Source organism: Simochromis diagramma, unplaced genomic scaffold (assembly GCF_900408965.1).
Source record: "Simochromis diagramma unplaced genomic scaffold, fSimDia1.1 OVJJ01000229.1, whole genome shotgun sequence".
NCBI classification, from domain to species: Eukaryota; Metazoa; Chordata; class Actinopteri; order Cichliformes; family Cichlidae; genus Simochromis; species Simochromis diagramma.
The window spans coordinates 93,812-165,900 of NW_024386869.1; the positions used below are offsets into that span (position 1 = coordinate 93,812).

Here is a 72,089-nt window from a genome sequence, read left to right on the forward strand (position 1 = left end):
CTTTGTTGTGTTTCATCAAACAGTTTTGCAATGTGATATGGGGGAAATCTCTTGCATGGTTGGCTGTGGTCCTTTTGGCAATGCCTTGTGCATAGTCTGCCGTGTTCACATAATTGGTAGATGTCACATGAATGCCATAATCTAAGGTTTCCCACAAGAATGTTATGATGTTATTCCAGGGATCTAAGTAACTCACTGAACTTTTCTGTGATTTCAGTGTTGTATTCATCTACTATTCATCTTCATAGAAAAGCCATCCTAGCTACTGAACATTGCTGTTATGGGTTGCATCCTTCTCCCATATGCTCTTCCAGGCCGTCTCCAGCCTTGGTGATGCTGTCCTCATGTTGCCACCCTGCCACTGAGAGTACACCTTGGATGGTTCTGTGGAGACCAGCTGGTTTATTCTCCTGCCCTTTGTCTCTCTGGTGTGTCTCTTCAAGCGAGTCTTTACTTGTGCAACTTTCTGCAGCTCCAATAGCTCTGATGCTACCTTTATCTTGGCCTCCATGCACCATATATATATATATATACAGTGGGATGCAAAAGTTTGGGCAACCTTGTTAATAATCATGATTTTCCTATATAAATCGTTGGTTGTTACAATAAAAAATGTCAGTTTTGATATGATAAAGGAGACACACACACAGTGATATTTGAGAAGTGAAATGAAGTTTATTGGATTTACAGAAAGTGTCCAATAATTGTTTCAACAAAATCAGGCAGGTGCAGAAATTTGGGCACCACAAAAAAAGAAATGAAATCAATATTTATATCAATATATATATATATATATGTGTGTGTGTGTGTGTGTGTGTGTGTGTGTGTGTGTGTGTGTGTGTGTGAGTGAGAGAGAGAGAGAGAGAAAGGGCTAAAACAAATAGTAGGCTGCAGAGAGACGCTACCACTTGTGACTGAAGTGGAACCCTGTTGGGCCTCAGTCACCACAGAAACAGAGGAAGAGGAAGTTCTGACAAAAAATATATATCTTCAGTTCAGTCTGACACTCACACAGTCAGCAGCAAGGCAACATGGAGGTCAGATTTCCCGCCATCAGACTCTGTGAGTACTGACCTTGTCTGTTTATAAAAAAAAAAAGATATTGAGTCAGCAACAGAGAAAATGAACACAAGGGAAATTAATATATCCAAAATGCACCCATATATTTCAATGTATTCATTTTGCACATTTGTAACTGCTCACTAATAAATGCATAGGACTTATTACTACTGATGGAAAAAAAAAATGAAAACATGTTAAACATTAAAACTGTCATTCTCAATCTTTTCAGTGAGGAATGTTCTGACTCTGTTGGTTATAGTAGTCGAATGCAGTGATTCTCAAACATACTGTAAGTTTTTTTAAAATAGATTTTGTGTGGATTTTTAGGTGTGTGGTTGCATGTTTGTATAATAGTGTGTGTAATAGATTTAATATATCTGTTAACAATCTGAAATTATTGTAAATTACTGAAGTTATTATTTTCTAGATAAAAATAGAGATACTACATAAACCTCTGAAACAGTTGCATATCTATATTTACCATAACAGTATATATATATATATATATATATATATATATATATATATATATATATATATATATATATACATAAATGTTTATCATTTGAAAGCTTACATGCTTAATGTGTATACTTTTGTCTTTGTCTGAAAAAGTAAAAAAACAAAAAACAACAACAATAAGAAGGCGCACATGTGCAATAACCTTAAGTTTAAGACTATTTTGTCTTTATTGGATTTTGTGTCTCAGATTCAGGTTTTCCTAAAGTTGTTCCGAACAGACAGCAGTTCTTTCAAACAGAGCCTATCACTATCAGCTGTGAAGGGCTAAATGGGCTGATTGGATGGAGAGTGATGAAAAAGACAAAAGGAGATGTTAGAAGATGTGCTTCATTCTGGAAAACACCCACTGGACCTTGCAATATTATTAATGCATATCCATCAACAGACAGTGGAGAATACTGGTGTGAATATGGAGGAAAACAAAAAAGCAACTCTGTCAACATCACTGTAACTGGTATGCACATAAAAAAAAACATATTTAGTCCATTTGTATTCTAGGTTTTCATCGGCAGTAAGCGATAATTTTTCTTCAGAAAATGCATCGTAACCTTAATAAAATAACACACACACACACACACATATATACATATATATATGTATATATGTATAATTTAAACAGAAAACACTTTTACAGACAAAATAACTGTCGTATCTTCTGCCATTTAAATTTAGAGAGTCATGTAATTCTGGAAAGTCCTGTCTATCCTGTGATCGAGGGAGAAAATATGGCCTTGCATTGTAGAAAAAAGGATTCAACCTCCAACTACACTGCAAAATTCTATAAAAATAGCATCTCTATTGGGAGCAGCTCATCAGGAAACATAATGATTCCAACTGTATCCAAATCTGATGGAGGACTTTACAAATGTAGTATTGTCGATACTGGAGACTCACCAGAGAGCTGGCTTAACATCAAAGGTGCGCTATACCTGTGATACTTTTGTTTTAATTTTGTTTTAGCCAAAACTAATTATCAGACACCTGATAATACCTACAACTGTAGCATTTTGAGACTCAAGGCTTTCTAAAGTCAGATTTTGTAAAGAAAAACATATTTTTTTAATGTGATATTGACTGTTGTTTTTTCCTAGCTGGTTTTAATTGTTAATGTGGTTTACGTAACATTTAGAATATTGTAAATGAAAATATATTTGATTGAACTGGTGAATAAGAATCACATTTCATTTCAAGGACATGGGCTTTCTCAACCCACCGGACTTATTGTGCTGCGCTCCCTTGGTCTCATGTGTTTGTTGGTGACTTGTCTTCTGTCGGTGGGACTGCCACGATATTGGAAACATAAACTGTCATTAGAGGTACTCAAACAGAAAAATAAAGTTTTATAAATTTTACATTTACATTTTAACTGTTCAGTTATAACAGAAATCCATCGTTAATAACCTTGACACAGTGCTAGTACATCCACAATTAACTTTTTTTGACAAAATTTCTGTTTTACTGCTTAATTAGTTACTTTAGGGAAAACTTTATTGATATCTACCTCATATTTTTCAATGTTCATAACCAACCAACAACAATGATTAACACATTTTTCATTGTCTCCACAGACAACATATGCAATTCAACTTTTTACAATTATTATAGATGTTGTAAGGCTGTACACTTTTCTTACAAAGGCATGAACATTTTCACACTTTTCCCTCTTGTTTAAACTCTCTCAAAGTTCAAACCTTTGTAGAAAAATAAGTCCAGTATTATAGAATGAAACCAAAAATCAAACCCTGTTTTCAGGTCCAGAACATGGGAATAGAGCAGCTGCCAGAGAATTCAACATCAATGAATCAATGGTACAGAAGTAGAGGAAGCAAGAAGAATGAGTTGAGTACAGTTTTACTTATCTGACTGTTTTGTTTCGTTTAATGCACCTTATAATTCGGTGTGCCTTGTGGTCCGAAAAATACTGTGGCTTTGACCTTCCTTTGGTCTTTCCAGAAGTCCAAATTTTTGTGCAATGGTCAGCATCTTCCTCTGACATTTGGGTGCAAAAGGTTTCATCGACATAGTTTTTGTTGGAAATTGCTCAGCTCTCTTTTCACTACAAAGCTGCAGTCACAGCACCAATTTGTCTCAGTCTACCAATCTCCCGCTCTCCTCTTCCCTCACTCATGAACCAAAAATACTTAAACTCATTGGATGTCTGATTATAATTCCCGCTGCTTCACACTTGGCTGCTAACCACTCCAGCACAAACTGGAGGCGACCACATGATGAAGCCAACAGAACCTCATTACAGTGGTCCCTCATTTATCGCGGGAGTTTTAAAAATAACCCGCGATAGGTGAAATCCGAGTGGCCAAGTAGCAAGCTTTATTTTTTAATTATTATTATTTTAATTATTATTGTATTTTAAGGCTATAAGCTGTAAAAACCCCTCACTACACACTTCATACACTTTTCTCAGACAGACAATTGAAATTTTTCTCCCTGAAACTCACATTTCAGACCTTTGTAGAAAAATAAGTCCAGTATTACAGAATGAAACCAAAGACAAAACCCTGTTTTCAGGTCCAGAACATGGGAATAGAGCAGCTGCGAGAGAATTCAACCCTCACTACATACAGTTGCGCACTTCAGAGTCACACTTCTAGCGATTGAAGGTTTATGTAAATTTCACGCATTCTGTTCTGTACAGGAGACACGGCACAGAGGAGATTGATTGACCATGGTCTACAGCCAATCAGGACGCAGAACACAATGCGCTGTAAAAAATTAAATTAAAAAAAATAGGGCATGCAAAATTGCACTAAAAAAAAAATCCACAAAACAGCCAAGATAGGTGAGCCATGTTTTAGAGAGGGACCACTGTATCTGCAAAAATCAAATACGAGATCCTGAGACCAACCAAGTCGAAGTCTTCTGCCATTTGTCTAGGCCTCAAAATTCTTTCCTTAAAAATTATACACAGACTCACTGACAAAGTCTAGTACTGGGAGAGTCCAGCACCCACTGGGAATGAGTTCAAGTTATTGCTGACAATGTGGTCCAAGCTTTTGCAATGGTTTTATAAGGACCAAATGTCTCGTACTGAAACAGGCCAGAAAACCCAGACTGAAGCACCCCCTATAGAAAACTACAAGTGACACAGTCGAATGCCTTCTCCAAGTTCACAAAGAATATGTAGACTAGTTGGGCTAACCTTCATGCACACTCACATATCCTCTGGAGGGTAAAGAGCTGGTCCAATGTTCTGTGATTGGGATGAAAACTGCATTGTTCCTCTTGTATCTGAGATTCAACTAATGGACTAATTCTCTTTTCCAGCAGCCTGGCCTGCTCTGACAATCCAGAGGTACCGCCCAATTTCCATGGAACATTGGATGTTGTAGAGCGGTCTTGGTTGACACGCCTCTACAGAGCATTCAGGAACACTGTGCGAGTCTAATCCAGACCAAAGGCTCTGCCATCAAGGATTTGTGTACTGCCTATGTGACCTCACCCCAGAGTGGATGAGTCATCTACCTTATCTCCAGACTGTGCTCTATAGAAGACGGATCATTGAACTTTAGGAGGGCCTCAAAGTATTCCTCCCACCCCCTGACAATATCCTTAGTTGGGCATCAGCAGCACTCCACCTGCACTATACACATGTGGGTTTAGCACCACTTTCCCTTCCTGATGGCTTACCAGAATCAGTTCGGGGCAGTCTGAAAGATATCATAGACCCTGGGATCCCTGGGACACACAAATCCCTCCATTTCATTTCATTCTATTAATTTCTTTTTCAGGGATCATGTACAAGCAGAAGAAAACACTGACTGAATGACAGATAGCCAAATAAAACTTTGTATTCATTATGATTAACTGTCAGTGACTTTGTAACGCAGTATAAGCAGAACAGTTAAGAGAACAGTTAAAAGTCATGTAACCGTAAACAGTAAAACAAGAACATGTCCCAAGGCATGATGGGAAATAACTAGCTGCTCCCCGAACACGCCACAATATGATTGTTTGCTTGCAGGGCACCAGGAGAGATGAGTCCTCCATCACAGATGGTGTGGTAAGTGAAAATTGTCACCTGCAGGTTACAGCTCATTGGATCTCCAACTCACATTCAGTGTCACTGTACTTAAGGGAAGTTAAAGACTTTCTTCTGCGCTTACATTTGGATCGCCTAAACCCATGACAGTCGTTCCGGCATTAATACCAGGACTGGAAACAATCCATCCTTAAAATATTACAACATCCCAGCTTCTGTGTTTGAATGCAAAACAAATGTCTTGTTTAAACTAGAGACTGCACTTGTGACAGAACAATAACTATATTTTATTTTGATTATGTAAGTAATGTAACTTGCAAAACAAAGTTGTGGAAAGCCTAAGCTTAGTTTCGGAATAATTAAATATGAGACTTTGTTTCACTGTAAGATTGTAACAATATAATTGTTTGTTGTTCAGCAGAACAGTGTCCAGTATGTTGGCTGATATACTTTTTTGCATTTGAAAATAAAAGTTGGACTGATTTTAACACAATTACAAGAAGTGTTGTTAATTATTCTTTTTGAATCACAAATTGTTTTTAATTTAGTAGAACTTTGAGTGTTTGTCAGTGGGTAAACAATTACTATTGACCAGTCTGAAACATCAAGTTATTCTTAGTACTGCATACTTGCAAAGAAAAAGTTGGCTAACTGTCATCTCAAATAAGCGTTACTCAATTTTGTTTGAGGCAATGAGTTTGCATAGTTTTTTTTTTTTTTGTTTGTTTTTTGTAGTTCTGGGAACTAATTAAATTTTACAGTGAATAAATGGAAATATTGTTAGGTAAGTGGATTAGTAAAGCAATTATCATTTATATATGTATCTGTTTTTCATAACTCAACGGATCAAAAGGATAAAAGTTAACACAGGCTACATAATCATGTTTAAATTTTGTTTTAATTATTGTATACATGATTATTATATCATCTCACACTCTAAAAAAATGTTTTGTTGGCTCAATTTCAAAAAATTGTTGCAACAATTTACGATCAGCTTTTAAGTAATAAACGTTGTATATTATTAAGTAAATCCAGCAATTATTTTTTAGCTTTGGCTAACTCAGCTGGTTTAACCAACCAGTATTATTTACTTTGACATCTAAAAGCATAGTTACGTTTAAGCAACCTAATGTTAATTTAGATTTTCTGGTAATATTGAGTAACTTTTCTGCAAAAATAAGAAAAAAAAACAATGCAAGACATTTTCCAAGTAATGCACTTCTGTGTCATAGAACATAAATCAAACATTACAGCAGCCGTTGAATTATGAATGAGTGGGCAAAACAATAATGTATTTCATTACAATCCCTCCACAAACAACGTCAGTAACAAAAGAAAATGTAGCATGTTCATTACCTGGACAAGGCACATTTAGTGAATCAGAAGCTAAAACATACCAATTCACTGTTTTCCTTACTCCAGAATGGAGTCTTCTAATTCTGCAAGACTGAACACACCAGGCAATCAACAGAGTGTAGTGTATTAGTAGCTGGGAAACAAGCAGAGCAGTGGGGCCTGATTACCGACTTTGAGAACCATTATAAAGATTTGTAAAGGCATATTAAATAAAGTGGTCAATAAATATATAAAGTCTTCCAAATTACAATAATTTTAAGCCATGCCCTTCTAAAATGCAATTGTTTTTTGCAAATCAGCTTATTAGGTTAAACTTTAACTTATCAACTTGGTAAATATTACAGAATCAAGGAAATGACAAAATATTTTAATGTTCAACAACACAACAGTCCAAAGGTAAGGTTATATGTATTATGAACTCTCAAAACTACACTCATGTAGGAATGCATAATAAAACATAAGAAGAGGCACAACTGAAACTACAGTCTAATTCACATTTGTTTCACGGCACAGGCTTGTAATTAAGAGACATTACCCTTGGGCTGGCTTTTTCAATTCAATTCAATTTTCTTTATTTATGAAAGCGGTCTATTTCCCTTGGGTGGGGGGATCCCAGAGGAGAGTCATCACACGGTGGGTAGACAGCGGATCCAGTCAGGCCACTGCATGATGGTATTTCGTGTCGTCGGCTGAAACGGCATGAAGCGCAAACTGAGCTTCGACGTGCACGAACCAGGTGTGAAGCCAAAAATCCACAGCTGAACATCCACAGCAAAAATTAAAACGTACAGCTCTGCTTTCACTAACAACATAAATGAAGACAGACAACTGAACAACAGTGATGTTTGTAGGGTTACTGAAGTTGGGCTAGCTTGTATATAATGATGTGCTATGTGGTGGCTAGCTACACAGCTATGTTAGCATATGTCATATGTTAACATAAACACAGTGAATCTGGAGGATGAATGCTAACTTTTTTCCACTCGATAAAAGATAATGTGAGGGTTCCTGATGGTTAGAGACAAATGCAATCGCATGGCAGGATTCTGCAAACAGACCAAACTTCAGTCAGGAGAACAACCGAGATAATCCATCCACAATATGAGGTTAGTCATTAATATGCTGCTGCATGAGCTGGGCTGTAGTTACATCATAAGGTTTTAAAAACTAAACTTTAAAATGAACAGTGGTAATAAAAACTGAGAGAGGCTGACAGTGATCACTGACTGTTTTACTGGCTTGTTCAGATTACATAGAACAAGATATAAAGCATTTAAACAATTTAAAAACACAACAGCCTTAATAAATGCAGAGTAGTTTGGACCCGGAACTTGTGATTCACCTATTTAGAACTCAGTGCTTAGTTAACTCACCGAACACAGTCTAGGGGAAACACACCTCTACTTCGATAAGAATTCAGTCAAATGTTGCGCCCGTGCTACGGACATATGCTATGGCGTTGGCCTCGGCTGTATGCATGGTCTCACACACACCTATGGCTAACCAAAGTAACCACCAGAGTGGCAGATTTAAATGATAACAGAAAAAAAATACATTTTGCCTTTTACCTTTTGTAGAGTAACAACTAGCTTAGCAGACTAAGTGTCGATTCACATCATGTAGCTACCACTGTCAAAACTTACACAGTAAACTTATACAACTAGTATTATTAATAGTATATTAGTAAAACACTATAAAAAAGAAACTTACTAGGCAGTGTTGCCAACTTCTGATTTTTTTCTGTTTCTTCTTCAGTTTTTTATGGCAGTTGTAATTATTTTTTTTGTTATGGTCCAGCGTATGGGTAATTCAAACTAACTTTTACATGTTACACAAACTTAATATTTTCTGTTGTTGATTGATGACAGAAGTATTTTGTTCCATATACTCAAACATTTATTTATTTATTTTTTAATTTTTGTGTTGATTTATAATGGTGTAAGACAAAGGACAGTAAATAATACAACCACATTTAGGCTGCATTTGGGCATTTTTGATTTGATTACATGTGAAGGAGTTAAAAAGATTCTGTGATATTTTGACATCCTGGTTTATTCTGTTATGCACACTGCTTATGTTTGATGAATTTCAATTCACTTGACACTTTACTTTGGCATTCTCCTTTGCCAGATTATATACTTTACAAAATAGATGTTCTTTTAAACACAGACCACCCTTCTCTCTCTCAGGAAGACCAAAACCTGTTGGTGAGTTAGTCAGAAACACAGGAAGTGTCACAGGCTGGGTCTCTGCCCCAGCACTCTGAGTTCATTTTGTATTTGTCTCATTTTAGATATGTGATTAGTTTGTGTCATTCCTATTTAGCTTTAGTTAAGGAAAGGCAGTTATTATTTATTGTTTCCTTGGTTTCTATGTTTGAGTTCTTGTATCGTTCATCACGTGTTAGGTCTGTTAAGCTTGTGTTGTCATGTCTAGTTTCAGTGTTTCCTGTTTTATTTTGAAGGAGTCGTGTGTTCTTTGTTCATTGTATTTAGTTTCACTTCCCCTGTCCTGTCATTAGGCTCATGTCAGTCAGCTGTTCCTCCATGTGTTCCAACTTCCCCTAATCACCTCCTGTGTATTTAAGTCCTGTGTTTTCAGTGTGTCATTGTCAGATCGTCTGCTTTGTTTGCAAGCCAAGAAGTTGCGTCAAGTTTCCTCATGTCAAGTCCATGTTCCTGTTGTAGGTTTTTAAGTTAATTTAGCTGACCGAGTTTAGTTTATTGTTAGCCTTGCATTTTGCCTTTTATTTACAGTTATTTTGCCAGCCTCAATAAATGGCTCGTTTTCTGTTATTCAAGTCATGTTTCACATTTTTTTTCCGTCTGCATTTGGGTCCACCCTTCACTCTACACACAGTCAGCCCTGCTGATTGTGAGAGGAAGTTCTTACAAGCAACACAGCTTTATTTCATTCTTGAATTCATTGTGGAATTTGTAAATGCTCAGTGATAAATACAGGACTCAACACTTATGATGAGGAAAATATAATTTAAAAAACTGTCATCCTTAATCCTTACAGTGATTAATGTGCTGTAGATGATGGTTACAGTAGCTGAATTCAGTGACTCAAACACATAGCAAGTAGTTAAAAATGTATATTTATGTATTTCTAACAAAAATATAATAGGTGAAATATTATATCAAGATAACTTGAAAGGTTCGGCCACTATTGCACTTATTTTTGGACTAAAATAGAGCTACAAAAGGAAGCTAGAGCCCCATAGTTTCCAAGTCTGATGAAGGGCTTGAAAAATGTAACATCTCTAAGACAAAAAAAAAATCACTAGAGAGCTGTCTAGCTGTTGGAGATACGTTTTATCAACAATTTAAGACTACGTGGTTTGTCATTACGGAACTTTTTTTTAGCTTTTAAAACAAATAATAATAGTAAGCACTAGTTGCCCTGTCCTTTCCAATGTCAATCCAGAGGGGAAATGCAGACTTACACATCTGTTTAGCATATTCTGAAAACTAATTAATACATGCCCATGCTACAATGTTTTTGGTCCGTAATTTTAGTCTGTTCTTAGGTGGTTACTACTTAAAATGATAATGTCATAATATAATTTTTATAGTTGGGGTTGTGAATAAATATTACATGTTGCTGTCATGAACGTACCGAAGAAGTTCTAGGAGCAGAAACATTACAAATTGGATCATATTGATTGGTATGCAACATGGTAACCCTGTAATACTTACAAAATACTTACATAATACATAATGTTACAAATGCTTTTTGGGTTTTTTTTTGTTTTTTACACTCTCTGCACTTTGAGATTGTTTTTCATGTGTGCTAGTGAAGCTGAGAAAACAATTTTCATCAGGTGATGATTACCCTGCCCGGGTAATATGTCTGTGAAGGATGACTGAGAACCTTCACAGACATATTACCCCGATCACAAAACCAACAATGATGAAATGTATTTTGCCTAAAATGTGAACATATTGAAAATATAACATCCCTAGCTGCTTTAAAGTCTAGTGGAATAAAAATAATAATAATAATCATAGAAAAAGAAAATGTGTTGAGGAGTCCATCACTTAAGTGCTACAGACAGAAATTAGTGAGTAAGACTTAAATATATCTGAAGTTTTGGAGCATTTTCGAAAGTCTTGTCATTATTTAGTCATTGTTACACTGTGTTTCAGCAGCTGAAGATGTTCTCACAGACAGAAAGACACACTTAACCAGCTTCCTTTTTAACATCTCTTACAATAACCACACTTGCATAATGAAAATGCTATGTGGCATTGTGCACCTCAGATTTATTTTTAACTGGTGGCCACATGGTCAGCTACTTGACAGCTCAAGCAGTGTGTTTGCACGTGAGTGGGATATTTAAAATATATAAACCAACAGTAGCAAACAGGACACATAACTGTTTTAAATTTGATACATTATGTTTTTCATAATTGCATTTCATAAATGAACAAAACTTATTACAGCAAATTATTTAGAAGGGCAACAATTTATAGTCGTTGTGTCCTTGGGCAAGACACTTCACCCGTTGCCTACTGGTGGTGGTCAGAGGGCCCGGTGGCGCCAGTGTCCGGCAGCCTCGCCTCTGTCAGTGCGCCCCAGGGTGGCTGTGGCTACAATGTAGCTTGCCATCACCAGTGTGTGAATTCGTGTGAATGGGTGGGTGACTGTATGTGCAAAGCGCTTTGGGGTCCTTAGGGACTAGTGAAGCCATTTACCATTTATAAATTATTTGTTGTTGCAAGTGTAATTCCCAGAATGATTCAGCTTTCATTTAAAATAACAAATGTGTATTTTGAAATGTAATTTGTATTTAAAACTGAATCGGCAGCAGCCAGCTGACTGGAAACAGTTTGTGCAGGTACCAGAGGAAGAAGAGGATTTGGATCACTTCTACTGTACAATCCAAGTACAATCCAAAGTCACAAATGAAGGATATATTAGTCTCCAGTTTTAATGTTACTGAAGCTATGAGAGCTATGGAAAAGAACTGTGAAAAGAGTTACATTTAGACAGAAGGCAATGAATATTTATCAGGTTATTAACATAATTTTAATGTTTTAGGTTGTACAGGCTACTTCCTTTAATATAAAGAGTGATTGTGTTAATTTATAATTGATGAAACGTTGTCAGTTTGCATGAAATAAAAATGACCTCAACCAACCTCACATCATCACTTCTAATTTAAAATGTAGCAGTGTGTTAAAATTGAACCATAAACCGCATTGCAGGTATGAGAGTGCTGTTGCAATTTTTAAAAATATATTCACTGTGGCCTCTGTGGCAACACAATGTGACAAATCTAGCTTAAACATGAAGCTATAATGTCATAAGCCATCAACACAATGTTCATTCATGGTAAAAATGGTGTTTCTGAATAATGTTGTCAACACAAGACTTGTCTTATATGAAATATTGAAGTTGGGGGAATATAATTCTAAAATAAATGTATGTAACATGACTTTTGCTTTCAGTATATGTACAGTATGAGAAAAAGGTGCATAAATATATTGCCACAAAATACCCCACATATATTTTATTAATAAAGTTCTTGTTCTTGCAAAGCTAATGCATTAACCCCTTTGTGTCATTTTTGATACAGTTTCTTTGTTTTGAGTTTTTAAGACATGTCATCTGTTGTATTTTTTTTCCTTGAAAAATCTAAATAAATTGCAAAATACATTTTTAATCAATTTGAAAAAAAAAGCCAGATGTAGAAAATATGATAGAAAATATGATAGAAAGTCATATATGGAAAATAAAATGTAATTATTTATTTTAACAAATTTGTAAGTATGCCAAATGTCTTTATGCATGCTCAATCATCCAGGTAAGTAAATCTCCAAAGGTTGATTCTGTTCATCTGGACGTAGCGTTTTGTGGGAGAAACGTTTTGTCACTCATCCAAGTGACTTCTTCAGTCTCAGAGACACGGTGTTTAATAATAATAATAATGGATTGGATTTATATAGCGCTTTTCTAGGCACCCAAAGCGCTTTACAATACCACTATTCATTCACTCTCACATTCATACACTGGTGGAGGCAGCTACAGTTGTAGCCACAGCTGCCCTGGGGCAGACTGACAGAAGCGAGGCTGCCATATCGCGCCATCGGCCCCTCTGGCCAACACCAGTAGGCAAGTAGGGTAAAGTGTCTTGCCCAAGGACACAACGACCAGGACAGAGAGCCCAGGGATCGAACCAGCGACCTTCCGGTTACAGATGCGATTGCCAACCCCCTGAGCCACGGTCACCCAAATTAGAAAAATGTGTCTCAGTTCCGATACTCCTGACACGTACGGGATCACTACAGGTTTTCACTTAGTCAGCAGTTGTCCTTCTCTCCTGGATCGGCTGGAGCTTTCTCCCACTGAAAATGCTACGAACAGCAAGTATGTCAAATGTTTGTCGATGCATAAATTCTACATTTTCAAAAAGAATAAATGTTTTCTAGCAATTAAATCATATTTCAAACTTTAAGATGTTAACCACTAACCCACAAAGTATTTTAGTTAGAAGTAAACAACCAGACAATAAGGAATCATCATTTCCTCCACAAGATGGCCGTTATGTCACTTTGCAAAGCCGGCTGCCTGCTATAATTTAAAAGAGAAAATATTTTAATTTCTTCATTTAAAATGAATCTCAGGGCTGAGGTTAAAACTGTATTGTGTCATGTTATCTCTATTAACACTTGATCATTCATTTTAATCCATTCACAATAACAAAATCAGTCACGTGACTTCACCAGACATGTATGTTTCACGAAGATCACAGTGAAGCTGCTTTTGGGTAGTGTAGTGTGGTGACTGATTAACTCTGCTGTGTGTAAAAGAGGATTACATTCCTCCCATGTGATGTCTGATGTTCTGCATGATGACACTGAGTGATACAGAAAAACTATACACAATACTGGTCCCTAATTTTTCATTTTTAAATTGAAAAAGATCCAGTTTACTGTCTCGTTGCACTCTTAAATGGAAAATATAGTACAAATAAACAATTGGAGTTAAAAACAAAGTTATAGACAGAAATGTATCATCGAAGTAGCCACATTTGGTAGCTATAACACCTGAAAACACCTGTATCATTCTTTCTACAAAAAAATCAAAATATTCCTTTTCCCATGCCTGTTGGAGAACTTCCCATAACTGCCCTGTGACGTTAGTATTTGTATGTATTATGAACAATAGCAGTTTTTCTTTTCTATCCTTTAAAAAACTAGTGTTTTAGTTCAAATTTCAAGATTTTTATTTGCCATTTGTGCAAAGGACCAACAGTCCATCCACATGGGAATTCTTGTGCAGAGCTCTCAGGGTCAGTTACATTTTTTACAGGATAACGACAAATCAACAAAATAAAAAGGAAAATAGAAATAAAACAAAGAACGGAGCAATCATAGTATTTACTATATACAAAAACAGTGCACAGAGAGGGTGGTAATACACTTTCTAGTATTGGCACACATGATATTGCACATTAGTCAGTGATTTAATCCTGTTGTACATTCGAAGTGGGTGAGGTAGTGCTGTGTTACTTTAGGTTTTCAGTGGTTTTTTGTTTTGTTTTGCCATCAGTCTGACAGTTGCGGCGAAGAGCTGTTGAAAAACCTTGTTCTGTGTGTGATGATGCTGTCCACTCTGTTGTGTCTTAGACTGTACGTACAGCTTTTGTGTCTGAGCAGATGGTGAGCTGGATGGATGGTGAGCCTGATAAATAGCATGACAATATTTATCAAATGTGAAGCGTCACCACTCACTACTGGCAGCTAACCTGACAAAGCTGTCAGAAGGATTAATTGTTTTCTCTTTGCAATATGTTTGATATTTGTAGTTTTGTGCACTTTTGGCCATAAAACAAAGTGCAAATTGACAGCTGATTGGGGAAAAGTATTGAAAACATATTGCATATTAATATGTAATTAATATTACATATTACAATGGAAAAATACTCACCAGCAGAAGCAGGGGTCACTGACACTAACAAAGATGGGTCAGATGCACCCGGATGGATTTTGTTATTTGTCTGTTTGTGTTGGTTTTGATCTGCATGTCTCACGGAGAACACCATAGGGGAGCTTTTTTGCTTTTCCTATGTTTTGCTGAACTTGTTACGGTAACAGGAAGGACTCAAACGCAGGACTTGTTTGTTCAAAGGAAGAACAGAGGGGTTATTCACAAACACCAGGTGAAATGTGCGACAGTGACAAAGTGCTATATACTAGGGTGCAGGGATCAGGGCTCCAGGGAATCCACGGGGGAAAGCAGGGGAACACCCTTACTCCTCTTCTCTCTGTTCTGGTGTCTCATCAGTCTTTCACTCCTCTCTCGCACCACAATCTCTGTAAGGAACAAGGGCAGATCTAGGGTGTCTGTACACAAGGAAACGACGTGTTAACACAAGAAGAAAAACCAAGGGAACTAGATTAGCAGTGTCCTAGCCAGGATTTCACTGACACAGGTCAAGCAACGATCCAGCGAAGAGCTGTCTCGCTTCTTCCCTTACGTAGAAGCTACTTGATAAGACGCAGGTGTTACTCATCTCCCAGGTATGTAGGCCATAGGCGGGCTATTGAACATTGAACTCCGCCCAGGCGACAGAGGGAGAGTGAGAGGGGGAGAGGGGAAAGAGAGAAAAAACAATAGCAGAGTTTTTCTCTGGCAGATCTGCTGGACCGTGACAGGACTTGACCGTTCAATAAACCAACTGGCACAGAACTCTGCTCTTCTCCTGTGATCTTTGAGTTTTAGATTTTAATTGGCATCTGGACACAGAAATCAACTCCTTCTAACCTGAGCAAAGTTTGAACAAATTTTAAGATTTGCGGCTCAACAAGAGTCCATGGAAGGAAGTTTTGTTCCTATGATCCTCTCTGCTGACTTTATGACTCTTTGCAGTCATAAAGCAATGAGCAGGTGTCTAACTGAATTAGTACTCATGGTCTACTCCCGTGAGTACTAGCATAAGTGTAAGCGTGTACCATGCTGTAAATAAAGTACAAATGAATGGAGTTGACTATCCACATTTGTTTGTTTGTACCGTGCTGCACCTTGCTGTAAATGGTACATGCTGTAACATTTCACCAGCTGAGTCCTGGTGATGCCTCCATGCCATGATTTGCATGCGACAGAAAAAACAAAAATCTAAAGGGTGGAGTGGGGTAATATTGAATGGAACCTTTGCAGTCGATGTGAAAGATGAACAGGAAACAAGCCTAAATACCACCAAACTACTTCCTAAAAATAAGGTTTAAAGGTGATTTTTAAAGGTGATAAAAAGCGTCTGTCCTCCTGTGTCTTATCTAAATCTAAAAATAATATGTTTCTATCATGTTTAGTGATATGAATCTCAATATGCAAAGAGGGAAGTAATTAAGTAAATTCAATTACATTTATAATGTGTGCATTTAAAGAAGTAGTAGATAATTGAAATGTGTGTGTAAAATACAGGATGTCCAAAAGTGCATTTTATGTCAGAGAAACGTTTTTTTAAACTTCATTTTGTCAGCCAAATATCACATAACAATATGAAACTGAAAGACATACAGACCATATGTAACTTAGTTGTTGGAAGTAAGTAAAGAAAATGCATCACTGTTTCAAAAAACAAAATTCTATCTAAAAATGTGTATATTATAATTATTATCGAGACATAAGTTCTGTTTTCCAAGGTTAATGTCATGAATGTGTGCAGGCAGGAAGAGAGGACCCAAAATGCAGGACTCACGGAGGCAGAAGTAACTCAAAATGCTCAGCTGTTTTTTTTTGTTCAGTTTCTTTTCTTCAATAAAGCTAACTAAACTGGGAACACAGAACAAAGTAAACAGGCTGGCAAACAGAACACACAGTGAAAGTGAGGGTACGACGTGACAACCAGCAGGGGAAGATGCAGACACTAAATAATAGAAGAGGTGAACAGAGCAAAGAGGAAACAGCTGGGAGACACGGCTGACGCTGATTACACTGACGAGACAGGGGCTGTATCCCAATTCAGGGTCTGCAGCCTTAAAGTACGCAGCCTCAACGGTCCTCAAGGGCCGCGTACTCAAAGACCGCTAAGGCCGGAAGTGCGAGGCTTGTGAAATCGGACGGTCTAGCCTCCGTCGAGCAGCCCAGGTTGCCTAGCAACCATGATAGCGGGAAACGTGTGGTTGACAGAAATGAAGGAGAAGGTATTTTGTTCGTTTGTTTCTACATGAGCTTTGTGTGATTTAATAAGGAGGCTGAGGCTGAGACCACGGGACTGTAAAACATGATTGTTGGGCTTCATATCTGTACTGAACAGTCATATAAGAGTAGCTAGTAAATAACAAATAGTTAATGTTGTTCATGAGACTAAAGTCAGTGTAAATATGAGATGGCCAATATTATAGTTATTATATTAGTCATTATTAGTTATTACAGCAGTGAGTTTGAACTCTCAAATCAAATCACTTCTATTGTCCCATCACATGTGCAAGTACACTGGTACAGCACATGTGAGTGAACTCTGTGTCAAATACTGAGTGTCAGTAAAGATTCAAGTTGCAGCTATTTAGATGTTTTATCACCTTAAATCTTCACTCAAAGACACTCAAGTATCTTTGACAGTGCATGTATAGATGTATTATATATAAGAGACAAATTTTGTTCCTTCAGTATGTTTCCATTACTAAATTTGGCTCATTGCTTACATATATTTATAAAAAGAAAATGTACGAGCTGTGATAACTGTTTCTGATAGAATGAAGAGTAGACTGATATATGAAATATTCCTTTATTGGGTGAGAAAATCAGACCATGTCAAAACTGCTGTAAGTCACACAGAATAGATATCAGAGCCTTAAACAGGATGACTTCTGCTAAATGGGTCAAACTGGGCAGAAAGTAAACAAACACATAACATCCTTATAGAATATGATGTAACACTATAGATCAACTTACCTCAGAATATATAAAGCATATAAACAATTACAGCAATATGATGCAACAAACACAGCAGTGCTACTAATCCAAAATACTCAAAGCTTCATAGAACTGAAACAAACATTTATTTTAGCTCCATTCTGCTGCTGATACATACTTTAGGTTGCTGAATATTAAACTTGTTGCTGCCTTTCATAGTGTGTAACTTGAAGGCCCTGAGTACTTTCTCCCACACTGAAAACACTGGAATGATCAAATTATTTGAACATTACCTAATAAGACTGATTCAGGACAGACAATTAGTTATTTTAAACTTTTCTAGCAGTCCTTCACAAACAGGGAACAGCCTGTCTATTCTCTCCATCTGTCAGCTGCTGCTGGCTCTTCCTCCTCCTCTTCCTCACACACTGCTGAGTTTGTCCTGGTGGATCATCAGGGGTGCAAAGCCTCACAGATGATGTGCAGCAGTGGGTCCCTCAGTCTGTCCTCACTCTGGACACTTGCAGTCGTCACACATGGAAATCAAATGTGTGATAAGCTGCAGGATTCAAACACAAGTGTAACTTATAAATACATGTTCATACTTTTATTCCACAATCAGAGAGAAAGAAACAGAGAGAGAGTGCAGGACAGACAGACAGGTGACAGCCTCAGGTGTACACACTGCTACAAAACAGCACAAGAGAAGGAGGATTTAGTGTTTGTGTTATTACGAAACAAGAGGAGTTCCCAGATGGTACAGTGGACACAGTCAGTGCCTCTGATGGTCTCTTCATCCCATCCGTCCTGGATCATTTGTAAGTCCACAGGGATCCTAGCTGGCCTCATAGCAGCCATGCTACTTTAAATATTAAAAAAAAAAAACATCAGAAAGGACAATGTTTGAAATGCACAGGAAACTATAAACAGGGCTGCACATAAATGGTCCGCTGGTGCGCATTTGCAGAACCAGATAAGAAGCTGGAATGCGCGTTTGCGAACATAAGATGTTCTGGAGGAGGACAGACATTTGTTCAGAACTCTTAAAGATGTCGAATAAGCAAGCTCCATAGGCAATTGCTTTGGTGTTCCTCCACAACAAAAGAAGCGCCTATTCTCTGAATTTCCGGGAATGCTTTTATTTTGACAACGAATGCGCACCTGCGGACCACTTATGTGCAGCCCTGACTATAAATCATGTACGTTACTGTGTAAAAATTAATTCTTGATCCATCAGAAGTGTAAGTGGGTCAGTCAGAGTTGCTAAGAATGAAAGTTTCATAGAAGATTTCACAGGAACTGCTTGGGGTCGTTTTTCACCCCGCTTGTGGAAGAGTGGGGTAGTGATACAAAAACTGCATTTTTTTTTAAAATTAATGAAAAAATAAATAAAAATGCAAATGGCCTCATGTTACAAACATGTTTTATGAGGAATACCTGGAATATGAATATATTACAACTTTGCATTTTAAAGATTTTGAAGAAAAACAACCCCTGGGGTCATTTTTGACCCCACGTGTGCATCTAAGGGTTAAGGCTGCAGACCCTGAATTGGGATACAGCCAGGGAGAGCACATAGCTGAATGCACTAACATAAGGCACAGACCTACAAAGTAAAACAGGAAGTACACGACAGACACAGAGATCCAGACGTGACACAGAACTAAACAGACACAGACTCGTGAGCAGACATAATGACATCATAGACAGACAGAGGGAACACAGAGAAGAGAGACCAGGACAGGTACAGAACAGAAACCTAACAAATGTCAAATCTTAATGGAGAACACAATCAGAATAAACAAGATCATAATAAAGAAACACAAAACCCTGAGTCACCAGACTCAGGACCACGACAGTTAAAAAGTATATAGAGAGAGATATCAAGAGCCTCACCATGTTCAGTTGATGACCACAGATCATCACATAGTGAAGAAGCTTCTCCTATGCTGCCATCTAGTGTTTACCACTGACATTGCTGCAGATGCTGAGGAGAATTAACAAAATTGTTCAGCACAACAGGAAAATGCCACATCATCTGCAGACTTCTCTTTAAGCACTCATGACACAATCGCCACCACCTGTAGCTCACCTGCCTCCCGGTACCACCCCCATGAGCTCACCGTTCCACCCCTCCCTTGCAGCTACGCCAGGGACCATACCCTTTTAGCAATGTTTTATGCATAGTCTGCAGTGTTAACATAATTGGTAGGTGTCAAAGTACCATTCAAATGAATACCATAATCTAAGGTTTCCTAGAAGGATGTTATGATGTTATTCCAGGTATCTAAGTAACTCACTGAACTTGTTTGTGCTTTCAGTGTTGTAGATCAACGGGGTGTAGTGGAAACAAAAGATAGTGTGAACAAGATTTAGTTCAGGTTTAGCAGCTGGGAAAGAGAAAATAAAACTTCAACAAACTGATTGGCATTTTAAAGAAACACCGAGCATAATTTGGTCTGCACAGAAATAGTAAAAAAAAATCCTACTTGCACCAACTGCTTAGATTATGATTTTTTTTTTTCAGATGTGCCCTTACAGCTGAAGGTGTCAAGTCAGAATGTGATTAAATCAATACATAAAGCTCTGTAAATTATCTGGTGGATCTAAAAATTGTACTAAATGATATTTCATGGAGCAGTGGGTCGTGTGAGGTGTTGGTATTAAGCCTGTTTTGGGCCAAACACAATGGCTGTTTCACTGGATCAACCTTAACAAGAGAAAAAACAGAAAAAATGATGTCGAAAATGGATTTGAAAAAAAAAATAGTTTTATGGAAGATCCTGTGATCCTTATCCATCCAGTGGATGGTTTTTCGTTTTCACATGTGTAAGATATCGAAACCCTCAAAATCTCAACAGAAGGAGTTTTTAGTTTCTCAGCTTTAAGTTTAAGTTCAAGTTTAATTACTTTAAATTACTAGTCTTATTTGGAGTATTTTAATTCTCATGGTGTGTAGCACTTGGGTCCTGGGTTCAAATCCTGGCTGGGTCTTTTTGTATGGCTTTTACATGTTTTTCCCATGTCTGCATGACCCCCCTCTGCAGTCTTGCTCCATGCATAAAGCTGCGTTACTTAACAATTCTTCATTGAGTGTTTGCTCTACAGCAAGATGACAGCCTGTATGGACTACCCCCTGCTTTTTTGCCCTATGACAACTGGATAATTTGACCATAAATTGGATAAGCAGAACAACATTGCACCCTGGTATAGGAAATTGCATCTCAGTGGCACGTCACCATCCAGAGTTACCAGAGTAACTAAGTAGTAAGTAGAGTATGTTATTATAAGTCATTGGAGACTTTTGCCTAGTCGTTTTTCCATTAAATCTCTGTCCTACTGATCATAACAGTTCATCTGCATTGTGTACTCACTTGATGATTTCATTTAAATTAGTTGCACTAACTTCAAACTTATCATTTGATTATAAATGTTTTATGAGCAGACTGCAATGCTGCTTTGGTCTGGATATGCACCTGTAATAAAATAAATCCAGTTTTTGCTAGAATACTTTTATTATCCCTTCATAAACAAAGTTTATGTTTAGGTCACAAAGATCTGCATATGAATGACCAATATCATTCATAAACAAAGTGCCTTTAAGTCAGAATATGTGTTTGAGGAAACACAAATTGCGCTGTTCAGTTGATGACCACGGATCATCACATAGTGATGAGGCTTCTTTTATGCTGCCATCTAGTGTTTACTACTGACATTGCTGCACAAGATGAGGAGAATTGACGAATTGTTCAGTGAAGCAGGAAAATGCCACATCATCTGCAGACTTATTTTTAAAACTCCAGCATCTGTGGGTGTCTGGCTGACCAGGTTTGTACATACTTATGCAGTTAGTAAAGTTTGTACTCTGCAGTCATTACAGTGAAGATAAGCCTTGAGAGATCTGTATTTTAAGAAATTTTATTTTAAGAGCCATTGCTCAAATTAAACAAACTTAACATCTACTCCTATTCACCAGAATTACCATGAACCTTTTTTATTGTCACTGTACAGCGGAATTAGGTAGCAAGACCACAAAGGTGTGCAGGTAAAGAAAGCAATATGTTGTTCTTCTTTTTTTCTATAAGAAAGGGGGAACGAGGAGCGTGGAGCGTGGAGCGTGGAGCCCAGGAGCGCCATAATCGGGATCGTGGGGAAACAGCAACAAAAGGTGAGACACAGTTAACAGCACGCAGGTTGCCAGGAGAGAAACAGCTAGACTTCATAAATCGCCGAGGCTTACAGGTAGAGCAGGACCGTGGAGATTGGAGGGGAGAGGTGCCCATGAAGGGAATCGTAGGGAGGGAGGGAGGGAGGGAGGCAGGCAGGCAGGCAGGCAGGCAGGCAGGCAGGCAGGCAGGCCAGGCAGGCCAGGCAGGTCACAGGCTTCCACGCCGAACGCTGGTCACACTGGGAGGTGACTTACGGACTGGCGAGGAGAAGCCGTCAGAGCTGGCTGAAGTAGTCCTCCGGTGATTGCCTCAGATGGGACGCAGGTGGTCTGGAGGCGGCCCAGCCTGAGGGTGTGGCCACCGCAGCCTCCCACGGCTCCCTGGATGCTGAGCCATGGGCCGTGACAACTTATCCATCCTTTCAGTTTTGTGAACTATTGGCATGTAGTGGTATAAAAAAAAGACAGTGTAAACAAGATTTAGTTTAGGTTTAGCAGCTCGAAAAGAAACAATAAAACTTGATTTAAGAAACCGATTGACATTTTAAACAATCATTTGCTCTGTACAAAGAAGAGCAGATGGCCAAATGAGCTTACATGCCAGGGACGGTTGGTATAAGTGGCCTGAAAGGCTAAGCCTTCCCTATATTATCAATTTTATTTATATATATATATAATTTAGAATTAATAAAACATTCAATTCAATTAAAAAGGGCATAAAACAAATAGTAGTGACTGAAGTGGAACCCTGTTGGGCCTCAGTCACCACAGAAACACAGGAAGAGGAGGTTCTTACAAAAAATATATCTTCAGTTCAGTCTGACACTCACACAGTCAGCAGTAAGACAACATGGAGGTCAGATTTCCCACCATCAGACTCTGTGAGTACTGACCTTGTCTTTTTATAAAAAAGATATTAAGTCTGTAACAGAGGAAATGTACGCAAGGGAAATTAATATGTACAAAATGCACCCATATATTTGCACGTATTCATTTTGGATATTTTTAACTAACTAACAAATGCATAGGACTTATTACTGCAAAAAACATTAAAAACATGTTAAATATTAAAACTGTCATTCTCAATCTTTTCAGTGCTGAATGTTCTGTTGCTGCTGGTTACAGTAGCTGAATTCAGTGATTCTCAAACACATAGTAAGTTTTTAAATATTGTTTTTTTTTTTGTATTCTTAAGTGTGTGTATAATAGAGCGTGTGATAGTTTTAATATATCTCTTAACAATACGAAGTTTCTGAAACTACTGCAGTTGTTATGTTCCAGGTTTAGAGGTTTAGCTACAACATAAACCTCTAAAACAATAAATAACCAAATAACCACATACATATGTATATTTACTATTACAGTAAATATGTATGTATAAATCTTTATCATTTGAAAGCTTACATGCTTTGAAAACTTATTTGACTTTCTGTCTCAGATTCAGGTTTTCCTCAAGTTGTTCCAAACAGGCAGCAGTTCTTTCAGTCAGAATCTATCACTATCAGCTGTGAAGGGCTAAATGGGCTGACTGGATGGAGAGTGATGAAAAAGATAAATGGAGATGTTAGACCATGTGCTTTAACCTGGGAAACATCGATTGGACCTTGCAATATTATTAATGCATATCCATCAACTGACAGTGGAGAATACTGGTGTGAACATGGAGGAATACAAAAAAGCAACTCTGTCAACATCACTGTAGCTGGTATGTACATTGAAAAAAAAAACATTATTCTGCGTTAACATATTTAGTACATCAACCGGTTTTTTTTTCTGTTTAGTACATCACTTACAGCAATGCATAGTGTCGTATTTGGTACTGTAGTTTTAATTTGCTGTAAGGTTTTTTCTTGATAAAATGCATCACAATCATAATAAAATAACATATATATATTTACTGCAACTTGAGCAAACCTTGCGAGCTATCATCTGTCATAATTAATGATTTCTATGTTTGTATAATTTTAACAAAAATCACGTTTTACACAAATTACCCATATTGAAAAGAAATAGAAAAAAGGTATAAAAGACTTGCATCAGATTTGGCTTGCTTCATATAGTGAATCATATAAGACATATGATTTACTCATGAAGGTGTCCACTTTCTCATTCCTTTCATATATTGTTTTAGTCAAAACATTTATATAGTTTTTCAAGGGATCTTATATCTGTTTTCACTCTTATATGCTTTTCATACACGTTTCACACAAGATAGATAAAAACTTTATAAGATTTAGATATATCTGTTCCATGTAGGTAACTGCCATATCTTCTGCAATCTTGATTTAGAGAGTCATGTGATCCTGGAGATTCCTGTCCAACCTGTGATGGAGGGAGAAAATGTGACCTTGCATTGTAGAAAAAAGGATGCAAACTCCAGGTACACTGCAAAATTCTATAAAAATGGTGTCTCCACTGGGAGCAGCTCATCAGGAAACTTAATGATTCCGACTGTATCCAACTCTGATGAAGGACTCTACAAATGTAGCATTGCTGATGCTGGAGAATCACCAGAGAGCTGGCTTAGTGTTGAAGGTAAGATGCATCAATATTTTCTAACTAAATAAATTTTAACATTTCATTAAAAAGTGTGTAAGTGGGAAACAGTATATGGTCTACGATGAACATGGCCACTGTGCAAAGCGATGTCAGAGTGATGATCTATTTTTCATTTTTGGACGTTCAGTTTTGGTCCACTGAAGAGGTTGTTTTGTAACATAAGGCAAGGACTTTTTATTCAATCTCTACTGAACGTCTGGTGTTGACGTCCATCAGACTTCTGTGCACAGGCTATGTGTAGTCCAAATGTGGCCGTTTTTTCAACAACACCTTTTTTTAAACATTGGGTGTACATAATTGTATTTAATGGGATTTATCTGAGTGTTTACATGAAATAAATATAAAAATATTTAGAGTAAATTACAACATCATTTTAATCATTTCTAATAAACAGTGCAATTATCTTTCTTGCAGGTCATCCTACAGTGCATTCCGTAGAGAGCTACCTGGGGCTCTGCATTTGTTTGGGTGTTTTATTGGTGGTCATTCTGCTCATACTGGCAGGACTGTTTCAACGTAATAAACATCAACAAACCATCAGAAGTCACTTAGAAGAAACTTCTTTGAAAACAAGTATGCTGACAGTTGGCTCATCAAAACATGAACTTTTATTTTATAACAATAAGCATCCTTAATGATTCCTGGTGGCTGTCATCAAATAACTTTTTGTCTTGTTTATTTTGTCTTTTTCATAAGCAGGTGCTCCAAATTCTACTGCCTCCTTCCAGTCTCCCTCTTCTGCACAAACAGGTCAAGAAAGCCAACATCTGTTTAAGGATAAAAAACATGAACTCTAAATCTACAGCATCACAGAAATCCAAAGTAGAAACACAGTCCTTTAGTAGATTATATACACTAGGATATTCCTTGTTATGCTATTGTTTGGTCTGTGATTTTAGTCCCTCGGCAGCTTTTTTTCAGCGTTATTCAGGGAGTTTCTCCAGACAACTTATTTCCATTGAGATAAAATGTAAAATATATATCTCCTCTTAATATTTTGTCACATTTTCATGAGAAACAGGGAGCATGAGAGCTAGATCTACCTCCCACTCTGCTGTATTGTTTCTGAGTCTAACCTTACTATGCAAGCAAGACTGGTCAATTAAATTAACACTAGTTGTCATTAGAGATGGCACGATACCACTTTTTATGTCTGATACCGATATCATAAATTTGGATATCTGCCGATACCGATATGAATCCGATATAGTGCATTTTTTAATCAATAAAACAGTTTTTTTTAATATCTTGCTGCATATTGTATAAGTTCAAAGAAAGAGAGACGGACTCGCGACAGAAAAGCCAATCAGCTGATCATTGATCAGTTTCATGATTGAAGTAGCAGCAGGAGAGGGAGTCGCTCCATATATCGGTTGTTAAACTTAACGCGGGAATGCTTTACAAACATTCAGAGATGAACTTACACACTTCCTTTACTTCTTTCTGGGATAACTTTCTCGGAGATGAAATGCCGGGTTGGTAGCCAGGCTCCAAATGCTCAACCAGACCCAACCGTCTTGCACGCCACAGCTGCTCTATCACGTGACGCATGCTGCTCCGATGTGCTACGGTTATGAGCCGAGTTATGCCGTGTCGCAAGTTTTGTGAGATGCTTTTTTGATATTTAATGAATTGGATTACATTTTCTATTTCGCTCCGATCCAGTAATTAAAGTCAGTATCAGACTGGTACCGATACATAATATCGGATCGGTCCATCTCTAGTTGTTATTAGTCAACATGCAGATGTCAAAATATATCATGCATAATAATCTTTTTTGGGAATATTAATCGCATGTAACTAATGTGAAACAAATGACGTTTTTTAACCTAGTGTGTTGACACTTTTAATTCTATGGTTCTTTTGTCTCGCTATCCAGTCCTTCAGGGCTGAAACTGAAACTTTCCCATGTGTCCCAAGTTCTATAGAACTTGTCTGTATGCTGAGGTAGCCATTGGATAAATTTTATAGCAGCTCATGAGTGAATGAACACGGTGCAATTAAAGTACTTAAATTTAAAAGTATGTAAAAAAAGTAAGTACATTTTTCCAAACACTTAAATTTGATTAAATTTACTAGAATAGGGTTAGGGGTTACCACTTCAGCATGCAATCAAGTTCTATATGTTTGCTAATAACCTACTAATTTTATTCAGGTGTGTTGCAACAGCAACACATGGAAAAGTTTCAGGACACCGGCCCTCGAGGACTGGCGTTCGAGACCTCTGATTTACAATGGCAATAAAGCTGTTCTGTTTTACAGCGGTCCCTCGCTATAACGAGGATTATACCTGTCTCTGGTTATTTTTGGAATGTAACTCGAGGTACCACTGTATTTTAAAAATCAAGAAGCTCATCAGAACAGCTTGTCATCAAAAGAAAACCACCAGAATAAAGTGAATAGCAAATAGTATTCATTGTAACTAATGTTACTGTGGATAACTGTCCTCTCACTCCTGCTGTATCTCTCCATTAGATGACAACATATTGTCTTCTGTCGTCATTTACTACACCCTAAGCCTGAATGAGACTGCTGTATTTAAATATGATGGGTTTTAAATATTAAATAAAAGCTATATTAGGAAAAGGAAAACCATGCTAAAGTTTAACTAGCTATGCTAACAAACTATTAGGTACAAATCAAAAAGCTGTTTAGAGCAGCCGATGTTTATGTCATTAAGATGTAACTGCAGAAAAATAATGTTCTGATGTAAGAGTGACATTTTTTTTCTTCTGATTGTCAGATTTTCCTAAGATTTTAAATTAGATCTAATGAATTCAGTGAATAGAAAATAGTGTTTATCATCACTGATGTCACTGTGGCTGTCAGTCCTCTCACTCTGGCTGTATCTCTCCATTAGATGATGACATGTTATCTTCTAGAGCCATTTACACCACCTTACGGCCAGATGAGACTAAACTCAAGGGTGAGAGTAACTTTGATTAATGATTCTTTATGTATTGCATTCAAATAATATGTAATCTGTGGTGGTAAATATTAAATACAAACTATAATATTAAGATAACTAATGGTTCATGGTTGTTTAGCAGATGTCCTGTGAAGTTAATATTGGTGTGAAATATGAATCCCCCTTTAAAAAATAGTGTTTTAGTTCTTTACTTCTTGTACATCTGACAGGTCGCAGAAAGAGAGCTGACTGAAGACAAAATCACATCTGAGTGAAAGTGAAGTCGATGAAGTAATTCACATTTATCACCTTTTTTTTTTTTTTGCAATTGTACAAGTTGTACATCATCTGCTGGGTTTGATGTGAATGTCATTGTGTAAGATGTCATGTCTTGTGTATATTCAAAAATAACTGGCTGCCAGATGTGGCTGATCATAAGTACTCATAAAGTTCACATGCTAGCAAACGCTTCTGTCTGTTATGTAGAAGTTGAATTTAAAGCACTTGTTGCTTCTGCTCTTTTTACTTGTGCATGAATGCTTCTCAAAAGAAAAAAAGCTGCTGCAGCTCATTTCTTTTCAACAGCAGGTACTCACTGTGGTCAACCACTAATGTACATGTGCCACTTTGTTTTTCAAAACAGATGAACCAAATTATCCTCAGCGTGTCTACACGTAAAAAGTTATATAGATGAATAAGTTGTGGCTTATCTCATGCTGACACAGTAGCTGTTCAGTTGAGCCACCCAAAATAAAATGATTTTGTCTTATTTTACATGTTTTTTCTGAGACTTTGTGAAAGGAGAACTCAAAAGCTGAATAAGTGTAATGCTGTAATCTCAGCATCTAAATTGGATTTAGATGCTGAGAGGTGGTGCTCAGCTCATTTTTTACTGTTTTTAGACAACCTATACTTGATAGGCTATATATCAGTTCCCTAATGTCAGAATGGTCAGACTAAACCTTATCGAGCTGCTTCTTAAAAGATGGCTAAAAAAAGAGTGCCTTCCCTTTTTCTGTTTTTTAATGCACAAAAACTTTGTCACTTTACAAGTCATTTTATAAAGTTACAAAGCTTTGTCATGTTTTGTGATCAATTACAACATGGAAAGTAACTTGTTACTTTGCAAAGTGCAGAGGCTCAAAAGAAAAATGGCCAAAAACTTTTTACATATCTTAGTATTGAGAAAAATACATATTTATGAAGAATATTTTTTTTATTCCTCATATCTGTTATGCTAGGAAAGCAATGCTAAAACTTAACTAGCTATGTCAATGAAATGTAGGATAAAAATCAAGAAGCTGTTTGGAGCAGCTAATATTTATGTCATTAAGATCAAACTGCAGAAAAAAAATATTTTGATGTAAGAGTGACAATGTTTTCTTCCGATTGTTAGACTTTACCAAGATTTCAAATTAGACCTAATGAATACAGTGAATAACAAATAGTGTTCATCATCACTGATGTTACTGTCATTGTCTGCCCTCTCATTATGGCTGTATCTCATCACTAGATGACGACATGTTATGTTCTAGGGCCTTTTACTATGATTCCTTATGTGTTGCATTCAGATAAAATGTAATATGTGATGGGTGGTAAATATTAAATGTATTTGTTTTTACTGTTTTGGGTGTTTAAGTAATCGAGAAGACCTGTAATATGAACAATAGCATTTTTCTATGCTTTAAAAAAATAAGCACATTTTTTGTTCTGCACTTCTTGTATATTTGAAAGGTCTCAAAAAAAGAGCGAAATGAAGACAAAATCACATCTGAGTGAAAGTGAAGACATTTATCGCAAATGAACAAGTTGTACATCATCTGCTGGGCTTGGTGTGAATGTCAGTGTGTAAAATGTCATGTCTTGTGTATATTCAGAAATAGCTGGCTGCCAGATGGGGCTGATCATAAGTACTCACAAAGTTCACATGCTGACAAACACTTCTGTCTCTTATGTAGAAGTTAAAATTATGCCTGTTGTTGCTTCTGCTCTTTTTACTTGTGCATGAATGCTTCTCAAAAGAAAAAAGCTGCTGCAGCTCATTTATTTTCAACAGCAGGTACTCACTGTGGTCAACCGCTGATGTAAATGTGTCGCATTTCTTTATTTTCTAAAACAGAGCAGTGAAATAAACTTATACCTACAAGTTTACTGGGCATGACTCTGTGTGCAGTGTGGTCTAGTGCACAGACTGAATAAGTTGTGGCTTGTCAGCAGAAACTGTTCACTAAAGTCAAAGAAAACTAACCAATTGTTTTTATGTCAGACTGTGTGTCTTGAGAAGTTTGAAGAGGATATGATTAAGATGCTGAGAGGTGATGCTCAGCTCTTTTATGCTTTACTTTAATTATTTATAGTAAGCTTATACTTGATAAGCCAAGAATAAATATAAGGATAAAATTGAGCCATCATTTAATCACTCCCCACAAACCAGGGAAGTAAACACAACTTTGTGGCTTCAAGTTTTCTTTTAAGGTTACAAAGCTTCATTACATTTCATGATGAACTGCAACATGGATTATAAAAAGGTACTAATTTATCAAGCATATTTAAGTCATAGCAAAAAACATAAATATGCAAAGGATTAATATTCCACATTTTAAAAACATTAACTCTTGAAATTTAGACATTACGGAAATGTGTGTTTTTCATGTTAAAAAACATCTCTTCCACTTCCACCATGTATATGCCAGTATGCTACAAATAAACACATTTAAAATACAAAATATGAGTAGCTTTATTTAGTTACAGTGACCAAACATAGATACTTTGTTGAAATAAATGGATTACATGGCGCCTTTTCCTGTTTCATATGTTAGGCTATCCCCTCTCTGCCCCCGTTCTAAATGTGTAATTAAACGCATTGCAATACCCAAACAAAACACACACAATAAGGGCCTCTAGCATTCTGTTAATGATGGTCAGTTAAACAATGGAGCCAGCACAACAGAACCAGCAGTGCACATGCAGGGATTAATTTCTTACTGAAACTTACATTTAAAGAAGGAAGGGATGGACGGAATTTGACTGTTTTTTTTTTTTTGTTTGTTTTGTTTTTTTGTGTCCCGTTTGGATCTTTAGCCATCAGAATTGTTGTCTTAAGGCCAAGAAAGATGCCAAGCGGATTTATTTTACCAAGTGGATCATCATGGCCTTGCCATATTGGTCCATTTGATTGACCTTTATTATAATTATGTATTTATTTTATTTTATTTAATGGGACAGACATGACTGGGGGATAGGACAGGGAGAAAGAATGAAAGAAAGAGAGGGAAAGAAAGAAAAACAGAGGGGAGAAGAGACGGTGAGAAAGGGGGGGAAGAAAGAAAGAAAAACAAACAAAACACCTGGATCACCTGTATGGAGAAAAAAAACAGAAGAAAAAGCTAACAAAAAAAGAGCAACATAATAAATACAGCACCATCACAATAAACTAGCTAGCAGTAGATATCAGTAGATACTAAATATTAAACGATATTGTGCAGCACACAAGATAGACAGCGCACAATGTGCTTTGAGGCAGCAGCCAAGAAAGGCGTAGTCCGCGTCTGTGAACACCTGTGTGCACACCTGTGTGCATACCTGTGTGGATCAGCATGCTTTTATTCCAAAGGTTTCTCCATGTAACGATCTGATAGGGAGTGTGGGGAGCCATAGCCCCGTCCCCCAGGGTATGAAGCAGGTATGGAGGAGATCCAGGCCCCAGATATCCAGAGGCCCCAGAGTACGAGGACCCGAGGAGGACCACCAAAAGGGGGGGGGGGACGGACGGACCGTGCCACCCTCCTGGGAAGAGCTGAGTAGAGCCCCAAACGAGAGGTCACCCAGCAGCTACGGAGCAGAGGCCAGAGGGGGCTGCAGTGGCTCGGAATTTGACTGTTAAATGCACACTCTGTTTGCCAGCAACCAAGCTGCTGCCAGCATCATAAGACTCCACCTAAAACCTAAAGAAATATCTTGAATTAAGTTCTTTTTCAAAAACTAATTTTGGTTAGAGAGAAACAAAAACTTGCAGCTTCGGAATCAGTGAGCTTTCAGCCCCAACGGCGCGTCCAGGTACGTGCCATTAAGCGAGAAACCCAACATCTCGCAGATTCTGATGCATCGGGTCCATGCTTTATGTTTTAGCTGTTTGTTGGTTGCTGAAATAGTTTTGTGAGGTTCTGATATGAGATTCTGGTATTCCTGGCAAAATGCATTCATTTTAAAAAATGGATCCAGGATTTAATGAATTGATATCACTTTATTCATAAAATCGATTTGACAAAATCTGAGATACTTTCAAAGTTTAGGAATAGAAGTTTTATTAAAAGAATGTTCTTTGAAGATCACATTAAATGTGTCACATTTTAAAAAAGCAAGAAATTAAAAAGATCTCACAAAACAGTTTTAGAGAACATACACACCTTTACTGTTTCCACAGTGCCTTCCAAAATATTTGTGCTTTTCACCATCAGACACAATAACTCACGATTATCTAAGACCTGCTATCAAATGTCCGTAGCTTCTTCACAATCATTTGTGCGCTCTCCTGACGTGTGCTGGATCAGATCCACATGCAGAGTCTTCTGTACTGGGGGGTAAAATTGGCAGTTCATCAACAAATATCTGAAAGAGCGATGTTTTAAGTGGAAAAACTTGTCTAGTGGACTCTTGTATGACTACAAGAGTGTCAGCCACGTTGGAAAGCTGCATTGAGGGAACAACTATTTTGACCCAACAACCTTTTTGCTACACAGTTGAAATAAAGAAGCATTGAAGATAAAAGTTTTGCTGTTTGCATTTCAATCATGAACTGTGCTCCACCGACCCCTCCCTCTCAGGACAAACATTTGTGACACTTCTCACAGCTGGCATGCTCAAAAGGTCATGGGAAAGTACCAAGGTGTTACTGTGGCTGTGTCCCAATTTAGGGTCTGCAGCCTTAAAGGCCGCATTTTAAGGCCGATTACGTCACAGCGACGTGGCGAAGGCTGTCCCAATTCAAACACTGCTCAAAATGCAGCCTCAAATGCGTCCTTTATTTCCCTGAATTTTAACGATGGGTCGGTTTATCCTTCATGGCCCAACTTAACCCAGTGTGTGAGGAAGAGTCAGCAGCAGCTGGACATAAATGACTTCTTTCACTCCTCTTTCAAACCATCTTTCAAACCATCTCTGTCAGATGGTTACTGTCAAAGATACTTGTCTTTGAGTGAATATTTAAGGTGATAGCAAATACAAATAACTGGAACTTGAATCTTTACTGAAGCTCAGTATTTGACACAGAGTTAGAGTTATATGTGTGCGACTGTCGAGAATTTACTCCAATGTCCTGTTATATTTTAAATAGCAAGGAGCAGATGGCTGAGTTTATTGAACTTTACCGAGATGACGCAAACCTGAAGGCTAGACTGTCCCATTTCACAGCCTCACACTTCCTGCTTTCTCAGTCTTTGAAGGACCTGGTCCACATAGACCACGAAGGCTGGGTCCTCCGAAGGATGCCGCCCCCCAATTTGGACACAGCTAGTAGCATACATTATCATTCTTCTAACTGTTGGATCAGTAATATTTTATCAAGGGTAACTCCAGGAACTTGAGTACCAAATTGTAAAGAATGAAAACCTGTATACCTTTATGACTTTAATTCTAATTCTGTCTTATGATATGATGATAGATGGCCTGTATTTGTATAGCGCTTTACTAGTCCCTGAGGACACCAAAGCGCTTTACACATCCAGTCATCCACACATTCACACACTGGTGATGGCAGCTACATTGTAGCCACAGCTGCCCTGGGGCGCACTGACAGAGGCGAGGCTGCCGGACACAGGCGCCACCGGGCCCTCTGACCACCACCAGTAGACAACGGGTGAAGTGTCTTGCCCAAGGACACAACGACCACGACTGTCAGAGATGGGGCTCGAACCGGCAACCTTCCGATTACAAGACGAACTCCCAACTCTTGAGCCTCAATCGCCCCCCTTGCCCAATGCTTACATGATGGTAATTTTGGAGTTGTGGTGAAAGACTGCAAAAACTGTCAAGTTCCCAGTATTTCCAGCACCTTCAGATAGTTCAGATAGTTCTTCAGCTCCCTCCGTAGCTTCTTTTGCCTCTACAACTGCCTGCGGTAACATGACTTGGCTCGCTGCTCCACCTAGGCCTAGAGATGACCCTACATTTTTCTCCATCTTTGGCTTGCACTGGCTTTTCTTTCTGACTCTCCCTGCTTCAAATTCAGCTGTGCTGGATGTTTCTGGATTGAAATCCTATGAACACATTCAGCCTAGATATACTTTTTGCAGGGTGCACTGTGAAATAATTCAGCACATTGATGAGACATGAACTGGTCAGCTCAAGATGAAGCCATGTGTACAAATATCTGTGAGCTGAAAAGCTGCAGCCAGGAGTCGTCTGAACAAGCAACTGTCATAAAGATGCTGAAAAGTGTTGAAGTGTGGTCAGGTCCGTCCTTGCTGCCACAGAGAAATATCAAAAACAGTTGTGTATTCCTTGTGCAAGTCCTCCTTACTCCACCTGGTCCCATCAGAATGGCAAAGAGTGAATTCACTCCCCTCAGTATGCTGTTGCAAGAAGCGTTTTTTTCCTATGTTAATTAAATCATGATTGGTTTCATGGCCTTACACAATGACTTGAGGTGGAGTTTCAACCATTCGTAACTTATGGTATTGCCCAGACTTTTTAACCCTTTAAGCTATTGTGCAGGGGTCTGGGGAAATAACTGTAAAACCACATTACATTCACTTTTTACTCTTCAAAAAAAAGCAATTCGAATCATCCACAATGCAGGTTATAGGGAACATACAAACTCACTATTTTTGCATTCTGAAATATTGAAAATTGACGATTTAGTGAAATTCCAAACAGCACAACTGTCACGGACCTGGCTCTGGAGGACTCAGGGGTCCGTGAGTAGGATGGACCGTTATTATTATTATTAGTAGTAGTAGTATTATTAGTATTAGTATTATTAGTGTTGTTGTTGTTATTTGGGGATGTGTGTTTTTCTGCACTTTGCTGTGTTGTTCGGTGTTCCACTCATTATATGTAGAGGCAGGGTGTGGGTGTGTACATGTGTGGCTGGAGGATGGACAACAGCCACATGCAGGCCTGATGGGTGTGGCCCTGCAGGAGGACTGGCCACACCTGAAGTTCCTACCACGCACCTGTTGGTGATCAGGGCTCCTCAGGGGAGCTACTTAGGAGAGTGTTGGAGCTCCCACTGGTTTGGGATCATTGCGTTGGCATCCCAAGTTAGTGTGTGTCAGCGTACGACGGTGCAGTTTGTGTATGCCCGCTGGGGTTGGTGTTGATGGCTGTTTTTGTGGTTTTTTCCCCCAGGTGGAAGAGTGGACCAGAACGGCAGCACGCACAGGGTGTGCGAGAACACAACAGCGGGGAGCACGAGCACAGACGTTGGAGGGGAACACACACACACGGGATTCAAGGGAGCAACGGGGATTTATTCTGTTTACAGCCTTCACTGTAAAAAATATTTTATGTGCTGGAATGTGCAGAAAATGAGTTTAAATGTTAAACAAATTTCTTCCAGTCAGAGAATGTTGCATAATAATTAATTTTTTGCTTGATGCATAAAGTTAAAAGATTAAAACTAATAAAACAAGTTTGAAAAAGAGACATTTCCATTTGATTACATTTTGTATGATGGATTATACAGAAAAAGTAGAATTGGGCTGAAAGATCGATTGCTTTATTACCTATTCAGGTTGTAAATCGTGTTTTTAAAAAGTAACTAAGTAACTAAGTAATTAATTACTTTTGAAAATAAGTAATCAGTAAAGTAACAGGATTACTTTTTTGGGGAAGTAATCAGTAATTAGTAACTGATTACTTTTTTCAAGTAACTTGACCAACACTGGTGCTATACATGCAGTGACACTCTGAAGAGGGTCTTCCTTTGTGTCATTGCTGTTGTCATTTGCATCATGACCACTGCTACAAGACTGCTGAGATGACTCAACAGATGGGATCATAACAGCAATAAGATGAATGGATCAAATTTCCTTTCCACACAGGAGTTTTCTGCAGAGATGAATGGACAATAGAGGAGTTACAAGTATCCCCAAAAGGACGAAGGCCTGAAGTGAGGTGATGGGGGTTGATAGAGGCCTTAAAACAGGAGTGCTGATGGGTTCCTGCAGCTTTGAAGATAGCTGAAAGCCATGTCGCCAAACAACAAAACCACCTGGTTTGAATTCCTATTCTACATACATTTGGACTCTAGTCCTATGGACAGTGATTGAAGGAACTGGAAGAGACATTTTGAAAATGTTAATTTCTCTTTTGACTGTTAACAATTCATTAGTTTGCTCGTAGGATGCAGTTTACCATTGAATGAGATCAATGAGGAATACGATGACTGCTAATACATTTGTCAACTGTGTACTCCTACAGTAATTTAGGGTGATTAAGAGATGCTGAGTATAAAAATCTTTGCAGTGAACCTGTCAGAAATAAGGTGTTCAGAACTGAGAACATTTCTAGCATAAATGTCAAACAGGGCGGAAAAGACTGCTCAGGTGACTCAACAGTCTTTTGACTATTGAGTCACCTCAGCATTTCTAAATGCTTAGAAATATTTACTCATATATGCTTAGAGTTTATAATCGATGTCATATTGATAGGGGTCTGATCCTTAGTAGTCTGCAAAGACTCTGTATGCCTTCTGGCATACACACTCACATCCTGGGGTCACAAGAAGAGGTCGTACCTTCTTTTATTGTTTTATGGTATAGCAAACACAAGTATATTCTGTTTTACCCTGATCACAAAACCAACAATGATGAAAGGTATTTTGCCTAAAATGTGAACATATTGAAAATATAACATCCCTAGCTGCTTAAAAGGCTAGTGGAATAAAAATAATAATAATAATCATAGAAAAATAAAATGTGTTGAGGAGTCCATCACTTAAGTGCTACAGACAGAAATTAGTGAGTAAGACTTACATATATCTGAGGTTTTGGAGCATTTTCTAAGGTCTTGTCATTATTTAGTCATTGTTACACTGTGTTTCAGCAGCTGAAGATGTTCTCACAGACAGAAAGACACACTTAACCAGCTTCTTTTTTAACATCTCTGACAATAACCACACTTGAAACCCAGAGACAAAAATGTATGCAGCTGATCACCTTCAGTTCAACATATAGGAGCTCAAGGTGTTTTGCATAATGAAAATGCTATGTGGCATTGTGCACCTCAGATTTATTTTTAACTGGCGGTCACATGGTCAGCTACTTGACAGCTCAAGCAGTGTGTTTGCACGTGAGTGGGATATTTAAAATATATAAACCAACAGTAGCAAACAGGACACATAACTGTTTTAAATTTGATACATTATGTTTTTCATAATTGCATTTCATAAATGAACAAAACTTATTACAGCAAATGATTTAGAAGGGCAACAATTTATAACGCCACATTTATTATGGGGCGATCGTGGCTCAAAAGTTGGGAGTTCGCCTTGTAATCAGAAGGTTACCGGTTTGATCCCCAGCTTGGACAGTCTCAGTCGTTGTGTCCTTGGGCAAGACACTTCACCCGTTGCCTACTGGTGGTGGTCAGAGGGCCCGGTGGCGCCAGTGTCTGGCAGCCTTGCCTCTGTCGGTGCGCCCTTTGTTCCCAAAGGTTCCCCTTTGTTTGAATTCCCTGCCACATGCTGCACGTGTTGTTGTTGAGGTAATAGCCATCAAGTTTTTATGAGTGGGGCCTCTTTGCTGCTCTGATGGAATTCTGCAGTTCGTGGCGGGCTCTCTTATACTCCGCCTCAGTCTCATTTGGAAACTGTTGGATGATGTCAGTATTTGAAGCTTTAACATGAACCACTGCAATGAATTTCTATGCTTTTTTTAAAAAAAAAAATAGCCAGAAGGTCTTCTATATGTTCTCTACTTCCTGTGTGCTTTGCAGGTTGCAGAGAGAAAGAGCTAACAGTAGGAGGATCGTTAAACGGCACGCTGATGTCTGCTCATGTGTATGAGTGAAAACAATGAAGAAAGACAGGTTACTTTAGATAGGTATACTGTGCATGTCTTTAAATTGTTACATCTTGCATAGGTTCAGTTAGATGCAGTCTGACCCACACAGCTGAGAGTACTTATAACTTTCTATGCTAACAAAAGTTAACAAATGTTATTTAGGGATTGAAAGTAAAACCAACTTTTTTCATTTGCCTTGTTCTTTTACATGTTTATAAATGCTGTTCATGAAAAATAGCTGCTGAACACTTGTAAAGAGAACTCGGCTGCTAATATGAAATGCCACATGACTTTTAAGCCTTCACACCTTGTTTGTGGTCAGCAGAGAAATAAAATTGTGAACTGGTATAATGAGCAGGTGTCTAACTGAGATGTAGTACTCACGGTCTACTACCATGAGTACTAGCATAAGTGTAAGCGTGTACCATGCTGTAAATAAAGTACAAATAAATGGAGTTGACTTTCCACATTTGTTTGTTTGTACCGTGCTGCACCTTGCTGTAAATGGTACATGCTGTAACATTTCACCAGCTGAGTCCTGGTGATGCCTCCATGCCATGATTTGCATGCGACAGAAAAAACAAAAATCTAAAGGGTGGAGTGGGGTAATATTGAATGGAACCTTTGCAGTCGATGTGAAAGATGAACAGGAAACAAGCCTAAATACCACCAAACTACTTCCTAAAAATAAGGTTTAAAGGTGATTTTTAAAGGTGATAAAAAAGCGTCTGTCCTCCTGTGTCTTATCTAAAAATAATATGTTTCTATCATGTTTAGTGATATGAATCTCAATATGCAAAGAGGGAAGTAATTAAGTAAATTCAATTACATTTATAATGTGTGCATTTAAAGAAGTAGTAGATAATTGAAATGTGTGTGTAAAATACAGGATGTCCAAAAGTGCATTTTATGTCAGAGAAACGTTTTTTAAACTTCATTTTGTCAGCCAAATATCACAAAACAATATGAAACTGAAAGACATACAGACCATATCGTTAGCTTCATAGCATAAGTGCCTAAGTCATTTTTTTGTGTTTTCGGAAAACAAGAAAAAGGATGATGCAGCAGTGGTAGGGGAGTAAAGTTAGGCAAAAATCTCAATTTGACCAAAAAATGACTTAGGCACTTATGCTATGAAGCTAACGATATGTAACTTAGTTGTTGGAAGTAAGTAAAGAAAATGCATCACTGTTTCAGTGATGCACATTCTAAAAATGTGGAAATTATAATTATTATTAAGAGTTTTGTTTTCCAAGGTTAATGTCATGAATGTGTGCAGGCAGGCAGGAAGAGAGGACCTTAAATGCAGGACTCACGGAGGCAGAAGTAACTCAAAATGCTCAGCTTTACTGCTGGAAAGAAACTGAACAAAAAAAACCCCAACTAACTAAACTGGGAACACAGAACAAACTAAACAGGCAGGCTGGCAAACAGAACACACAGTGAAAGTGAGGGTATGATGCAACAACAAGCAGGGGACCATGCAGACACTAAATAATACAAGAGGTGAACCGAGCTAACAGGAAACAGCTGGAAGAAACGGCTGATGCTGATTACACTGACGAGACAGGGAGAGCACATAGCTGAATGCACTAACATAAGGCACAGACCTACAAAGTAAAACAGGAAGTACACGACAGACACAGAGGTCAAGACGTGACACAGAACTAAACAGACACAGACTCGTGAGCAGACATAATGACATCATAGACAGACAGAGGGAACACACAGAACAGAAACCTAATAGAAGTCAAATCTTAATGGAGAACACAATCAGAATAAACGAGATCATAATAAAGAAACACAAAACCCTGAGTCACCAGACTCAGGACCACGACAGTTAAAAAGTATATAGACAGAGATATCAAGAGCCTCACCATACATCCCCTATTGAGGCCCTGCACACCAGCATGGAGGCATACCGAAGTATCCTGGTATGAAGTTTGAGCTGTCTCTGAAGTCATGGACTACTTTGATGTACTGAGACTGTACCTGGTTCAACTAAAATACAACCCACAGGGGACTTTTTGTAGACTGCTTATACTGAAAAAAGGACATTCCTGCAAAGCATGATGGGACAGAAACATTTGTGTGCACATGCTTAACAAGAAAAGTGAAGAAGTCAGGATGTGTGAATGATTTCAGTGAGCATAAAATAATTTTAGAGCATGTTGTATCTAAACAGGTTGTACTTACTTCAATTCAATTAAATTTTATTTATATAGCGCCAAATCACAACAAAAGTCACCTCAAGGCCCTTTATATTGTACAGTAGAAGCACAGTACTTCAAACTTAATGTTTGATTATAATGTTTTGTGAACATGAGTGCAACTCTGCTTTGTTCTGGATTTGCACCTATAACAAAATAAAGCCAGTTTGTGCTAGAAGAATTTTATTATCCATTTATAAACAAAGTGGCTTTAACTCAAAATATGTGTTTGAGAAGAAATAAAACAGCAACATCATGCTGTTCAGTTGATGACCACAGATCATCACATAGTGAAGAAGCTTCTCCTATGCTGCCATCTAGTGTTTACCACTGACATTGCTGCAGACGATGAGGAGAATTAACGGAATTGTTCAGCACAACAGGAAAATGCCACATCATCTGCAGACTTCTCTTTAAAACTCCTGCATCTGTGGGTGTCTGGCTGACCAAGTTTGTAGATACTTGCACAGCAGTTGGAAAAGTTTGTTGCTGGACTGCAGAGCTCCTTCAGTGACAGACTGCTGCATCCTAGATGCATGAAGGAGCGTTTCTGCAGGTCCTTCCTCCCTGCAGCTGTCAGACTGTACAATCAAAACTGCCCTCAACAAACATAGATGTTGACATCAGCACTGTAACTTGCACTAACCAACCAAAACAACTTCTATAACTTGCACATTATTTTTCTCAGTTTATAAGTAACTTATTGGAAGTTGCATGTCTACTTTTTAATGCACAGGTACAAGAGACAATCTGCACTTTTCTAATTACTCTGAATATTCTTAACTATTTAAACATCTTTCAGTATCCTGCTCTGTTTGCACACTCCAACCTGGGTTTGCCACTTATCTGTCCTCTAATTTTAATAACTCTACAGTACTCTGCTTTGGTAACTAATGTCCATGATGTAAAAATTTAAAAATTATGTTTCTGTTCTGTTTGTATATGTGTTTTGTTTTTTTGTCTGTTATTATTATTATTTTTTTGCTGCTGTTACAACCAAATTTCCCCTTGTGGGACAATAAAAGGATTATTCTATTCTATTCTTGTACTCTTTAGTCATTACAGTGGAGATACGCCTCGAGGGATCTGTCTATTAACTAATTTTGCTTTAAGAGCTGTTGCTCACATTAAACAGACTTAAGATATATTCTTATTCACCAGAATTTCTATAATTAAATTACGCAGAAAACTGTTGTTTAACAAAATATCGAGTAAGCCAATAAAGCAAGGTATTAACCCACTCTACTAGCTTCCCTTTCTTCTTATAGGGATGGTAAAATAAAACAAAGGATATGCCTCAACCCACAGGAAGGGCACACCCAGGACACGCTGGAGAGATTATATCTCTCGGCTGGCCTGGGAACGCCTTGGTGTTCCCCTGGATAAGCTGGAAGAGGTGGCTGGGGAGAGGGAGGTCTGGGCCTCTCTGCTTAGGCTGCTGCCCCCGCGACCCGGCCTCAGATAAAGCGGATGAAGATGGATGGATGGATATGCCTCAACCCACAGGAAGAAAAGAGGGAACAGATGCCAAACCTTGAGTTCAAAAATGTAAGTGAAATTGTGTCTTTTTGTGGCTTCTCCAGGATGTTACAGTGTCTGCTAGTGTGCTGTTCTTGATAATGAGTAGAGGTATTAAGACGTGGCACTTTATATTGGAAGGTAGACCCGACAATAATACATACAGAAAAAAAAAACAGCAATCATATGACGCCCTATGAGCAAGCACTTTGGCGACAGTGGGAAGGAAAAACTCCCTTTTAACAGGAAGAAACCTCCGGCAGAACCAGGCTCAGGGAGGGGCGGGGCCATCTGCTGCGACCGGTTGGGGTGAGAGAAGGAAAACAGAATAAAGACATGCTGTGGAAGAGAGACAGAGGTTAATAACAGACATAATTCAATGCAGAGAGATCTATTAACACATAGTGAGTGAAAATGTTCACTGATGAAGAAACACAAGGCATCATGGGAGTTCCCCTGCAGCCTACACCTATTGCAACATAACTAAGGGAGGATTCAGGGTCACATGATCCATCTCTAACTATAACTAAGATGATCAGGTCACACCCACTGCGGCCTGAACAAGGAACTTCTTTGGTGTCTGCCACATGTTAGCAGAGGATCCTTTAGATTGTGTACATTGGAGGTTGATGCTTCAGTGGATTAAGTATTTTCCACAGTGGTTTTCTGCAGAGCTTGGAGGGTGGGTGAACACCTTGGGCTCTTTGTGTTTTATCAACCTGTTTTGCGCTCTAGTAAGGCAGAAACCTCTTGTATGCTTGGCTGTTTCCCTATTAGCAATGCCTTGTGCATAGTCTGCAGTGTTAACATAATTGGTAGGTGTCAAAGTACCATCCACATGAATCCCGTTATATAACGTTATGATGTTATTCCAGATATCTAAGTAACTCACTGAACTTGTCTGTGCTTTCAGTGTTGTAGATTAATGGGGTGTAGTGGAATAAAAAAGAAGCAAAAGATAGTGTGAACAAGATTTAGTTGAGGTTTAGCAGCTGGGAAAGAGAAAGTAAAACTTGATTCAACAGATTGACATTTTAATGAAAGCACTGTGGGTCACTTGGTCTGTACAAAAAGGGTAGATGGCAAAAAAAAAAAAAAAATCCTACTTGCACCAACTGCTTAGATCATGATTTTTTTTTCAGATGTGCCCTTACAGATGAAGGTGTCATGTCAGCATGTGATTGTTTTATATCCTGTTTCTCAGACGTAAGACATGAAAATGGCTGGTCTCACGGTGGGTTTTGTTCTGTGGGTTTCAGCAAAGACAGAAGCAGCTTCTCATAAGGCATCTGCACATGACATGCCTAAATATAAAGGACTATTCAATAGCTAAAGAAAATATATTAATATATATTATAAGAATTAATGTATTAAGTCACTGCAAATCAGTGATTTTGATTGATCTGTCATTTATATAGTTGTGTAGTGTACAACAATGGCTTCATGATTACCTGTGTTACCTGTGTATAAAGGTGTGTCTTTGTTAACTGTATCAAAAACTTGCATATTGTAGTTTTGATTGTTTTTGCTTTTGGCAGAGTTAAAAATAAAAATCCTAGCTTGATCACCAATGAAACCTGTCAGAAGAAAAATTTACATCAGTACATAACTCCTTTAATGATATTGAAAATGGAAGTGAAAAAATGGTTTTATGGAAGATCCTGTGATCCTTAACCATCCACACCAACCACACACACAACCTAAAATGATAGTTTCAGAGTTTTTCGTTTTCACATGCGTAAGATATCGAAACCCTCGAAACCCCAAGAATTCTCATGGTGTGTAGCACTTGGGTCCTGGGTTCAAATCCTGGCTGGGTCGGTTTGTATGGCTTTTACATGTTTTTCCCATGTCTGCATGACCCCCCTCCGCAGTCTTTCTCCACACATAAAGTTATGTTAATTAACAATTCTTCATTGAGTGTTTGCTCTACAGCAAGATGACAGCCTGTATGGATAACCCTCTGCTTTTTGCCCTATGACAACTGGATAAGTTGACCCTGAATTGGATAAGCAGAACAAAATTGCACCCTGGTATAGGAAATTGCATCTAAGTGGCACCTCACCATCCCAAGATAGCACAGTATATGTTATCAAAAGTTATTATTAGTGACTTTTGCCTAGTTGTTTTTCCATTAAATCACTCTCCTGCTGATCATAACAGTTCATCTGCATTATGTACTCACTTGAGGAGTTAATAATGAGATGTGACACTTCTAATCTTTGTTCCCTGTGCAATACCTGCAAAGTGTGACTGCTAATATTTCTCCTGATTGAGCTTTTAGAGGGCCAGGACTGATTCAGAGGTAAAGAACCCATTTTTATTTTCACCCATACCGTGTGTGTTCGAGAGCTAACACAGCTCAGAAAGCACTGTTGTCACAGTTAGTAGGTTCGGAAAGTAAGATCATCTGGTTTGTATTTGGTACATGTACGATGTAAGAACATAAAAGTGCTTACACCACCACACTGTGGAGGCTAACTTTTGTTTGAGATTTAAAAAAAACATGTCCTCCATCAGCTAAAATACATTTTGGTGTTGGTGCATGATTTAGGAATGGAGCGGAGTTCAGGGCATAAATTTCAATAAGCACACTGCCCGAATGAAACAACTATGGATTGCAACAGGTTTTGGCTATGTTCCAAAACGACAGTTTTGGATGATGGCCAGGTTTTCTTTATTACTAATTTTTGGGGTTGATTTGTTGTTCCACTGGATGCTTTCTTTGCACATTCACCCAATGTATATACTATATATATATAATGTTCTTCTTCTAGCCCCCCCCATTTTTGCACATGTCGAGGAGCGTGTCAGGTTACATTTCACTGTGTGTTATACTTGTTTAACTATGCATGTGACAAATAAAGAACCTTGAACCTTATAAGCTTTATATCAACGTTTAGGTGAAACACGCCCGCTATTTAGTCTTGTTTATAAGTATAGTAAGTAGATAATGTGTCCTGCATTAACCAAATTCCTTTTTTGTATGGTAATAAAGTTTAGTCCTCTGTTTTATGCATCCTCTACTTTTTATTGCAACCTGATGCCCTTTTTTGTGGAGCATTTTCTAGTTTTTTTTTAGTTTATTTGGGTGATATATTTTTAATAATCTTTATTTTGTAAGTTTGCCTTCAAATCTCACCATAAAAGAAAATTTGAAAATTCCACTGGAAATTACAAAATGGCGCAACAATAAAAATATATAAAAAAAATACTTGTCACGCCTTCATCTGGAAACCACAGCACATGTGATACAGTGAATGACAAGCATATGGTTACCACATAAAATCCTGGATTAAACAATCAAAGAAATATAGTATATAGGCACAGTTCTTTTGACTTTAATTAACCGTTGACCTGATGGATGATTGTTGACTCGATGACTTGATCTAACCAGTTTGTCAAGCCCAACTGATTCGTGTCTGGATGCAGTTAAATAGGTAAACGTTTCCAGATGAATGAAAGCACATATGTTGCTTGTTCACCTCAAGTGACTCCAACTGTGCATGCAATGTTTATGCTCCTAACAGGTAAGAATTTATTATACTTACTTGATACATAGAGTCATGAATCATCTGACTCAAATTCAGGACTTAAAGATGCAAGTTTAGTTTAGTGCGTTTATTTACAGTGTAAGTGCGAGATGTGCTATTTACAAAATCTTTCTGAGGTTGTCAGTTAAAAAGTCCATTATTTAGAAATTCAACAGAAGGGAGGTCCCATGAATCAGAGTCCTCTGTTTCTCCTGAACAGAATCTCTCATCTCCACCAAGTGACGCACACTCCGCAGTTAGAGCACAAGTGCTTGACTGAACCAGGTGCATCCAGGATAGGGCTGATATCCCAGCATAATCCTGCCCTTGTAAGGTATGTAGTAGAGATGGACCAATCCGATATTACGTATCGGTATCGGTCCGATACTGACCTAAATTACTGGATCGGATATCGGAGAAAAATAAAAAATGTAATCCGATCCATTAAATATCATGAAAGCACCTCACAAAACTTGCAACACGCCGTAACTCACCTCAGAACGTTAGCACGTCGGAGCAGTATGCATCACGTGATAGAGCGGCTGTGGCATGCGGGACCTGTCGGTGGTCTGGATAGCATGTGGAGCTTCGCTAGCAACCCGGCATTTCATCTCCGACAAAGTTATCCCGAGAGAAGTAAAGCAAGTGTGTAAGTCCATCTCTGGATGTTTGTAAAGCATTCCTGCGTTAAGCTTAATGAGCGACTGCCTCTCGCTCTCCGGCTGCTACTTCAATCATGAAACTGCTTAACGATCAGCTGATCGGCTTTTCTGTCGCGACTCCGTCTCTCTTGTTTGCTTTTGGCCCACTTTGCACCAGAAAGAGGAAACCAGCGGCTGAACAACAGCAGCACGTTTAAGCTTGATCAGCTGTTGTTAGAATTTATTTAATATTACTTTCTACTCGAGGATCTTTTTCTACGTAGCTGACGGCTGGTAACTGTGCAGGGGCGCATCTAGCAAAGTTTAGCCAGGGGGGCCGATAGGGCATTAACAAGGAAAAGGGGGCACAAAGACATACTTTTCTTTCTTATTCTCATTTAAAATGTCTCGCTTTTAATTATTTAATATTTATCTGAATCTTACACCCAAAGTTTTAATCTGATGTAAAATGTATAGAAGTCCATTACTGCATATAGTAACTGTTAAGTCTAATATACCCTAGTAAGCTATAGTACTTTTTCCTTTGGGAAGGTACCATCTGTGCAGTCTGCAATTTTGTTGAAGAAAGATGTTGAATCTATTTAATATTTCTTGAGAAATAATTGATTTCTGTGCATTTTTTTTCACACTGCATCAAATTAAGGTTGATTACGTCGATTAAGCATCATGAGGTGGAGCGTGAGGGGTGGTTCCCTATTTTTTATTTATTTATTTTTGTTGTTGCTGGGAGTTGGAACCCTATTAGTTAGGTTGCTTAATATTTATGCTAAGTACTCTTTAAAATACCAGAATAGGGAGGATGGTGTAGGTTTAAGTTTATCAGATTGATCAGTATTGCTGAACTATGAAATATTTTTTTTTGCATACAGGTATAACAGAATAGCTTTAGTGTAGTTGTTGTTTTAAACTTGAGTATGAACTTATACAAAATGCAGCAAGATATTTAAAATACAGTTTTGTTGATTAAAAAACACTATATCGGATTCATATCGGTATCGGCAGATATCCAAATTTATGATATCGGTATCGGTATCGGACATAAAAAAGTGGTATCGTGCCATCTCTAGTATGTAGACACACCCACACACAGCAGCAAGCACACTGATGAAAAGGAAGAGCGAGAGAAAACAAAGTGGCGAGAGGAAAATTGTCGCGACACACTTGAGGACTGTGACAGATAAATAGATAGATAGGTGACATTTGTTTAAATCAAATTCAGATATTGAAGCTATTATGCATTGTTTCAGGGGAAAGCAGGGGATTAGGTGGGGGAATGATTTGTTTCATTTGAAAGATAACTCAGTACTTTCCAAGACTGAAAGTAGTGCTACAAGCTTTCATTGTGTTTTTCCTCTTCCTCTTCTGTCTTTTTAAATAGCGTAAGAACATAGCAACAATAACTAAGATGGATAAAGTCCAATGGAACTTAAGTGAGTACTAAATTAACCCTTACATTTTTTTTCTTACTTTATTGTTTCATTCCATTTGAATTCATTGCGATCGCTTACCCGACTGAGGCTGTGGCTGCTCAACAGCAGGAAACCTGTTTTGTTAGGCAGTTGTGAATCCCAGTATCTGTCTTGTAAAAGTAAATATGTTGGAAAGTACAATACTCAATCTGCTGAAAGTGCACATCCCCTTTCTTCAGTTCCTGCGGTAATGATTGAAAAGTATTCTACTTCTGCTTTTTTCTGGGTTTCATTCACATTAATCACTCCATTCTTACTTCAGCAGAAGTCATTTTCTGGACTTTCCATAAAACACATGTGACACTGTGACAGGAGGAACCTTACCCATTCTTTTGGGGTAAAAAATGGTTATTCTAGCCTACTGACATAATGAGACAATGTCTGTGATGCAATCAAATAGTTACTCAACTAGACTTTGATTTGATAGTATTTAGCAATTTTGTCTGATCTGTTACTTTAAAAAAACACTTTCCTCTTGTTTTAAAAGAAGGAAAGAAATATTTGACCTTTCACTGTGTTTCCAGGTGCTGTCACTGTGTTGCTGTTCACTGTGTACCACAGTCTAACAGCAGCTGCCAGGCTGAAGGAACATCTGGCTGATTGTCTGGAGGACAAAGACTATAATGAACTGCTGCTGACAGCAAAGACTGGTCTTCCACACATAAATACATCTCATCATGTTGTTATTGTTGGAGCTGGAATGGCTGGGTTGACAGCTGCCAAGTTACTGCAAGATGCAGGACACAAGGTACATGGTACATGGGGCGACTGTGGCTCAGGGGGTTGGGAAGCGTATCTGTAACCGGAAGGTCGCCGGTTTGATCCCCGGGCTCTCTGTCCTGGTCGTTGTGTCCTTGGGCAAGACACTTTACCCTACCGCCTACTGGCGTTGGCCAGAGGGGCCGATGGCGCGATATGGCAGCCTCGCTTCTGTCAGTCTGCCCCAGGGCAGCTGTGGCTACAACTGTAGCTGCCTCCACCAGTGTATGAATGCTAGAGTGAATGAATAGTGGAATTGTAAAGCGCTTTGGGTGCCTTGAAAAGCACTATATAAATCCAATCCATTATTATTATTACATGTATCACACATATATCCTGATAATAAGAATAATATAATGTAATGACAATCTAAATGCAATGTTAGCTGTCAAATCAAGGAGATTTCTGAAGATTTACAACCTGTAAGAAAACCAAAAAAAAAGTGCAAATCCCATGTAAGTTACGTTTTTCTAATACTGTAAACTTATGACATTTTAAAAACACAATCACCTTTATTTTGGTATCATGAATTGGTATCATGATTCTTTACTTCCCCCTTTTCTTTTTCCTGTACTATTTCCATGAGATTCACAGCAAAGTTTCTGATCAAAAACAATGTCCACAATAACCATCCATGGCTGACCACCGCCAGCGTCAAAGCCTTCCTATAACATTGGGCACTTCAATTCTCCATCGTTTTTCTAATTTTTTGAATAAAGTAATAGTTCATTAGTTGCTAGTGTTCCACTCAGGAGGAGCAAAAGCAGCCCTTGTTTTTAAGTTTTGCATAAAACATGGTAGTTGTAGTAAAACCTAAAAAATAAGGTAGATCAATAAATAATAAATGGTAAGTAATAAAACAAACATTAGCAAGTGTAGTTAGAATAGTGGCTACAAAGACGACTGTATTATCAGTATGATTAATCTAATAGAAGCAATGGCACATAACAAGTAGCAAAAACATTAACAATAGTTCCCAAAAGGTTGATTCTGTTCATCTGGACGTAGCGTTTTCAGTAGGAGAAACATTTCATCACTCATCCAAGTGACTTCTTCAGTCTCAGCTGACTGCAGGTTTGCCCAATCTTATAAACAGAATCAACCTTTTGGGATTTACATACATGTGCGAGCATGCATCAAGACATTAACAATAGCTGTACCAGCAGAAGCAGTAACAATATTGTTATTAATATTTCCTAAATACCATTAATACTGATATTTCCTAAACACTACAACACAAGTGTTTGGCTCTACATATCTGTTTTTATCATTCATTTGGGCTGCCTGTTATTTTCCAAAGGGTTTGTAACTCCTTCCTAAAACTAACCAGGAACTTTCATCTGTTATGCAAATGTGTCAACATTCACATAACATATGCATAACAATCATAAAAGTCCATCTTAAAATCCATCTGTTATTATGGATAAACAATTGCATAACAGTCATTATTCTAGTGGCACCATGGTGTTTCTAATTCTAATTCATGTGGTTGTCAAGGTAACTATTGTAGAAGCAAGTGGTCGCATTGGTGGACGGGTTGAAACCTACAGAAATGAAAAAGATGGGTGGTATGCTGAACTGGGGGCCATGAGGATCCCAAGTTTTCACCGGTAAGGTTTAACTATACAGATTAAATCCACTGAAGGCTTGAATTAAATCAAAAGGAAAACCTTGCAAACATGTGTTTTCCTTATCTTTAACATCTGGGATCATACATATCTAACTCTGCTACCACTGACCTTGTCTTCCTACAGAATTGTGCAATGGTTTGCTGATGACCTAGGGGTCAAATTGAATGAATTCATCATGGATAACCCTAACACCTTTTACCATGTTAATGGAAAGCGGAAAAGAACATTTGCAGCACAAGCAAATCCCGATGTTCTTGGGTACAATGTGTGGCCAAGTGAAAAAGGGAAGTCAGCAGATGAACTCCTTCAGCAAGCTTTACAGAAGGTGAGAAAAAAGGAAGAGAGTCAAACGTCTCTGGCATAAAAGAGTTGGATGGAGAAACATACAGTAGCTAATTCCTCCAGTTATTCAATTTGCAACTTTTGCAAAAATGGAACCCTTTTTCATCATTATTGACCACATAACATGTCACTGACCACTAGCACAAAAAAGGGAATCTCAGAGTGGTTAGTGATGCATGAACATGTATGTTTCCTTGAATTTTAAACTGTTCAAATCATTAAAGCAGTTAAACTAAATTAAGCACACTCAAATGCATTTAAACAGTTTCTACTCAACACTATGTAACATGACAAATGTTTTGACTGAAGATATTCTGAAAAGTCAAAGCAAGAAATTAAAATTGATTTCACCAACTGCACCTACTCCTTCAGTCATGAAAGTATGTTGTAGACTAACATGGACATTTCTGACTGCTCATTGCAAAAAGAATCAATGCAATAAGTAAGGTTCTGGACTTTTTCCATATAAGCAACTGTTCTTTCTCCTTTTTTGGTAGGTAAAGGATGAGGTGGAGGCTCATGGCTGCTGTGCTGCACTGAAAAAATATGACCATTATTCCGTGAAGGTATAAATCATAATGAGATAATGAATGGTAAAATGAGAACAGTCCTGGTTGACTAAGTGAATCATGAGGATACATTCTAAAGAATCAGAGTACTTGCATTGGCATTTCTAAATGTTAAACATTTAAATGATTACCACATTTTATTACAAATAAGGGTATATGGATAACATAAACTAGTAAAAACACATTAGTAAATATTTATTTTAATAAAAAGTTACTTACGTCATTTTACTTTTTAACCATGAACCACAAAACTGAAAGAGGTGGTTGTAATTGTTACAGCACAAATGTGTGTCAGTGCAAGTAAAACTAGCAAAAACATTTAATCAGATGATATTAATTTACATCCTGAGTTCACAAAATGTAATTGTTTGTTGCAAATAGGAGTACCTGAAAGAAGAAGGAGATCTGAGCCCCGAAGCATTGAGAATGATTGGAGAGCTGCTCAACGAACAGAGTCTTATGTACACTGCACTTAGTGAGATGATCTATGACCAAACTGACATCAGTGACAGCACCAAGTATGGCCTGACAACTCCTCAAACCTTCTTCATGTTTACATTTATGTGTAAAAACATAATTAAAATGTCTTTATTATCACCCAAGTAGAGCTTAAACAAAATTAAGAGTGCTTCTCTACCATTTGGTCACAAAAAGAGACAGTCGCACACATGATTACTCCAAGCAAAAACTAATGTAATAATATATAATAGCTTAAATGTGCTTTTTAATCATTTGAGCCATTTAACATAGCAGCAAAGGCTTCAAATATAAAATATATGTTATGTGTTTGCAAACAGCAACTGCAATTTTTCACGTCTTTATGTAGAATATAAAAAAGTATCTATGAGTTTTCAGTGCATGCAAGCATATCAATAAACAATGGTAACATCCAGAAAACACGGAGCAGTTAAACAGTCATTTGGCACGACTTGTTTTGATATATCCTGCTCTTTTTACGTAAGCGCTTCACTATGTTTATCATGAGGGCCTTACCTTTGCCGCAAGGTATGGAGCACTTATCACCACGAAGCACGACACCATAGCATTGTGATGACTGAACTTGTTCGAACATGCAGCAGAAGAGATGCAAACATTTAATGTGATCCAACAGCCACACACACGCAATAAAGTTTGCTTCTGCCTGCTCTGAGCAGTTCATTAGAACCTAAAATGGAATTGTAGAAACTGTACGTGTAAATAATTTCCTACAGATATTAACTGCAATAATAAAAAAAAAATGTTATTTTTATGTCTCTTTTTTTATAGGTACTTTGAAGTTGTTGGTGGGTCTGATCTTCTCCCCAAAGCTTTTCTTACTGTCCTTGATATCCCTATTCTCCTGAACTCTAGAGTCAAGCGTATCAGTCACTCACACAAAGGAGTCATTGTATCATACCAAACCGGACAACAGTCCTCTCTTACTGATCTTCAGGCTGATGTTGTCCTAGTAACAACCACAACAAAAGCAGCTCTCTTTATGGATTTCATCCCACCTCTGTCCCCCAAAAAGATGGAGGCACTGAGGGCTGTCCATTATGACAGCTCCACTAAAATCCTCCTCACCTTTAACAACAAGTTCTGGGAGAACGATGGTATCCAAGGAGGAAAGAGCATCACAGACGGGCCTACTCGTTTTATCTACTATCCCGGCCACAGTTTCCAAAAAAATAAAACCATCGGTGTCCTCCTGGCTTCCTACACCTGGGGTGATGATTCACTACTCTTCCTAGGTGCAAGTGATGAAGCCCTCAAAGAGCTGGCTCTGAGCGATTTGACAAAGATTCACGGTGAGCAGGTCTGGGATTTCTGCACTGGGGTGGTGGTGAAAAAGTGGAGCATGGATCCTTACAGCCTTGGTGCCTTCGCTCTGTTCACACCCTACCAACACTTAGAGTATGCTACGGAGCTCTTTAAAAGTGAAGGCAGGGTCCACTTTGCTGGTGAACACACAGCCTTCCCTCATGCTTGGATTGAGACGTCCATGAAATCTGCAATAAGGGCAGCGAAAAACATTAACAGAGCTGTGCTGCTGAATTCAGAGTCAGCTAAATGTCGAAAAAGAGATGAACTCTAGGGTCTGACATATTTAGTCTTCAACAATCTTCAAAAGAAGGATCCTTAAACCACTTATCTACTTATTACAAACCAATCGTTTCCATGAATTAGCTAAGTGACAATACTAAATATTATTGTTTCAGAGTTTACAGCTTTTTATCCTTTTGTTAATTGATCTCTTTTTTGTGCTGTACTACTCACTTTTCATATAAAAGGCCTTGGTAAATTAGTGGTGATAGAGATATATTATTAAAAACTGTATCTGTATCAAAGACTTTTTGTGATGTAGCATTTTCACACAATAAAGTGGCAATGTTACACAAAGTTAATGTCTATAGTCTCATTTTTTTCTTTGTAATAATCAAACCTGCTCAAAGATATACAGTACGTCCTGCATGTGGTGGCACTGAAAACACGTGACTTCTGGAAAGACGTTTGTTTAACAAATGACAGAATAATAAAAGATTTAAAGGAAGTTTTTCTCATCATAGGACCCAAACAGTGTTTGTATATCATCTGACCGCACGAGACAGGGAAAAACTGAAACCAAAACTGAAGCCTCATTTTCAAAAGAGGCGGGGCAATCCTGTCCTTTAAGATGGGGCAGTCAGGTGAGTAGTATAAAAAGGAGTGAACTGAAGTGAACGACAAGTAGGAGACACGAGTTACATCGGATTAGCAAGTTCTTTAAACGGTAATATAGTTTTATTTCTGCTTGGTAAAAATAATACTTGTATTATATTTGTGTAGGTTTATCATAGTTTTTATGCTTTTTAAAAAATGATTACAAATGACTTTCTAGACTTTTCTATTACAAAGTAAAACAAAATGTTGATAGGGATTATATAAGTGCAGCACCAAATGCATCAGTTTGTATAGATAGATAAAAAAAACAAAAAAAACCAATAAAGCAGTTAGAAAAGTGAAAGTATTTGAGGAATTTTTCCAAGGGTTAGAGTTATCTGCTGCACTCCCGTCTGTTCTTTCAGGATTTGAGCATGTATGTGGGTTTATGTTGATGGATATCATATAGGATATGAATAGTTGTGTTCTCCTGCCCTTAGAAAGAAAAGAGAACACAACATTTCTTTGTAAATAGTGTTAATGAATTTTCTCTGATAATAGAATAAAAACAGCAGTATTAAGTGAAAGTAAAACTACAGCTGCTGTGGTAAAATTTTGGGATATAAATGCTTCCTCTTTTTGAAATTCACAAATATGAAGATGAAAGGTACTGTATCGAGATCCCAGTTTCTATTTCTCATTCTAATTCTGGTTTTTGTTTTGTTCTGCACTTGCTGCCAAAGGCATAAAGAAAACCATTGAGCAAAGTGAGATGAAGCCACAATTTGCCAAGTGGAAATTTTGTGAGTAATTCTGGTGCAATCTTTAATTTTGGTCTTGAAAATGTAAAAACTCCTGTAATGTTTGTTTGTTTTTGTTTTTTTAAATGTGTAATGATTCCGAGCTCCAGAGCTCTTCTTGCATAGTTTGCTGTTCTTTGTTGAGTTTGTGATCATCATTAAAATGTGCATACCACGTGGTGTCCTGAAACACTTGGTGTTGACATTCTATAATCCCAGGAAGTCAATATGAGTATCAAAATGGTAAATGGAGGGGTTCTTATATAGTGCTTTTTTACTCTACCCGAGTAATTAAAGCTTTTTACTGGATTTACCTCATTCACCTAGTCACACCGATTCATACAAGAATATTGTTCTATGCAATTTGGGAATTGGGAAATAGAAATACTTTAAGTTTTTCGTTTTAATAAGTTTTTTGCACATTCAGCATACATCGTGGCTCAAAGTTATTAGTAACTGAAATTGTAACTCCACAAACTTAAATTAACTTATATGGATTATGTAATATGTAATGTAATATAATACGTATAATATGTATGTTATATGTTATTCACAACATAAATGTTTTAAAATCTCTTTTTATCTTCAGTCCATTCAGTTGCCATCAGTGTGCTGCTGTTGGCTTTGTATCCCACTGCTGCTGTTGCCAGCATGAATGAAGAGCTGGCTAAATGTCTGGAGGATGACGATAATTATCAGCTCATGGACACAGTGAAGACTGGCCTTCCTCAGATCAAGAAGTCTCATCATGTTATTATTGTTGGGGCTGGGATCGCTGGGCTGACGGCTGCCAAGCTATTGGAAGGTGCAGGACACAAGGTACATGCAAGGTTTGAATATGTGTATGCTAGTTATGTTGTTTGTTTTCCATCCAGTGAATGCAAACACTGCCATCTGCAGGTTAAAAAAAATGTTGCAAGTAAGTAAGTAGAATACATCTGTTCCAATGATATCATTTTATATTTAAAAGTGTTTAAAATATAAAATTTTCCCTTACTTTTAAAAGGACAAAACATTTAACACATTTTTTTATTCATGCCTAATTATTGTATCCAGTCAATGCAATTTTCTTTTATATGAAAATCATCTCCAACCCCAAAACATAGATGATTTCTAAAATCCCAAGAATGGTCCACTTCACACTATGAGATTCTGGATCCAGAAGGATAAGGAGTTAGTTTGTGATATTTTCTTGAGACAATTAATTCTTATATCTCCTATTTCAAATATTTTCAATTTTGTCCGGTCTTGCAGTGGTCCGAAAGGCTCTGGTAAAAAGTTATTGTAAATATTATCTTTAAATATATTTTTTAAGAGCCTGCTAACAATCATACAAACTTTATCAATCACATAAGTTGTGTTTTGGGCCCTAGTAGAAGTAATTTCATGTCTGAATTTGATACAAACGTCTTTGGACTTCATGTTTCTGTAAAAAACAAAAGGTGCACAGTAGTGAAATGGCATGGATGAAGCATTTTTAAGATTCTTCTGAGATCAGAATGTGATTTGAGAGTGATTGCAGACAAGAACAAACACAATTACCTATCAACCTTTCTCATATTTTTTTAGCTTTCATTTAAACTCATTATAAATAAAGTCCTAATGGCTTATGTACAACACTCCTGGATCATTACAAGTGTCTAATTCTCTGGATTTATAACAATATGGTATGTTTCTAGATGTTCCAAGATAGAACAGCAAAAGTATATATTTTCCACAATATTTTTGTTTATTGCTTTTTCTCTTGAACTGTTTGATTAAGGTAACCATCATAGAAGCTAGTCCTCGTGTGGGAGGAAGGGTGGAGACCTACAGGGATGAAGAAAATGGCTGGTATGCTGATTTGGGTGCAATGAGGATACCGAGTAACCACCAGTGAGTAAAAGAATGTCAAACATTGTCAAGTTTTGCTCTCAAAGGACCAGTTTTTGTACTGCATTATAAACATTAACAAGCAAATGACCTCATGCTTTAACAGGATCATCCGCTGGTACATCAAAGAAATGGGGCTCAAGCTGAATCCATTCATCATGTATGACTCCAACACTTTTTACTTGGTTAATGAACGGAACAGGACGAGGACATACGCAGTGACAGCAAACCCCGACATCCTGAATTATAAACTGCCAGAGAGAGAGAGGAAGAAATCAGCTGACGAACTGTTGTGGCAGGCTTTGCAGAAGGTAGGTAAAGATGTAGGAGGAATTCATGGCACTTTTTATACAGAGTGATACCATAGCAGAGCTGTCTATTAAAAATACAACAGATTCAGCAGTTGTCCTATAAAACATTAATTTAATGCATTTATGCACTCCATGGACTCTAAGCCTTAAATGCAAGTGTTGACTTATTCATGCAGACACATACTCCACATGGTTATCCCACTGTTACTGAAAATTAAAGTTAACAATTTCTTGTCACTTCACACTCTCAAATAAAGGCAAAAAAGCTCAAAAGATTTTTTTTAAGTTACTTAAAGTTTAAAATGCACAAGAAGCCAAAGAAAATGTACCATATTGACACTTTTCAAGGACCAATTAAATGCAAATCTTAGCATGTGAGCTGTTGAGTTTTTTAAGATTTAAATGGGCAATGCTTTGTCTTCATGTTTGTAGGTATTAAATATTTAATAAAATTATAGGTGTTGTAGGCTCCTAATGGTGTACCAGTGTTTTACCAAGACTCAACTGGAACAGACTCCATTCCTGTAACGACTCTATTGGATGACGTGTTATTAATATGGACTCAATGCAATGCAGACATCTGTTGTCAACAAAATTGCAATACTAAATGAGCTGTGCTCTGACTTTGCATAAAGGACCACTGGAAATAACTTGTGTATGTATCTTTTCTTTCAAGGTGAGAGATGAAATTAAAGCCCATGGATGCAAAGCTGCATTTAAGAAATATGACCATTATTCAGTAAAGGTAAAGTGCAGAATCATATTCTGAAATAGTGCCTGTTATGATATTAGGTCTTCATTGGACAATGTAAAAAAAAATAAATTTACTAAAAGACCATGTGCAACCTTCTTTTTTTATAGGAGTACCTGAAAGAGGAAGGTGGTTTAAGTCCAGAGGCAGTGGTTATGATTGCAGAGTTACTGAATGAACAGAGCATGATGCATCTGGCTCTGACTGAGATGCTCTACGTCGAGAATGATGTCAGCGACAGCACAACGTAAGATTGTTAGACTTAACAAGGAAGTGATGGTAGTCGTGAACAATGCAAAGAAAGAATAATCAAATCTTATTTTTGTTCTTGTTTTGTTCACAATCCTCACCCAGTACAACGTTGTAGTTGGATTTCCTTGATTGGATTTACTTATAAGCAAATTCTTAGTGAATCTCTCTCAATTCCTGTTGAAAATTATACTCATATTAGCTACTCACTTAGTTTAGTGTTATAACATTTAATCACAAAGGAAGCAACCAGTTTGCTGTATATGTAACATTTGAGACTAAAAACAAACAAGCTGGAAACAAATATGAGGTTATAACCATGTCTCTGTGACACGCCCACCACAAAATACTACAACTGTAAAATTGAACATGAATAGGGTAACATCAAAGTAAGTAAATAACGAAGAAATGTGATGGTGAATATTATTTACTTACACGTCTAGGTAGCGAAATGTTCCCCTATTCCTAAATGCTGACTACTAACTAATTTCCTCTTAAATTCAACTGTTTATGTCACCACTGCATGGTCCTAAGGTCTTTGCACTGATTCTGTACAAAAGCTCAGGCTGACATTCGTGTTTTTGTGTTTCTTTGTTTTTTAAGGTATGATGAAATAACTGGTGGGACAGATCTCCTCCCCAAAGCTTTTCTCTCTTTCATTGATGCCCCCATCCTCTTCAACTCCAAAGTCAAGTTCATCAGCCAGTCACATGAGGGTGTAACTGTGTCATATAGAAGAAAGGGCGAGTCAGCTTTGACAGACATTACTGGTGATGCCGTCTTAGTAACAACCACAGCCAAAGCTGCCCTCTTCCTGGATTTCAACCCACCTCTCTCCATCCCAAAAATGGAGGCATTGCGGGCTGTCCACTATGAATGCTCCACTAAAATCATCCTCACCTTCAAGAGGAAGTTCTGGGTGGACGATGGCATCCATGGAGGAAAGAGTATCACAGACCGGCCCTCTCGTTACATCTACTACCCCAGCCACTCTTTCCCAAGAAATCAAACAATTGGTGTCCTCTTGGCTTCCTACACCTGGGCTGATGACGCCCAGTTTTTACAAGGTGCGACCGATGAAGACCTTAAAGAGCTAGCATTGAGAGATTTAGCGAAGATTCATGGTGAGCAGGTGTGGGACCTCTGCATTGGGGTTGTGGTGAAAAGGTGGGGCATTGATCCATACAGCTTGGGTGGCTTTGCGTTCTTCGCGCCATACCAACACATAGAGTACGCAAAGGAGCTCTTCAGAAGTGAAGGCAGGGTCCACTTTGCTGGGGAGCACACAGCTTTCCCTCATGCTTGGATTGAGACATCTATGAAATCAGCTATTAGAGCAGCTAAAAACATCAACAACGCTGCACACAAGGAGTTGGCTAGAAATCAAGATCGAAATGAGCTCTGAAATGTCAAATATGTACTCTAGGCCAAAAAGTTTTACTGAAGTAATATATATCAATTTTGTGATATTTTATTTGACAAATGTCAAAAATAAGAAGCTGTTTCTAAAAGGTTTTTATTTACAGTTCTAAATGTTGTTAAATAGTATTCACCCTGTTTCCAGAACAGTAAATACTGGGTTAGGTTGCATTTTTGTTATCTGTTGTCTGAAATCATGTCAGGCATTTTTTACAATTCTTAATAAAATTATCCTATTTAAAGTTATGTTTTATGATAATTTTAGTCCATGTTTGTCCAATTCTGTCCAGAAATCTTGAAAAGGGGCTCATTGAATCCCTTCTTTTAAAGAAAAAGTCACAACTGTGCAACCTGTAGTACTAGTAGCACTACTCTCTAGTGTTTTCTTTGCAGTTACATAAGTTTATATTGACATTTCAAGGCAGAGCTAACACTATTTAATACTTTCAATTTAAATGCAAAATACTTTATTTAAACCCACGGGGCAATTAAAAAGTGTGTGTGTTTTTGTTTTTTTAAATCATTGGAACCAAGCTGTTAAAGTGTGTGATTTATAGCAGAGGTCCCCAATCCCCGGGCCATGGACCGGTACCGGTCCGTGAGTCGTTTGGTTCAGGGCCGCGAGAGTTGAGGCTGGGGTGTGAAATGTATGGTTTTCAGGGTTTTTATCGTTTTTTAACGTTGTTTTGTTATTGTTTTTTATTGTTAACTCGGTTTTCCTGGGTCTTTTCACATATGTTATGAATAAATCTTCTTTTTTTCGGTACCGGTACTAGTTTTATTTTGTTGTATTTATCCATGACACCTTAAAGGCCGGTCCGTGAAAATATTGTGGGGCATAAACTGGTCCGTGGCACAAAAAAGGTTGGGGACCGCTGCATTATAGCACTGAAAATGTTTGTTTGAAACCAACAGCAGCAATTCTGACTTGTAGCGTGCACATGTGAGGTTATCTGTCTCGTGGATCGCCATTGTGGGTGTGATACTAATAACAGTGATTTGTAGTACAACAAAGAAAAACAAAAACAAAACCTTGAAATATTTTTTAATATGTTAAACTGTAAATGTTATTTATAAATGTTTTTATAAATAACAGTTTAATGTTATTATTTCAGGCTTATCAATGAACAATTTAAAGATCAACTGAGCATACAGAAGTATTAACATTAATTAGCATTTTAAAAAATTTCCAATAAGTCTCGCTTCTCTTTTTTTTTTTTATAATTCTCTGCAGTTTGTTAAATGAAGTATCCACCTGTTCTCATTTTAATGTGCCACTGTGTTTACCATCTAGACAGCAGTTTTCCCTGAAGGTACTTCAGAGAAATCATAGCATTGTTCAGTTCTTGTTACTTTTTTTGTGTCCAAATGTGATCAGATCACTTTAATTATTCTTATCTAATTACCCGATTCTGACTTAATGCTGATTTTGTTCGAATATCTGGAAAGAGAGAGTTTGCAGAAGAGAAATGTGCATGACTTCCCACCGATGCAGCAGGAAAACATGAATATCCAAATTCTTCTGAATTAATTTTCTAACATGTCAAAGATGAGCCAACAGAAAGGTTTGGGGCAAAGGCTGCTCCTCTGGCGTTACTTGCTATAATGTCTATCTATGGACTCCCTGGGTATCGTGTTCATTTTTTCTGCAACTTGCAAGAACTAGAGCAAGTAACCCTGAATGTTCCTTGGCACCCTCTTTTATACTCATTTTCCCGTTTGCCTCCCCCTGTCTGGACATCCAATTCATATCGTGAACTTACAATTACTCGATGTCCAGCCACACGTTATCATCCTCTGATGTTTTTTGCATATATGATTGAAAACAAAATTTTAACTCTAAACTTTAAAACCACATTGATACATGTTCTTCTTTTCTATGTTGTACTTTAAAATAACATGTTTTTAATTCTATACTTCACTTCATGGTTCACTCATTTTACTTGCACTTGAATTAGATTTCTCATCAGGTCATTCTCACATGACAATCCACATTCTTCAATATCAGTCACTATTTGATTTCAATATGGTTGTAATCTGACAAGGCTACAATCATCATAATCTAAATACTATGTTAAGAGGTTGAGAACAGAGGTGACAATCACCATCTCTCCATGCTAAGAAAAACACTATCAATACAATGTTTTCCTTGAGAGTGTTGATGGAGAAGTATAGAGAAGGTCAGAAGGTGTTGCAATCTTTGTGTGTCTGAAGAAATCATATGATAATGTCCCAAGACAAGAACTCTGTTATTGCATGAGCAAAGCAGGCGTGAAAGGGAACTAGCTGAGCCTGGGGCTGGACATATGAAAATGGCAGTGACAGTGGTGAGGTGTCGAGTCTAATTGTGTGCATTCACAGCAATACAAAAATTACAATACAAATACAATAAAGATTTGGTAACATAACAGGTGATGAAAATTGCACCGAAAATAAATGTACAAGTAGAAAATAATATTTACATGGATAGCCGCATTTACTTATTGCTGAAAGGGCAAAGTGAGAGTTTTCCTGCTCTGTGTAAAAACAGCAGAGGCAAAATCAGGCTGACGGGCAGAGAAACCCAGGATGAAAACATTAGAATTGCTACACCTGTCTATATCACTCAGCAGATTTGTGGTACCCAGAGCAACTGTAAAAAGTGTTCCTAGGCAAGATATAAGGAGAGCTGCCATTATGGCTGTGATGGTGCGGAAAGCTTTCTGTTTTGACCGATTCATCTGCTGCCTGTCTCCTCCCATTTCCCCTGGCCCTGGACGAACGAGAACACAGACAACAGAGAAGCTACAGAAAGACGCTATAAGTAAGGAGACCAGAATCATACAGAAATATGGAATATATGGGACATCAGGGTAATAGGAAACTGCTAGACTAACGCACCCAAAGCACAACAACCAGACACACCCAATGCAGATATTTCTGATCCTGACGCCACCTGATTGTTTCAGCCCCAGATAGGTGATGGGGTGAACTACAGCCAAGTAACGCTCCACACATGTCACAGTGTTAAAGAACATCTCTCCAGGGTAGCTGATAGTGATTGCAGACATACCCTATGAAAACCGCCACAAAGTTATTAGAGCACCAGCCAAATATGCCAAGTGTGGCCCCCAATACAAATATTAGCTCAACTATGGTGACATTATAGGTAAATATGTCAGAGTGACTCATTGCTGCAAAGGAACGCTGCTGCCTCTGCCATCGTTGGTACCCCAGGTACAAGACGATGATGGAGATTGGGAGGATGATAAACGTCTTGGTGACAAAGAAGGTGGTGACAATATACGATGCACTTGAGCTATAGCAGTCAAAGGTAAACAAAGAAGTGTTGTCTGACATGCTTCTTGTAGCTTTGAGCTCAGCTTCTTCTGCCCTGAGAAATAAACAAGAAGTGAGGCCACAATACTTCAACAAAAATCCCATTCATGTCTTTCTTTGTGTTTATATATAGATGTTACAGTTCACTCCTGCTGCTGTGACAGTAATGAACTTTTTTTAAGCACTTCTTTTGTTTGTTTGGTGTTTGTACATTGACATTCCCATTTAATGTCAGTTCAAAGAAAAATATGCTAAACAACTCCTGCAGTTGTGACAGTAATGAACAGAAGAACATTTTATGTCCACCTTCGTAGTTCACAAAAGAAATGAAGACAGTTCAAAGAAAATATTGTCTGAAATGCTCTGTAGGCCAATGCTAAACATTTTAGTATCGCCAGCTTCAGATAATAGTCTGTGGATAATTAGCACATAGTTCAGTTACCATAATGGAAAAGTACAAATATTAACTGAAATACTTTATGAAGCTAAATGACCCCCACCTTGTCTTTTGTGGTGTTTGATTTAAATCTCCTGGAAATCCAAAATCACCAACTTGTCTTCATTAACATAAAAATCGACATAAATGTTTTTATGTCTAAGTGTGGTGAAATGGTGGACTCCTGCACAACGGTGCCTTGTTGTTTGCAGTCAAACAAATGATTGAGTTTGCATTAACCTATGGTCTTAAGTTAGGAATGCAAATTGTAGTTTCACACTATGCGTCAATTGGTAGGTTGGAGCACAGGGTCAGCTGCTAATGAGTCTCACTGGTAGTGGAACGTATTGTTGTTTAACAGGATTCAAATAACCTGGAAGCAAGTAATAGCGTTCACTGGAATGTTTACATAGTGTGTTAATTATACTGGCAGTTAAGAATAAAATAATAAGCAAATTGTTATTTTGTATTTTTAGTGTTTTCAGCCAAGTGTAACTATGGCTACCGTGCTATTTGTCAAGTGAATCACAATAGGTTTGATTGCACTTCCAAACATGAAATTATGTAAAAGGATAAACTGACTATTGTTTATAGAGCGCTTTTCTTCACAAATTAAGAACTCAAAGCACTTCTTTACTACAAGCCTCATTCACCCTCTTTCAGCTGTTGGAGTGGCTGTAGCTCAGGAGGAACAGCAGTGCATCAACTGATAGCAAGGTTGGTTGTTCAACTCCCAGTTGATCTGTTTGTCTTGCGCAAGATACTAACCCCAACTGTGAAGGTTAGATGGAAAGCACTTATCTGCGCGTGTGAATCAGGGATGTTGTATTAATTGATTTGTGTGTTCCAGGAGAGGAAAAATCAATATAAAGAATCAGTCCATTCACCTAGTCTGTAAAGTTACTTTTTTTTTGTCAAATAACTTTTAATGAACTATTCACAGACACAACTGGATGCATTAGAGCAACAGTGTTTTTAGTATTTTGTTTAAGGACACGTCAAGATGCAGGCGAAAACAACCAGGGAACAACCATCCAAACAGCCGACAATATAGGATTTATTAAACTTCATTACGCAATGTCTAATCTTTTTGTTGGCAAACAAAGACACATCCTACAGTTTGCAGGACAGGAACTTTGCATGCCCCAGGTTTCCATTGTGCCATTAAAAATGTATTCATATTATGTTCAATCAGATCATGATGCAGTGGTTAGGTAGGTCATTATTGAGAGTGACTCATGTTGTTGTTTGACAGGACCTGGAAACAAAGACTGGTATGTGGTCAATTCAAATCAAGGTAACCATTTGGAAAATTTACACGTGGTTCTACAGTGTGTGTTTCTTACTGACTATGAACAGGTGGGGATTCAGGGACTGTTGACCTGATGGATGATTGCTGACCTGATGCCAAGTTTCACTTTATTGATGAAAATGACACCTAGCCAATTTGTCACTGTCAAGCGATTCATGCTTGGCTGTTTTTTTTTTTATGTCAGTCAAATGAGTAAATGTTTCTACATGAATAAAAGCACATAAGAGGCTTGTTGATTTCAAGTGATCTGACATTTATGCTCTTATAATAGTTATACATACAGATAGATAGATTGTCCTTCCTCTTCTGTCTTTACAAACAGTGTAAGAGCACAGCAAGACTGACTGAGATATTAGGTTATTATTAATGTAACCTCACAGTGTTTTTGTTTTGTTTCTCAAATCATCTGATCATTTCAATGGTTTCACTATGATGAGTGAGACTCTAGATGCACACGCAGAGAGCAGGAAATGAGTTTTGTCAGGCAGTTGTGAATGTGGTCTCACGACTGTCTCACAAAAGTAAAATCGTGTTTGAAAGTTCAGTAGTCGATTTGCTCCAAGTGCATACTCCCTTTCAAAAGTTCCTTAAACACATTGCTGTGTTAAGGAACTGTCTCAGGAAGAACCTGACTCTGACCCATGGTTTAGGGGAATAAGTGATTCATCTTGCCTAATCACACAAGTGAGATAATGTCTGTGGAAGTGACAAAAACAACTAGTTGCTCAACTAGACTTTGACCTTATAACACTCTGTATGACTTTGCAATTTTGTTAGATTTGCTTCTTAAACTATTCTTTCCAAAGAAACAAAGGCAGAAATGCATATTTTACTTTCCACTGCGTCCAGGTGCTGCAGTTATGTTGCTGCTTACTATTTCACAGTCACATAACAGACGGTTGTGTGACTGATTGTCTGGAGAACATAGACTATAATTAGCTGCTGGGCTTTTGGGGGGCTGATAGCTATGCAGGACACCTTGTACATGTAACAGATTAAATATGTTATGTGTTGTATGTCACAATAAGTGGCAATGTTGCTCTTCTGTTTCTCTTGTCTTTCAGGTATAACGTCCACCTATTGACCCATATTCAAATGTAACTGGATCAGAGTTATTGTCTGATCTGAGCACATTAGGCCAATTACTCGCCAGGAATCATTAATTTTATGTCACATACATGAAGTGAAGACACAGTCGCCTGTTTCTGGGGCTTTTGACCTCCCTGAAAAAAATATATTCCTGGCCCTTCTTTTTTCCTTGTCTGTAGTATTACCGTGAGATTCACAGCAAGGTTTTTCCATTTTTTATGAAAAACAATGTCCTATTCACCTATTCATAACTCAGCACCAGGTCAGTGTCAACACATTTTTAGAACAGTTGTGACCCCAAGTGGTGATAGTTTTCTATAATCTTTAGATAAAGTAATGGTTCATTCCTAGTGTTGCGCTGAACAAAAGCAGACTTCGTTTTACTTGGTAGTGGTAATAAATAATAAAACTAACACGAACCATTTCATGGTTCACTCATATTATATACCTTCACTTGAATTAGATTTCTCATCAGGTCATTCTCACATGAAAATCCACATTCTTCAATATCAGTCACTATTTGATTTCAATATGGTTGTAATCTGACAAAACTACAATCATCATAATCTAAATACTACGTTAAGAGGTTGAGAACAGAGGTGACAATCACCATCTCTCCATGCTAAGAAAAACACTATCAATACAATGTTTTCCTTGAGAGTGTTGATGGAGAAGTATAGAGAAGGTCAGAAGGTGTTGCAATCTTCCTTTGTGTGTCTAAAGAAATCATATGATAATGTCCCAAGACAAGAACTCTGTTATTGCATGAGCAAAGCAGGCGTGAAAGGGAACTAGCTGAGCCTGGGGCTGGACATATGAAAATGGCAGTGACAGTGGTGAGCTGTGCAGTAGGAGTAACAGATGGGTTCAAGGTGGGGATGGGATTATATAAGGGATGACTAATTATTGTTTCCAATGGTGATGGACAGGTTGAGAGGTGAGATCAGGCAGGAGATTCTATGGACTATGATGTTTGCAGACGTCACTGTGATCCATAATGAGAGAAGGCACCAGGTGGAAGAGTCTGTGAGAGTTGATGCTGCCACTGGTAACACCTAATTATAGCTACACAGTATTAATTACTACTAAGGTATTAGTTTATATCAGTGTGTCAGGGTCCTGGGTCAGAGCGACCCAGAGTCCCCGAGCAGTTATGAATTATATTGTGATATGTATTTGTAATTCTATGCTTCTGTTCGGTGTTCCACTTATTGTATGTGTGGGTGTGTATGTGTATGTGTGCGTATATATGTGTGTGGATGTCAAGCACCTGCAGGCCTGATGGGCGTGGTCCTGCTAGAGGATTGGCCAGGCCTGAAGCCCCACACACACCTGCTGCTGATCAGGCTCGTCGGGGGAGCTATTTAGGAGACCTATGGAGACTAGATGGAAATCTTTACCCATATCACTCATGGGAAGGGTCGCCACTATAAAAATGATGATCTTGCCAAAAATAAATTACTTATTTTTGATGATCCCTAACAAACCATCACAAGATTGGTTCAGATCTCTGGATTCATATATTTCCAAATTCCTTTGGAAAGATAAACCCCCGCGTATCAGCTTAAAAACGCTACAAAGAACCAAGGATAGAGGAGGATTAGATCTGCCTAATTTTCACCAATACTTCTTAGCCAACAGGCTTCAGTTCATCTCAGAATGGTCAAAACATACCTTCTTAGATGAGCCCTGGCTAGATGTTGAACAGGCACTATGCAAGGATCTAGAGATTTCAGACCTACCATTTATTAGCTCAAACATCAAAAGACATGAATGCTTTAAAAGTATCAACATCAGCTTCTCTCTGACAGCATGGTGGGAGTTTCTAAAAATAACGGAGTCTTCATTAATCCCATGCAAACGTACACCTATCTGGAATAACCCTGACATATTACAAAACAATAATATGATTAATTTCCCAGAATGGTAGTTGTAAAGGAATTAAATACTTAGAACATATATTAGAGGGAACAGAATTTATTCCATTTGACAGACTAGTTGCACAATATGGGATCAACAAGAAAAGATTTTTAGAATATCAACAAATTAAATCCATAGTAAAAAAGAAATTTAACCTCAGTCAAGTTGAATTACAAACACCACCAAGTGCGGCACATTTCCTTACTCTTAAATCCCCCAAATTATTATCTAAAATATACAGAACACTTTCTAAATTAGATGAATCAATATCCCTTCCTATTGCAAAGTGGGAAGCAGATTTATCAGTCAGCTTAGACCAAAACTTCTGGTCTCAGGTATGCTTAAGAACCTTTAAATTGATTAAAAATCCCAGTCTGCAATTAATACAATACAAAATACTACATAGAGTGCACTATACAGGTCATCGGATGTTCAAGATGGGCTTTACATCTTCCAACAACTGCTCACACTGTCAAGGCAATACACCAGACAATTACATTCACGCTCTTTGGTTCTGTCCACCAGTGCAGAAGTTTTGGCGCGAGATATGTGAAGACTTATCAAAGTGTCTGAAATGTAACATTCCAACTTCCCCCTTAGTGTGTTTGTTGGGCAGCTTAGATAATGTCACTTCAGAAAAGAATATAGCCCATATGGTTTTCACTGCCCTATGCATAGCCAAGAAAACTGTCCTCATGAACTGGAAAAATAAAAACAATCTTAATTCTAACCAATATAGAAATTATCTATTAGATTACATTAGTCTTGATACAGCCTCTGCCACCACATCAGATCAATTGCTCTGGGCTCCTTTGATCAGCTCCATCACCTAGTGGGGGTGGGGGGTCATAGTTTGGTCCCGCCTTCACTGTTGTGATTGGTGTGGGGGTAGGGACAGGCTTAGGGCGTCGGGGGGTTCCCCGGAGGCATCTTCCTTGGGGGGCTCAACCCGGGGTAGCGGTCATGTCCGGGTGGGGGCTCTTTTGGCTCTCGGGTGACTGTTTCCTCGTGGCTGCGTGCAGCGGGGCTAGGGGAGGGTCTGTGCTGACGGACGTGGGTTACTGACCTGGTAGCCTGTCTGCCCCTGGGATGGGGATGGGCGTGAGGTTCTGGGGGCGCTTTCCTGTGGTGGTTCTTAACCTGGGTTCTTAACCTGGGTTCGATCGAACCCTAGGGGTTCGGTGAGTCAGTCTCAGGGGTTCGGCAGAGCCTCCGCCTTGACATGCACGGCTCATTTTGTGCACCAGTAAAAAACATATCTATGTTTTGAATTTGTAAAAAAAATCATATTTTATTTTTCACTACAGAGGGGTTCAGTGACTGCAAATATGAAACTGGTGGGGTTCGGTACCTCCAACAAGGTTAAGAACCACTGCTCTAGACCAAACAGTTTTACTGAAGTAATATGTATCCATTTTGTGATAGGGTATTTTATTTGACAAATGTCAAAAAGAAGAAGCTGTTTCTAAAAGTTTTTCTACAGCGCTAATTGTTGTTGATTAATTTTCACTGTGGTGGCTTTTTCCACCATACAGCTCTAATCTAAATCAGACTCGTGGCTTCTGTTGCTTTTTGATGGCTTGATGTTGAATGCTAATAACATAATCCTATATTACACACCTGCAGCACAATTTACCAATAAACACCACAAATAATTATTCATATAAAGCTGTGCTCAATGTTTATTAGAGTGCACGAATAATGGATTTTTGATTTTTGTTTGTTAGTTAAAATAATTTCAGACATTGGTGAATTCTTAATAAAACAATTGCATTGTGTTTTATGACCCCTGTCGGTTAGTGTCCAAATTCTTTTAAGCCTATGGAAAGAGGCTCTTCAAATCCCTTCTTTTAGAGGGATTAGCTGGAGAGAAAAATTTGGGGAAACTGAAATGATCTGTTTCTTTGAATAAAAGCATATTTAACTGTGTAACCTGCAAATTTCTGTGCAGGGCTAACAATATATTACAGACATTGGAGAGAAAGAAAAAGTGAAACACACCTTTAGTGCTATTGAAATGTTTTATTCTATTTTCTTTTTCTCTATATTGGTTAAACTTATACTTAATTATACAACTCAGTATTAAGCCTTCTGTGTTTAACTATAATACTATTTCTCTCGTTCTAAATCATATACAATGATGGGTTGGTGACACATTTCTTATTTTTTCCACATACAAATCTGCCAAGGTTAAAGCTGGATTATGTCCACTCATACAAAAGTCAGACAGTAATAACAATTATAACAACAATAACAGTAATTCGTACTACTCAAACTACATATCTCATTTAACATATTAATCAGACATGTTTTGATTATTTCTTTGACTAAGTGTTTCCCATTAGCAAATATGGAAAAGCTCTGTTTTAGTCCTTGTCAGACAAAATCATGAGGGTGAGGTTGAATGATGTCAGCATGTCTCACAGATTGGATGTCAGAAGAGAAAGAGGAATTATGCAGTAAGTTGGATGAAGTTGTAGAGTCTCCCGAGGGCTGACAAGTGGTGATTGGAGCACAATTCAATGTGCATATAGTTGAAAGGAACAGGAACTTGAGAACTAGATCATATGCAGAAGATAGGAGACTGCAAGGAGATGGTGTCAGGGAGACTGTAGCTAGGCAGCATTGGATGTTAGAAGAGGAAATGAGTGAAGGTAGAGTAAAGGTTTAAACGGTGGAAGTTAAAGAAGAAAGAATGTGTAGCGTTCAGGAAGGAGTAGAAATAGAAAAACAAAAACAAGAAACACAGGAACAACAAAGAAACATACATTAAAGAGGAAAAAAAAAGAACTTTGAGGAGCCCATGAATAAAGAAAATGACAGAGAAACAAAAACAGATGATGGAAAATTGTGAATCAGGAAGTGCTATAACTACAGCGGGATAGCGTTCATGAGCCATAAAGTCAAGCTATGGGAGAAGCTAGGTTGAGAACAATGGTGACAATCAGAAAGCAGCAGTATGTCTTCATGCCAAGAAAGAGCATTATAGATGCAATGATTTCTATGTTGATAAAGACGGTCACAAGGAGTTCCCGTAGTGGAACTAGAGAATGTATTTGATAATGGGCCAAGAGAGGAACATTGGTACAAGATAAAGAAGTCATGAGTAACAGAAGTATGTGAGGGTCGTACAGGACACATACAAGGACAGTGAGACAGTGGTAAAGTGTGATGCAGGAGTCTGTATGGACTATGATGTTTGCAGACGTCACTGTGATCCATAATCATAGTAAGGACCAGGAGCCTGAGATTTGTTGCTGCCATTGGTAATCAGTCATTTTTGCTACACACTATTAACCATTAGTACAGTATTAGTTGATGCTTACTTCTGCATTTATAAAGCATTATTCATCCTTATCTCAGATTTCTCATTGATTTTCTATATTTTTAAGTGATGGTATACAAGCTCACAACACTGTTGCCACAGAACATCTGTGTATCCTATTGTGGTTAGCACGAGTTCTATTTTTTTGTTATCTATCGTCCAACTGGGCTTTAGTCAGAGTTTCGGTCTAATTTCTTGGGCTTTTTATCTGACTTAGTGCTCATTTCAGGTAAAAGAATTATTGTGGGTGATTTTAACATCCGTGTAGATACTGAAAATAACAGCCTCAACACAGCATTTCATCTGTTAATAGACTGGTCAAATTGCTTCTCTCAAAATGTAAAAGAACCCAAGCACCACTTTAATCACACTCTAGATCTATAGCAGATCTGGAATTGGATTCTAGAGTTCTAAGTGCCAATCTAGAGTTCTGATATATGGCATAGAAACTGAACATTACACAGCAGTTATATTTTTCTTGACTGCATATGATCCTGGATGTTGTAACTCATCCGAAAAGCAAAGCCTCAAATCAAAAGTACTTGAATCCCTGGTATAACTCTCAAACACACACCCTGAAGCAGATAACTCGTAAGCTGGAGAGGAAATGACATCTCACTAATTTTGCAGTTGCAGCACAAGTTTCAACTTAGGAAAACATTCCTTATTTATGCTATACACACCTTTGACTATACATCCTATACGAGGAATCAGCACCTCGAGGAGCATGTGGTCAAACCCCCAGCTGTGGCTCGGGGGGGGAGCCTATATGAAAAACTACACGAATGTGTAAGAAAAAACCTACTAACATTATGTCCTTCACACACAGATCAAATGCCAACAGAATATGAGAAAAGATGCATAGATGATGGTCAGTGGACTGACTTTTTTTTTTTTTTTTTTGCAGAGATCTGTATTTTTGCTGAGATGACTTCAAATAAAATTATCCTTTGTGAAAAATCTGACCAAAGATATTACAGCAAATAACAACATTAATATAAGTAAAGAGAAAGTAAAGTTCACAAAGAGAGTATATCTGTGTAGTTTCTCAGTCATGGTCCGATGTGGACCATGGTCATGGTAGGCTAAGGAGCTTAGAAAGAAAGTGAGTGGAAAATATTAGCTCAACTATGGTGACATTATAGGTAAATATGTCAGAGTGACTCATTGCAGGCAAAGGAACGCTGCTGCCATCGTTGGTAACCCAGGTACAAGACGATGATGGAGATTGGAAGGATGATAATCATCTTGGTGAAAAAGAAGGTGGTGACAATGGACACTGCGATTTTTGAGCTATAGCAGTCAAAGGTAGACGAAGAAGTGTTGTCTGACATGTTTGTTCTGGTGTCTGAGGAATAAACAGAAAGTGAGGCCACAATACTTCATTAAAAATCACATTCACATGTTTCTTTGTTTATAAATAGAGTTCACTGTTTACGCCTGCCACTGTGATACTAATAAACTTTTTTCAGAAGTTATTTTCAGATTCTGTGAGCTATTAAAACATTGGCAGCACCTTTTATTACAGCTTGGTAATAGATGGGTAATAGTAGGGTAACAAGTCAGACACAATAATATGATATTGTGGTAATCTCTAAGCTACCTGTGATAGTTTCTATGTATTAGCTGCAAAATGCAAAACTGCCTGTTTCTATTTAATAAAGCTTATGTGTAATAAGAATAAATAGAAACAGACTGCAAAGAGCTGGCTGTTTCTAGAAGTGGGGTACCAACTACTAACTTAAGCCACATTTCCCTCTTTGGCGTGCCTCGCAGATCCATGCTTGCATAAACCAGTGGATTATGTCAATACATTTGAAATCAAACTCATATTCTAGGGTTGCTGTAGGGCTGCAAGCTAAGTAAATATTTTCCTTAAGTTATATTTAGGACCATGTTTCTTGTAGTTATTAACTCATGCCACATACTGTCAACTTACACCACCAATGGAGTAGTTAACAGTAGGTTAGCAGCTAACATTAGCTTGGCTAGTAATACTTACAGTAGTCATAAAACTAAGCTTGCAGACCATTATTATTGTAAATATAGATAGAGAACTAGATGTGGTTAGGTATACTTTTTAAAAAGATCCAGTTTTCAACAGTTTAGATAAGGCCTTGTTGCCTGCAAACAAACAAACGATTGAATTTGCATGAGTCTGTGGTCTTAAGTGTGATATGAAAATTCTAATTTCATAATATGAGTCGATAGGTAGGTCAAAGCAAGGGGTCAGCTGCTAATGGGTATCACTGTTAGTGGGTTGAAACTGGTGTTTGACAGGATTCAAATGACTTGGAAGCAATAGCCAGTGTCTATTAAAATCAAATAAATAAATAATAAATATTTCCATACAGAGCTTGTTTTATTGTCTATGAAAAAATGTGTTATTTTTGTCTCCTCTCTCTGCGTGTGTATATGTGTGTGCGTTTCTTGTGTTTAAGGGGCAAGTCTGTCCTGTGCTTGCTGCCCTTGAGTCCGACAGACCTGTGATTTATGGACTCACCTCTTGATAATCATCCCATTTGCTATTAAT

General features: G+C 37.9%; 3 protein-coding genes across 14 annotated transcripts; all 3 read left to right on the forward strand.

Annotated features, from left to right (window-relative positions):
* The first annotated feature begins 865 nt into the window (after positions 1-865).
* Positions 866-30,320, forward strand: LOC120733310 (high affinity immunoglobulin epsilon receptor subunit alpha-like). 5 transcript variants are annotated; one of them, XM_040031392.1, is made up of 8 exons: positions 866-1,062; positions 1,292-1,351; positions 1,772-2,038; positions 24,261-24,506; positions 24,945-25,103; positions 25,227-25,280; positions 27,391-27,456; positions 27,669-30,320. In XM_040031392.1, exons 1-8 carry the CDS (start codon positions 1,032-1,034, stop codon positions 27,689-27,691), a joined length of 906 nt encoding a protein of 301 aa, XP_039887326.1. In that variant the 5' UTR covers positions 866-1,031; the 3' UTR covers positions 27,692-30,320. The 5 variants fall into 5 exon arrangements, with proteins under 5 accessions (XP_039887326.1, XP_039887330.1, XP_039887325.1 ...); XM_040031391.1 differs by lacking the exons at positions 866-1,062; positions 1,292-1,351; positions 1,772-2,038 and adding exons at positions 22,818-22,852; positions 23,067-23,126; positions 23,410-23,676; XM_040031393.1 differs by lacking the exons at positions 866-1,062; positions 1,292-1,351; positions 1,772-2,038 and adding exons at positions 22,818-22,852; positions 23,067-23,126; positions 23,410-23,676 and having other exon boundaries at positions 25,230-25,280.
* A 10,760-nt stretch (positions 30,321-41,080) lies between these two features.
* LOC120733313 (L-amino-acid oxidase-like) lies at positions 41,081-52,514 on the forward strand. Of its 8 annotated transcripts, none has more exons than XM_040031400.1 (9): positions 41,081-41,200; positions 44,924-45,037; positions 46,744-46,795; positions 47,359-47,582; positions 49,091-49,203; positions 49,348-49,549; positions 50,064-50,132; positions 50,517-50,653; positions 51,402-52,514. In XM_040031400.1, exons 3-9 carry the CDS (start codon positions 46,771-46,773, stop codon positions 52,207-52,209), a joined length of 1,578 nt encoding a protein of 525 aa, XP_039887334.1. In that variant the 5' UTR covers positions 41,081-41,200; positions 44,924-45,037; positions 46,744-46,770; the 3' UTR covers positions 52,210-52,514. The 8 variants fall into 8 exon arrangements, with proteins under 8 accessions (XP_039887334.1, XP_039887333.1, XP_039887332.1 ...); XM_040031399.1 differs by lacking the exon at positions 41,081-41,200 and adding an exon at positions 44,501-44,700; XM_040031402.1 differs by lacking the exons at positions 41,081-41,200; positions 44,924-45,037 and adding exons at positions 46,401-46,630; positions 47,097-47,171.
* A 104-nt stretch (positions 52,515-52,618) lies between these two features.
* Positions 52,619-58,398, forward strand: LOC120733312 (L-amino-acid oxidase-like). Its single transcript, XM_040031397.1, has 8 exons — positions 52,619-52,884; positions 53,498-53,557; positions 54,144-54,373; positions 55,317-55,429; positions 55,533-55,737; positions 56,414-56,482; positions 56,599-56,735; positions 57,341-58,398. The coding sequence occupies exons 2-8, from the start codon at positions 53,527-53,529 to the stop codon at positions 58,140-58,142; spliced, it is 1,587 nt and encodes a 528-aa protein (XP_039887331.1). The 5' UTR covers positions 52,619-52,884; positions 53,498-53,526; the 3' UTR covers positions 58,143-58,398.
* Positions 58,399-72,089: the final 13,691 nt, after the last annotated feature.

Coding starts and splice junctions, on each gene's coding strand:
- LOC120733310 (XM_040031392.1), top strand. CDS start 1,032: ATGGAGGTCAGATTTCCCGCCATCAGACTCT. Junction 1,063..1,291: donor ATTTCCCGCCATCAGACTCT/GTGAGTACTGAC, acceptor CAATCTTTTCAG/TGAGGAATGTTCTGACTCTG. Junction 1,352..1,771: donor CAGTGATTCTCAAACATACT/GTAAGTTTTTTT, acceptor TTTGTGTCTCAG/ATTCAGGTTTTCCTAAAGTT.
- LOC120733313 (XM_040031400.1), top strand. CDS start 46,771: ATGGATAAAGTCCAATGGAACTTAA. Junction 46,796..47,358: donor TAAAGTCCAATGGAACTTAA/GTGAGTACTAAA, acceptor CTGTGTTTCCAG/GTGCTGTCACTGTGTTGCTG. Junction 49,204..49,347: donor AGGATCCCAAGTTTTCACCG/GTAAGGTTTAAC, acceptor GTCTTCCTACAG/AATTGTGCAATGGTTTGCTG.
- LOC120733312 (XM_040031397.1), top strand. CDS start 53,527: ATGAAGCCACAATTTGCCAAGTGGAAATTTT. Junction 55,430..55,532: donor AGGATACCGAGTAACCACCA/GTGAGTAAAAGA, acceptor ATGCTTTAACAG/GATCATCCGCTGGTACATCA. Junction 56,736..57,340: donor GATGTCAGCGACAGCACAAC/GTAAGATTGTTA, acceptor TTGTTTTTTAAG/GTATGATGAAATAACTGGTG.